This window comes from Macaca fascicularis, chromosome 5, assembly GCF_037993035.2.
Source record: "Macaca fascicularis isolate 582-1 chromosome 5, T2T-MFA8v1.1".
NCBI classification, from domain to species: domain Eukaryota; kingdom Metazoa; phylum Chordata; class Mammalia; order Primates; family Cercopithecidae; genus Macaca; species Macaca fascicularis.
The window spans coordinates 76,644,330-76,705,277 of NC_088379.1; the positions used below are offsets into that span (position 1 = coordinate 76,644,330).

Sequence of the window (60,948 nt, forward strand, 5' to 3'; positions counted from 1 at the left end):
TCCAGTGGTTCTTATTTAGATCATTGAGGTAGATTGCTTTTATTCACTTATTTTTATAATCTAATAAAGAGAAGTGAGAAAGAAAATCTCCTTCCTCTGAGAAAGGGAGAAGTACACAGAGGTGGAGAAGAAAAAACAAAGAGGGACTGAGAAACAGAAGAAAGAGGAAGGCAGGGGAGAAATGGGACATAGGCAAAGAGGGAGAGGAAACACAGACTAAGGAAATCAGAGACAGAAGGTGAGAGGTAGAAACAAGGCTGGAGAGAGAGCCAGAGAGAACCCAAGGCTAAGTTTCACATCTATTTCATTAGATGCAACAAGTAAACTGCCTCCAAGATTAAGCACACACCTAATATTAATAACTTAATTATTTTTTCCTCCAACTGGTTGACCTTTAACTTCCTTCTCCTTAGCTGTTCCTCCCCACTGCACCGCATTAATCACCCACATCAACTAATCACTTAAGTGTGTACCAGACAGGAAGGGCTCTGTTTGCAAGAACCATATTGCCAGTGAAGAAGCCGCTTTAGTTACACACAGGACCTGCCACTTGCACCTAGTTTGTGACTGGCATTTTTCCATGCTAGGTCTACTGGAGTGTCCACCTGCTAAGCGTCTTACCCTCACTGCTACCCTTAACCCCTGGGCTGTCTTGTTGCGCACTGAATAGGCTTGATACTGAACTGGTCCAGGTAAATTGCAATGACAGCCCAAAAGCTCCAGCCAGTCCTCAGGTGTGGGTGAGGTCTAGTAAAAGAAAACTCTTTTTTTATACTTACACGATACTTCTGACACCAAATGTGTTGGTTTTCCACCAGGCAATTCTCTAGTTCCACCAGGCAATTCAGACACCAACTGGTGTCCTACAGTTTAATTCCTACACTAACTACCTACGGTTAATGTAGATCTCACAGGTTAAGGACTCAGTCCCACAAGACTGCCCCTACTTCAGATACCAATCCTCAGCCCAGGCCTCCCATAATTCTGGCCAATCTGCTATAAATCGGGGGTTTCCACGACCCCCTCCTCAGGTTTGATAATTTGCTAGAAAGCTGACAGAACTCAGGAAAACAGTTTACATTCCTTACTCTTACTGGTTTATTATAAAGAATACAACTCAAGTGAATGGAAGCGATTAGTAGGGTAAGGTATGGGGAAAGGGTATAGAGTCTCCGTGCCCTCTCTGGATGCAAAACTCTCCCAGCACCTCCACGTGCTCACCATTCCAGAAGCTCTCCAAACCCCATTGTTGAGGCCTTTATGGAGACTTCATTATGTAGGCATGATTAACTAAATCTTTGGTTATAGTTGATTAAGCCAAGTTCCAGCCACTCTCCCCTCTCCCTTTTGGGGGTGAGGCTGTAAGTTTTAACCCTTTAATCATATGGTCAGTTCCCCTGGTTTGTGACTCCTCCCAGAGTCACTGCATTAGCACAAACTTGAGTGTGGTTGAAAGGAGCTTATTATAAATGGATGTTCCTGTCACCCCCAGTCTCCCAAGAAATTCCAAGGGCTTCAGAAGCTCTGTGCCAGAAACCAGGGGTGAAGACCAAACACATATTTCTTACTATATCACAATATCACAAATACCAACCTGCCAAAGGCCCAAGAATGATACACCCAATTCTGACAAATGACAGTGATGTTCCCTTCTGCTTTACAGATAAAGGGCAGGGCCCACATTTGTGGTGGGAACATTAGTCCTTAACCCCTAATTGCCAGATGACTTTTCCAACTGCCCAGCTCCTGCTGTTGTGCAAATCATCTTGAAGACTGCTTATTCAGGGCACCCTCTTCATAGCCTCCACTGATATTGTGAAAAGAAAATAAATCTCAGGACCCCAAAATCACTAAGCCAAGAGAAAAGTCAGGCTGGGAACTGCATCAGGCAAACCTGTCTCCCATTTTATTTCTAAATAAGATAGCTACAAAGATTTAAAAAAAAAAAAAAAAAACCCAACTACATACCTCCCTCACAATTTGCCAAAAAGGAAATTCCGTGCAGACAAAGGACAGAACTCAGAGTCAACCCTCTGAGGCTCACCTGAGACAAATGCATGTCTGATTGCTTCCTCTGCCCTATTGTTTATGTAAAAATGTAGATTCAGTGAACCAGACTACATTGTGTATTTAGTGGAAGGCTGATCAAGGACTCAAAAGAATGCAACTGTTTGTCTCTTATCTACTTCTAACGGAAGCCCCCACTTCAAGTTGTCCCACCTTACCAAACGGAACCAATGTACATCTTACACATATTCATTGATATCTCATGTCTCCCTAAACTGTATAAAAGCAAGCTGTACCCTGACCACCTTGGGCACCTGTCATCAGGACTTCCTGAGGCTGTGTCACAGGTGCATCCTTAACCTTGGCAAAATAAACCTTCTAAATTGACTGAGACCTATCTCAGATGTTTTGGGTTCACAACATCCCTCTTAATCACTAGGTGGAAGTGAATAGCTACACACCTTCTATTTGTCTCTTGCATTGCAGCTTTCCTGTCACACACATCTTGCTCCTCACAGCATTCCTGTCATGCTGATAAGAAAGGTAAGGCTCAGAGGAGTCCATGGGTTGCCAATTAGTACTCATGGAGCAGCTACTCTATGCCAGGTCCTGTCTGAGGCCATCCACAAGCCCCTTATGCAAGCCTCTGATCCCAGTGGCAGGTAGTTATGACTTATGCTCAATTTGCAGGTGTAGACTCTGAGATTCAATGGGTTTAGTGACTCAAGCATGGTCATGTGGTAGCTAGAAAGCCAAGGCTGTGACTGAGACTTTGAGTCTACAGTCAGGCATAGCAGACAGATCTTCCTACATTCATCCCTAAAGGATTTCACATGTAGATTTGTTTGTGAAGGGAAAAAAGCTCATAGTGGGTAAATCAGGTTTGTGCTGGCCAGTAAAAGTTTTAAAAACAAAATTCTAGTGCCCTCTATTTGTCTATGATGAACAATTTTTTTTATTTGCCACATCCCCTCTCTGTGCCTTCAATAAAATGGGAGTGCTGGCTACTTACAGAAGAGGTTTCTAAGAAATCCAAAGCCTACTTGTACCAGTATCCTTACTACAGGCATCCTGAACAATGAAAATTGCTTTCCTAAGTGAAACTAGACTCGAGTGGTTTGTTCTACCCTGTTATAGTCATCCAGACAGTAGAAGTGTTTGCGCAACTTTTTTCAAAGTTCCAAAAACAACCCAAGGAGATAATAAAATACCATCCTCTGTACTGAAGTCTGAGATTCACTAAAGCTGAAGACTGCAGATTGTGGTGTTTGATTGCCCTAAATGAAAATGTTGGAAGATACAGAATCCCCTTGGCTCTAACCTTTAAGGAGCAAATCATGCCCAGAGGCAAGGAAATGCAGCCAGTCCAATATATTCTCCCTCTGCCAAATTCCACATTCTGCAAAAATTCTCTCTCCTTCCTAACTACATTAGTGAAGAAAACAATCAGTAAGAAAACGCTGGTTCCATCCTAAGGGACTGAGAGTGCAAAATAAAAACTCCACATAGTTCAGTTCCCAAGCTGAAATGACTGACCCCTTATTTTCTGTGTGATATTCATGCATCTTGATGTTCAAAGTAAAAGCTGGTTCTAATGAACCATGAATTGTGTTGTTAGTCTCATATAAGGCAAGGCCTTTCTAACCACTTCCAACTGCAGGGTCTTTGTGTTCGGAATCATCTGGAATATGTTTTTTGGATAAGAGCACCCTTTGATAGGATCACTACCTCCCTCTAACACCTAAATACAACAATGATCCTTCATGTCCTTCTTTCTCTTCTTAACTGAATTGAATGACTACACCATTTGACATCCATTATTTCCCATATGACTTAAACAGAATGATTATAGAGTGTTATTTCTGCAAAACATATGTAAAGGTTTCTTCAGTTTTCTCATGGGTCTCTATTAATCCTTTGATACTCCTATCATGCTCACTTGAGGTATTTTTCCAGTTATTGGAAAATAAATGTGTGACAAATTTCCCCAAAACTTACTGGCTTAGAATAGCACCTATTTTGCTCACAAATGAGCAGTTTGATCAGGGCACAGTGGGAATAGCTCACCTCTTCTCCACTCGTCCCCAGCTGATGAGGTCAGTCTGGGAACTGTGTCATCTGCTGGCTTATTAACTCACGCATCTGGCATCTGGCCTGGGAAGACTCCAACAGCTGGGGAACAAAACAATAAGCACTCCTTAAGCATCTTTCTCCATTTCTCTCTGATCTCACCACATGGTCTTCCCAGCATGGCAGCTTCACGTGGGTCCCTGAAAGAGAAGGCAGAAGCCATTTCACTTTTATGACTCAACTTGTGAAGTCATACAGCATCACCTCTGCCACACTCTCATCTTTGGAAGCAAACTTCTAAAGTCCACCCATTTTCAACGAAAGATTAGGTTCTACCTTTTGTGGGAAGAATGTCAAAGCATTTGCAGACATGTTTTAAAACTAAAGCATCTATCACATCATGTTATCGATGATCTCTTCTGTTTGTTAACTGGTTCAACCTCATCAGATCCATTTGCCAGTGGTTGTATGGAAGTTTGGCATGTCAGATCCATGAAGGCTGGAATAGTCAACGTTAATCTCTAACACTTAGTACCTAGTAAATGGTACCCAATTTGGATACCCAAGTACGTATCCAATAAATATTTCTTAAATTAATGACTGATTCAACAGTTCCCCAATATCACTTTAACCACCTTCATGAAATCTCGCATCCTTTAAAAAATTTGCAGTTTTCCAAGGACAAACCAAACCCAAAGCTAGCAGAAGAAAAGAAATAACAAAAATAAGAACAGAACAAAATGAAATGAAAACCAAAAAAAAAAAAAAATCGGTGAAACAAAAAGTTGGGCAGGGTGTGGTGGCTTATGCCTATAATCCCAGCACTTTAGGAGGCTGAGGTGGATGGATCACTTGAAGTTAGGAGTTCGAAACCAGCCTGGCCAACATGGTGAAACCCCGTCTACACTAAAAATTCAAAAATTAGCTGGGCATGGTGGCACACGCCTGTAATCCTAGCTACTCAGGAGGCTGAGGCACTAGAATGGCTTGAACCTGGGAGTCAGAGGTTGCAATGAGCTGAGATCATGCCACTGCATTCCAGCCTGGGCAATAGAGCCAGACTGTGACTCAAAAAAAAAAAAAAAAAAAAAAAAAGGCGGTTCTTTGAAAAAGTAAACAGAATCAGTAAATCACTAGCTAGATTAACCAAGAAGGAGAGAAGATTCAAATAAGCTCAATTAGAAATGAAAATAGGGCATTGCAAGTGACGCCATGGAAATACAAAAGATCGCTCAAGACTACTATGAACAATTCTACACAAATAAAGTGGAAAAACTAGAGGAAATGGATGAATTACTGGAAATATACAACCCCCCTAGCTTGAATCAGGAAGAAATAAAAATCCTGAAAAGACCAATGACAAGCACTGAGATTGAATCAGTAATTTTAAAAATCTGTCAACAAATGAGAAGCGGACCAAATGGATTCACAGCCAAATTCTACCAGACATTCAAAGAAGAATTGGTATTAATCTTACTCCTTCTCAACAGTTGAAACTATTACAACCTATTCAGAAGGAAGGAATCCTCCTTAACTCATTCTATGAAGCCAGTATCAAAGCCAGGAAAGGACATAACAGAAAAAGGAAACTACAGACCAATATTCCTTATGAACATAGATGCAAAAATCCTCAACAAAATGCCAGCAAAGTGAATCTAACAACATATAAAAAAAATTAACCAGGATCAAGTGGGTTTCATCCCAGGGATGCAGTGATAGTTCAATATATGCAATTCAATAAATGTGATTCATCACATAAACAGAATTAAAAACAAAAGCATATGATCATCTCAATAGATGCACAAAAAAAATCAATAAAATCAACATCCCTTTATAATAAAAAGCCTCAATAAGCTAGGTATAGAAAGAACATACCACAAAATAAGAAAAGTCATATATAACAAACCCATAGCCAATATACTGAATGGGGAAAAGTTGAAAGCATTCCCCCTGAGAACTGGAACAAGACGAAGATGCCAGCTTACTTCTATTCAACATAGTACTGGAAGTTCTAGCTGGAGCAATCAGGCAAGAGACAGAAATAAATGTCATTCAAATTGGAAAAGAGGAAATGTAACCGTCGCTGCTCACTGATATATGATCATTTACATAGAAAACCCTAATGACGCCTTCAAAAGACTCCTAGATTTGATCAATGAATTCAGTAAAGTCTCAGGTTACAAAATCAATGCACACAAATCAGTAGCACTGCTACGCACCAATGAAGAGCAAGCTGAGAATCAAATAAAGGACTCAGTTCCTTTTACAATTGCTACTAAAAAAATTATAAAATACCTAAGAATATTCTTAAGCAAGGAGGTGAAAGATATTTACAAGGAAAACTACAAAACACTGCTGAAAGAAATCATAGATTATACAAACAAATGGAAATACACCTCATTGCTCATAGATTGGAAGAATCAATATTGTGAAAATTACCACACTGTCCAAAGCAATCTATAGATTCAGTGCAATTCCTATTAAAACACCAATATCATTTTTCACAGACTTAGAAAAAAAATCCTAAAATTGATATGAAGCCAAAAAGGAACCCGAATAGCCGAAGCAATCCTAAGCTTGAAAAATAAATCTGGAGGTATCATATTGCCTGATTTCAAATTATACTACAAGGTAATAGTAACCAAAACAGCAAGGTACTGGTATAAAAGTGTATACATAGACCAATGATACAGAACAAAGGACCTCAAGATAAAGCCAAATACTTATAACCAACTGACCTTTGACAAAGCATACACAAACATAAACTGGGGAAAGGACACCCTACTGAATAATCGGTGCTAAAAAATTGGCAAGCCACATGTAGAAGAATGAAACTGGATCCCTATCTCTCACCATATTAAAAAAATGAACTCAAGATGGATTAAAGACTTAAATCTAAGACCTGAAACCATCAAAATTCTAGATGAAAACCTAGGAAAAACTCTTCTGGACATTGGCTTAGGCAAAAAATTTATGACTAGGACCCCAAAAGCAAATGCAGCAAAATGTTAAATAAATAAGTATATGGGACTTAATTGCACTAAAAAGCTTCTAAACAGCAAAAGAAATAATCATCAGAGTAAACAGACAATCTACGGACTGGGGGAAAATCTTTACATCAAACAAAGGACTGATATCCAAAATCTACAAGGAACTCAAATAAATCAGCAAGAAAAAAAAAAAATTAACATGGCACAAGTATACATATGTAACAAACCTGCACGTTATGCACATGTACCCTAGAACTTAAAGTATAATAATAATAAAAAAATTAACTTCAAAAGTGGGCAAGTGATATGAATAGACATTTCTCAAAAGAAGGTATACAAATGGCCAAAAAATACATGGAAAAAAAAGTTCAACATCATTAATCATCAGGGAAATGCAAATTAAAACCACAATGAGATACCACCTTACCCCAGCCAGAATGGCCATTTAAAAAGTCAAAAAATGATAGGTGTTGGCACAGATGGTTGTGGTAAAAAGGGAATGCTTATACACTGTTGGTGGGAATGTAAACTAGTACAACTTCTATGGAAAGCAGTATAGAGATTTTTTAAAGAACTAAAGGAACTACCATTTGATCCGGCAATCCCACTACTGAATATCTACCCAAAGAAAACAAAAGCCATTATATCAAAAGATACCTGCACATGTGTGTTTATCATAACACGATTCACAATTGCAAAGATATGGAATCAACTTAAGAGCCCAACAAGTAGATAAAGAAAATGTGGTATATATATACATCATGTGATACTACTCAATAGGAAAAAAGGGTTTTTTTAATGCTATGTCTTTTGCAGCAACTTGAATGGAACTGGGGACCATTTTCCTAAGTGACGTACTCAAATGGAAAAGCAAATACTGCATGTTCTCACTCATATGTGGAGCTAAGCTATGAGTATCCAAAGGCATACACAGTGGTATAATGGACTTTGAAAACTCATAAGGGAGGAAGTTGGGAGGGAGGTGAGGAATGAAAAACTACCTTTTGGGTACCACGTATACTACTCAGGTGTCAAGTACATTAAAATCCCAGACTTCACCACTATACAATTCAACCATGTATCCAAAAAACACCTGTACCCCTAAAGCTGTTAAAAATAAAAAATAGAAAACATTTAAAAAATTTTTTGCAGTTTTTTTTTTTTTTTGCAACCAGTTTTCTTTGTTTTTATTGCATCATCTGAAGTTAACAACTTTAGGGCAATCAATAAGAGACTAGTCAAAAAAGATGTTGATGAAATGAGCCAAGACAGTACCTAATATTACCCAAGGAGGGATATCGAAGTGGGGACTCATATTGTAAATGGTCACTTCATTTTGAAGCTCTATTCCCCACATGAAAGCTTATAGCTATAGGGTCCAGATCATGAAGACAGATAAAAAGGGCTCACAGAATACCTTTGAGCAAATCAAAATCCCTTCAGCTTCAAGTTTTCTGGCTTTGAAAAGGCATTTCCTCTCAAGTTCTTTTTGGTGATGTTAGAACTTAGAGTTTCAGATCAGGGTAATAGATCTAGATGGGCAGATATTTAGTATCCATGATAACAAACATAATTAATAATGATAATAAATACCAATGATGTTTCAAATAACTGCTGATGGGGCTAGGCATGGTGGCTCATGCCTGCAATCCCAGCACATTGGGAGGCCTAGGTGGGAGGATTTCTTGCAGTCAAGAGTTCAAGACCAGCCTAGGAAATAAAGTGAGATCCTGTCTCTACCAAAAAAAAAAAAAGTGTTTTGAACGATAAGCCACGTATAGTGGTGTACGCCCTGTAGTCCCAGCTACCTGGGAGGCAGTAGTGGGAGAATCCCTTGAGCCCAGGAGTTGGATGCTGCAGTGAATTATGATCACACCACTACACTCCAGCCTGGATTGCAGTCAAAGATGGTCAGGCACATCTAGTCAACTATTAAGATCTGTTTGAGGAAGTTAGTTTGAAAACTGGTCTAGACCACAGCCAATCACCTCACCTCCAACCTCCCCTCCACCAGCTCCCAGAGCAGGGATAACAGAGCAAATCTGTGCATGTCAAAGTCAGGCTATAATTTTCTTATTTCAGTTTCTCCATGAGCAAAATGGGGAAGATAATGCCAGCAAGACTCTGTCTCTAAAATATTAATAATAATGACAGCTGCTAAAGAACATTTACTATGTATCAGACACTGTACTAAGTGCTCTTCATGTATGATCTCGTAGTCTTTGCAACAAATCTTTGAGATAGGTGTTATTTCCATTTTTAACTAAATTACAGAATGTAATAGAAACAAGACCAAATTCAAGTCCAACAGTGTAGCCCATGCTATTAACGACCATGCCTTCTTAGCTCCTGTGATTGCTCTGCAGGGCAGACTGACTACATAAAGCCTGACTGTGAAACTAGTCATACAGGAACAGGAAACCCATAGTAAGGGCCTGTCTCAGGCCTCAGCAAAGGACATTTAGTTACAGGGAAGACCAGAAGTATCAGGTTATAACCCAGCTTCACAAACAGCTTTCTGTAGATATTGACACACATTCTTTCCTCTCCTCCTGGTCTCCTGACAGGCTTTCTGAATAACTCTAATTTTAAAACCTTTCTTCCCAGTTAATCAGAGCACATTTCTTCCATGATGATGAAGTCATTGCTTCCACCTTATCCCAAGATTAGATAAAATGACTGTTTGACCCATTTTTAAGTAGTGTGTTTAGGATATCATATTTTTAAAGTAAGCTAAAAATTAAAGATAGCAAAGGCCTTTGTCCCTAAAGCTGATCCCTAAAGACTCAAAACAGTTTATAGACATTAGCTAATTCACTGTTACAACAAAGCCGGCATTATCTTCCGCATTTTGCTCATGGAGAAACTGAAATAAGAAAATTATAGCCTGACTTTGACACACACAGATTTGCTCTGTTAACCCTGCTATGGGAGCTGGTGGAGTGGAGGTGGAAGGTGAGGTGATTGGCTGTGGTCTAGACCAGTTTTCAAACTAGCTTCCTCAAACAGATCTTAATACCCCAGAGATTAAAAGGTGGCTAGATGTCCCTGACCCTCTTTGACTAGAGGAGTTCAGCTTAATACAGATTTCATCAGCTTTCTAAATTCGGATTTTGTGAAAGATTTCCTTTAACAAAGAATCAGCGCCTGAAAACTAAAAATCTGATAAAACCACTGGCCTAAATATATTTAGGGCATGCCACCTTTAGAAAGTAAACATTTAGAAATAGTCAACAGCTTTTCTAAAATCCTAACGCAACCGTTAGTAGCAAACCCTGGTTGCTTCTGTGTGCCCAGCACCGTGCTAAGCACATTACAGACATTAGCTTATTTCATCATGATAAACTATCATTTTACTGAAGAGGAAACTGAGGTTCAGAGAGGTTAAGTAACTTGTCCAGGACCACCAAGCTAATAAGCTGTGAAACCAAGATTAACCCAAGCAGCCTGATCTCCAAACCCACACTGCTAACCATTCTGCTACCCTGACTCTAAACCAATTAATGACTTCAATTCAGTCTTGAAGTCTCTGTCAGAGAAAGAGAGAGATTTAACAATTTGCCAGTCATATTTCTTACAAAGGCTACAGAATAGACAAAAGCCAAAAGCAATATGTTATATAATAAAGAATTTGGTTGGTTATTTTCCCTGGTTCCTAGAAGGAAGACTCTCAATCCTTAGAGTTCCCAGAGTGACAGGAGTGTCTTTGTTATTCATGGTAGGCCCTGAGGGTTTGTGCTAACAAGGTGACTTCTGGCCCCTATAGTAGCTTAAGCTAATGAGATTACTCAGGATGGGGGGTTGGTCATGCCAGAAAGACCAACCATGTGATTAGAGAATGGACGCTTTGAGCCATGTGATATCAGCCTGACCTCTAAGGAGGAGGGCTGGAGATTGTGTTCAATATTTTGGCCAATAATTCAATCAATCATGCCTATGTAATGAAGGTCCAGTAAAAACTCTGGACACAGATGTTTAGGTGAGCTCCCTGGTTGGCAGTATCCTATGCGTATTGTTACACTTCCGCATACTAAGAGAGTGATGCACCCTGACTCCATGGATTCGGGTTTGGGTTTGGGACACTCTGTTTTAGGGGCACTCCCTGACCTCACACTATGCATCTCCTCTTTTGGCTAATTCTGACTTACAGCCTTTTGCTCTAATAAAACTGAAATCTGAGTTCTATGGGTCATTCTAGTGAATTATTGAACCTGAAGGGGTAATGAGAACCCCCACATTTGTAGCCAGTTGGCCAGAAATGATCATCTTGCCCTGGGAACCCCCCAACTTGTGGCTGGTGTCTGCAGTGAGGGCAGTCTCCTGGAGGACTATGTCCTTCACCTGTGAGGTCTGGCCAGAGTCTAGGGAGTGAGCATCAGAAGTCACTGTACAAGGCTATGTGGAAAATCCTATACTCATCTCTATTTGATTAAAAGACATTTTCAGGATTCAGAGCTGATCATCACATGGCTTTATGAACAATAATTCTCTAAGGGCAATCCCCAGTTGGGGCTGCAATGACAGAATACCATCAACTGGTTGGCTTATTAACAACATAAGTTTATTCTTTAGAGTTCTGGTGGCTGGGAGGTTCAAGATCAAGGCACCAAGAGATTTGGGGTCTCGTGAAGGCCTGCTTCCTGGTTAATAGACTAATAGGTAGCTATCTTCTCTCTGTGTCCTCACATGGCAGAAAGAACAAGGGAACTCTCTGGGGTCTCTTATGTAGGGCACTAATCTCATTCACAGGGCTCCATCTTCATGACCTAATCACTCCCAAAAGCCCTACCTCCAAATACCACCGTATTGGAGATTAGATTTTAACATATGAACTTGGGGGGATATAAACATTCAGGCTTTAGCAGGGTTACTGCTTCCCCATCTATGTTTCATTGTTCCATTTAACCACAGAACCTTGCTTTAACCCACCAGACCCAGAGCTCATTCAGTAAAATGATAAACCACTACACCTGCTTTAAGACCCTCACCACGTGGGAATTTTTGTTCTTTGGCTTTGTCACCTTTCCTCCTTTGTATTTTTATTCTTTATTGCACCTCTGCTGTGTAACAATCTAAGATTTTGTTCCTCATTAAATTTTTTTTAAAAGAAGAGGAACAGTAACGAGGTATGCCTAACATTCTTTTGCACTGTTCTTCAGGCCTCTAACTGGCTTCAAGTCTGGACATAAGCTTTACAAACACCAAGAGCATTTATAAAATGAAAAGATAAAGCATAGATGAGATCAGTCCATGATTTAATGTAGGACTTGAATTAAGCAAAGGAAAGGGGATAGACTCAGAATTATAGGATTTATGTTACTCTTATTTAAAAATAAAAGAACTAAGAAGCAAGTTTGGGAGCTATAAAAGGACTCAGCGATTGTCTAGGTCAAAATCTTCATTTTATGAGTGAAGAAACTAAGGCCCAGAAAGATTGAAGTGAAAAATCTTCCCCTAAATTACAAACCAGAGAATCTAATGACAGACTTTTCTTTGCATATATTTTATTGTTAGAAGTCAAATACATTAAAATTCCTTTTTTCCAAAGCAGAAAATTTGAACCATCAACATAAAAGCTTATCCACACATAGTTAGAAAATGCCGTCATTAATAGTTGAATGACCTTATGACTATGACGTGACTTAATGCAGGAATCTTCCAGGTTCTAGGAAGGAAGGGTCTCAGTTCATTTCCATGGAAGCTACTCTCTTTCTAGGAGAGTATGGGAGTGATCCTTAGCCCTGAATTACCTTCCTAGATCCACACAAAGTTTCTGTGACTTTTTTCTGAATTATTCTCAGTTCTTCAGTTATAAAATTGGATGACATAAAACATGGCTTGTTTTAAACAGTAGACGTGTTTCTGAAAGAGAAATTCAGTCATATTTTAATCAAGTAAGGGACTTTGCTATTTAAAGAAAGCCTACCGTGAACACTTTTGTGAAACCAAAAAAAACAATCTTTTTTAATATAAATAATCTCTCCACAATTTTTCTGGTTTGTAAATTCAGATTTCTGTATGTAGAAGTTTTTTTTTTTTTAATGAGGTTTCCCTGTATTACATATCTTCAGTTATTCTGGGATAGTGTGAGAAAAAGACAGATGAATGTGGCAAAATGTTTAAATATTCTCAGAAAAAGAGTCTCCTGACTTAGGTAGAGCAGCCAAAACCATAAAAGCATTATTTCTTCTATCCTGAAATAGCAAGGGTGTTTTTCAAGATCCAGTCAGAATATACAGCAGCAAACAGCTTGCAAAATGTTTAATACATGATCAAGTGCAACTCACAGTTTCACCCAAACACCTAATGTATTATTCCAGTAGGCTATGAGAGACAAGCATCAATCAGCATTCAAGTTACCTCATCCTTTCTCAAGGTGAAAGAACTAAAACAACTGTATTATCTGTATGACAATCACTCCTGTTTGATTTGGGGCTGCGTTCCACTCTGACCATCAGAGAAGCAATGACATAGTTTTACTGCTGCTCTTATTAAATATTATTACTGTGGTGCAAGCTTGACGGTCGAGAGAGGAGAAAAAGGAGGCAGCTTCATTGCCCAGAGGAGATCCAGTAATCAGATGGTCTGCAGCCTGAAGAGAACATCAATCTTCTGAATTCAATTCTGACTATAGACTTTAGCAGCAACTCTGTAGTCTCACCATAAAATGTTAACAGTATTAAGGCAATTGCTAACCTAAAAGGTATATATTTTGAGAAGAACAAAAGGGAGGGCCAGATTGAGAATAATGTTAAGCATACTAATTGAGATTTTTTTTTTTAATACTGAGGAAAATTCATTGAACTAACCATTGCATTTTTTTATGGCAGTCTAGCAGTCAACCTGCCCCCTTTCTTGTTTGTTTGTTTGTTTGCTTGCTTGCTTGTTTGTTTGTTTTGAAATAGGGTCTGGCTCTGTCGCCCAGGCTTAAGGGCAGTGGCACAAGCACAGCTTACTGTGGCCTCGAACTCCCAGGTTCAAGCAATCTTTCACTTTCCCACGTATCTAGGACCACAGGCAAGCACTAATACACCTGACCAATTTTTTTTTTTTTTTTGACAGGGTCTCACTATGTTGCGCAGGCTGGCCTTGAGCTCCTGAACTCAAGTGAGCCAGGAGTTCCGCCTCAGCTTCCCAAAGTGCTGGGATTATAGATGCAAGCCACCACATCCAGCCTGGTTTTGAGGAACACAAACACCCCTGGGCATACAGACTTCCCACAGGCTCCCACAGAGGAAGCCAAAGAGTCTTGATCCATCCTGTCCTCATGCCCTGATAGGCAAGGCTGACACATATCGAGGCCCACCTATCAGATGTTCTCACTCATCTGAATTTGAAGAAGGTGAAGCAAAGACAAAAGTTTGTTTAAATGCATTCATGGCATCGGCATGACCACAGCAGTGGTGTGGCCAGATTCTTGTGTTTCTTGACTCTCTGGTTCATGTTCATTTTCTAGACATAATCTCCCAGCCTCCACTCTACTGGCTTTAGAGTCAGAGTTGATCTCTGTTACTTGCAACATAAAGTATCATACCTGATACCCATATGTACGAGATGTCCATGAATGTGAGAGGCCCAGAACAGGGAACATCTTGTAGGAAAAAAGTATGTTTCCCCAAAAGCCCATTGTCATTCAAGGTTCTTATTTTATATCTTACAAAATAGGAGAAAGGCATACAGAAAATGAATGTTCTTTCTCTTGTATGTTCACTATTGCCACTGTATGTGTGAGGTATTTTTCTAGAGGTTTCTACTGGAGTAAGTCCCATAGAGTAACTAGGGAGGTGGAATGATTGGTAACAGGGCAGAATTCTTTTAAAACTCTGGTCCTATAAATGAGGACAACAGATACCTTTTAAGGCTGAAGGAGGAAAGTAGTAAGAAATCTAACAGGCGATGCAAAGGCTCAAAACTAGAAGAAAAGTAGGTTTTTGCTGATCATGGCAGGAAGCTGGATTGGGGTGAGGAATCTCCCAGGATGAATTCTTCAACTGTTGGGACTCCAGAACCTCAAGAGAAAGCAAGCTCAGACGCTCCTTATGCCAATGAGTGAAGAAGCTAAGTGTCATTCAGACCGCAAGTAGACCAGATAGCCCATATTCCAGAGAAGAGTCATGGAACCACAGTGATTAATGCTTTGTGCATTAAGGAAGACTTGCCCAGTAACCAGAGTGACTGTAAAGATGGAAGAGGGCCTAACCAGGGCGGAAGGAGGTGATCAGAGGAGCTAGAATTAGAAGCTCAGAAATAAGTCCCAGCAAGGCTAACAGAAACTAATAATCTACCTTGCTTCAAATAATCAATGTGTGCTTTGATAATACACCTCTAGCTATGTTGCACATTTTCTTCACGTGCATGTATATGGGTGTTTGGGGATTGGTGTTGATTGTTTTCCCCTTTGTTTTCTTCTAAAACATTCCCTTTGTCTTTGTTGAATTAAGAAGGAATCTCTGGGAGAAATACTGTACACAATTTGACCTCCAAATAAATAAAAACTAAGAAGTCTTCCTAAGAGAGATTAAGCAAACCCTGATCATCAGTAATTGCTGACTCTCCAAGCCAGAGAACACAGGCGTGCATACACACACACGCACACACTCACACACATATGCACACACAAACCACGAATTCTAGGGCCAGATCAATACTTACTGAAGCCAAATTGGGCTCATGAAAATTGAACTCACAGAAAACCTGAGACATTACCACCAATCCCTAGTAAGCAAAAACTGTCAGTGCCCATGGCTCTTCAAGGACCTGCCTTCAAGTGGTCCATCTTCAAGAACCAGAAAATACTCCTCTGGGGACAGGGCATAGCTAAACAAAAAGCAGCAGAAACCTCAGCAGAGGTAAATGCCCCTGTCTGACAGCTTTGAAGAGAGCAGTGGATCTACCAGCATGGAGGTTGAGATCTGAGAATGGACAGACTGCCTGCTCAGGTGGGTCCCTCAAGTACCCCTGAGTAGCCTAACTGGGAGACATCCCCCACTAGGTGCAGACTGACACCTCATACCTCACACCTCACACGGCAGGGTACACCCCTGAGACAAAGCTTACAGAGCAAGAATCAGACAGCAACACTCGCTGTTCAGCAATATTCTATCTTCTGCAGCCTCCGCTGCTGATACCCAGGCAAACAGTGTCTGGAGTGGACCTCAAGCAAACTCCAACAGACCTGCAGCTGAGGGTCCTGACTGTTAGAAGGAAAACTAACAAACAGAAAGGACACCCACACCAAAACCCCATCAGAACGTCACCATCATCAAAGACCAAAGGCAGATAAAACCACAAAGATGGGGAAAAAGCAGTGCAGAAAAGCTGGAAATTCAAAAAATCAGAGTGCATCTCCCCCTCCAAAGGAACACAGCTCATCGCCAGCAATGGAACAAAACTGGACGGAGAATGACTTTGATGAGTTGAGAGAAGAAGGCTTCAGTCCATCAAACTTCTCAGAGCTAAAGGAGGAATTATGTCACCAGCACAAAGAAACTAAAAACCTTGAAAAAAGAATGGATGAATGGATAACTAGAACAATCAATGCAGAGAAGACCTTAAAAGAATTGATAGAGATGAAAACCATAACATGAAAACTACGTGACAAACGCACAAGCTTCAGTAACCGACTCAATCAACTCTAGAAGAAAGAGTATCAGCGATTGAAGATCAAATGAATGAAATGAAGCGAGAAAAGAAGTGCAGAGAAAAACAAGTAAAAAGAAATGAACAAAGCCTCCAAGAAATATGAGATTATGTGAAAGGACCAAATCTACGTCTGATTGGTGTGCCTGAAAGTGACACGGAAAATGGAACCAAGTTGGAAAATACTCTGCAGGATATCATCCAGGAGAACTTCCCCAACCTAGTAAGGCAGGCCAACATTCAGATTCAGGAAATACAGAGAACGCCACAAAGATACTCCTTGAGAAGAGCAACTCCAAGACACATAATTGTCAGATTCACTAAAGTTGAAACGGAGGAAAAAATGTTAAGGGCAGCCAGAGAGAAAGGTCAGGTTACACAAAAAGGGAAGCCCATCAGACTAATAGCAGATCTCTTGGCAGAACTCTCCAAGTCAGAAGAGAGTGGGGGCCAATATTCAACATTCTTAAAGAAAAGAATTTTCAACCCAGAATTTCATATCCAGTCAAACTAAGTTTCGTAAGTGAAGGAGACATAAAATCCTTTATAGACAAGCAAATGCTTAGAGATTTTGTCATCACCAGACCTGCCCTACAAGAGATCCTGAAGGAAGCACTAAACATGGAAAGGAACAACAGGTACCAGCCATTGCAAAAACATGTCAAAATGTAAAGTCCATCAATGCTAGGCAGAAACTGCATCAACTAGCGAGCAAAATAACCAGCTAATACCATAATGACAGGATCAAATTCACACATAACAATATTAACCTTAAATGTAAATGGACTAAATGGTCCAATTAAAAGACACAGACTGGGGCCGGGCGCGGTGGCTCAAGCCTGTAATCCCAGCACTTTGGGAGGCCGAGACGGGCGGATCACGAGGTCAGGAGATCAAGACCATCCTGGCTAACACGGTGAAACCCTGTCTCTACTAAAAAATACAAAAAACTAGCCGGGCGAGGTGGCAGGCGCCTGTAGTCCCAGCTACTCGGGAGGCTGAGGCAGGAGAATGGTGTAAACTCGGGTGGCGGAGCTTGCAGTGAGCTGAGATCCGGCCACTGCAATCCAGCTTGGGCGACAGAGCGAGACTCCGTCTCAAAAAAAAAAAAAAAAAAAAAGACACAGACTGGCAAATTGGATAAGGAGTCAAGACCTCAGTTTGCTGTATTCAGGAGACCCATCTCACACACAGAGACCCACATAGGCTCAAAATAAAGCGATGGAGGAAGATCTACCAAGCAAATGGAAAACAAGAAAAAGCAGGGGTTGCAATCCTAGTCTCTGATAAAACAGACTTTAAACCATCAAAGATCAAAAGAGACAAAGAAGGCCATTACATAACAGTAAAGGGATCAATTCAACAGGAAGAGCTAACTATCCTAAATATATATGCACCCAATACAGGAGCACCCAGATTCATAAAGCATGTCCTTAGAGACTTACAAAGAGACTTAGACTCCCATACAATAATAATGGGAGACTTTAACACCCCACTGTCAACATTAGACAGATCAACGAGACAGAAAGTTAACAAGGATATCCAGGAATTGAACCCAACTCTGCACCAAGCAGACCTAATAGACATCTACAGAACTCTCCACCCCAAATCACCAGAATATACAATCTTCTCAGCACCATGTCGCACTTATTCAAAATTGGCCACATAGTTGGAAGTAAAGCACACTTCAGCAAATGCAAAAGAACAGAAATTATAACAAACTGTCTCAGACCACAGTGCAGTCAAACTAGAACTCAGGACTAAGAAATTCAATCAAAACCACTCGACTACATGGAAACTGAACAATCTGCTCCTGAGTGACTACTGGGTGCATAACAAAATGAAGGCAGAAATAAAGATGTTCTTTGAAACCAATGACATCAAAGATACAACAAACTAGAATCTCTGGGACACATTTAAAGCAGTATGTAGAGGGAAATTTATAGTACTAAATGCCCACAAGAGAAAGCAGGAAAGATCTAAAATTGACACCCTAAAATCACAATTAAAAGAACTAGAGAAGCAAGAGCAAACACATTCAAAAGCTAGCAGAAGGCAAGAAATAACTAAGATCAGAGCAGAACTGAAGGAGATAGAGATACAAAAAACCCTCCAAAAAATCAACGAATCTGGGAGCTGGTTTTTTGAAAAGATCAACAAAATTGATAGACCGCTAGCAAGACTAATAAAGAAGAAAACAGAGAAGAATCAAATAGATGCAATCAAAAATGATAAAGGGGATATCACCACCAACCCCACAGAAATACAAACTACCATCAGAGAATACTATAAACACCTCTACACAAATAAACTATAAAACCTAGAAGAAATGGATAATTTCCTGGACACTTACACTCTCCCAAGACTAAACCAGGAAGAAGTTGAATCCCTGAACAGACCAATAACAGGCTCTGAAATTGAGGCAATAATTAATAGCCTACCAACCAAAAAAGTCCAGGACCAGACAGATTCACAGCCGAATTCTACCAGAGGTACAAGGAAGAGTTGGTACCATTCCTTCTGAAACTATTCCAATCAATAGAAAAAGAGGGAATCCTCTCTAACACATTTTACAAGGCCAACATCATCCTGATACCAAAGCCTGACAGAGACACAACAAAACAAGAGAATTTTAGACCAATATCCCTGATGAACATCGATGCAAAAATCCTCAATAAAATACTGGCAAATCGAATTCAGCAGCACATCAAAAAGCTTATCCACCATGATCAAGTGGGCTTCATCCCTGGGATGCAAGGCTGGTTCAACATATGCAAATCAATAAACATAATCCAGCATATAAACAGAACCAAAGACAAAAACCACATGATTATCTCAATACATGCAGAAAAGGCCTTTGACAAAATTCAACAGCCCTTCATGCTAAAAATGCTCAATAAATTCAGTATTGATGGAACATATCTCAAAATCATAAGAGCTATTTATGACAAACCCACAGCCAATATGATACTGAATGGGCAAAAACTGGAAGCATTCCCTTTGAAAACTGGCACAAGACAGGGATGCTCTCTCTCACCACTCCTATTCAACATAGTGTTGGAAGTTCTGGCTAGGGCAATTAGGCAAGAGAAAGAAATAAAGGGTATTCAGTTAGGAAAAGAAGAAGTCAAATTGTCCCTGTTTGTAGATGACATGATTGTATATTTAGAAAACCCCATCGTCTCAGACCAAAATCTCCTTAAGCTGATAAACAACCTCAGCAAAGTCTCAGGATACAAAATCAATGTGCAAAAATCACAAGCAGTCTTATACACCAGTAACAGACAAACAGAGAGCCAAATCAGGAATGAACTCCCATTCACAATAGCTTCAAAGAGAATAAAATACCTAGGAATCCAACTTACAAGGGATGTAAAGGACCTCTTCAAGGAGAACTACAAACCACTGCTCAGTGAAATAAAAGAGGACACAAACAAATGGAAGAACATACCATGCTCATGGATAGGAAGAATCAATATTGTGAAAATGGTCATACTGCCCAAGGTAATTTATAGATTCAATGCCATCCCCATTAAGCTACCAATGACTTTCTTCACAGAATTGGAAAAAAATTGCTTTAAAGTTTATGTGGAACCAAAAAATATCCTGCATTGCCAAGACAATCCTAAGCCAAAAGAACAAAGCTGGAGGCATCACACTACCTGACTTCAAACTATACTACAAGGCTACAGTAACCAAAACAGCATGGTACTGGTACCAAAACAGAGATATAGACCAATGGAACAGAACAGAGCCCTCAGAAATAATACCACACATCTACAGCCATCTGATCTTTGACAAACCTGACAAAAACAAGATATGGGGAAAGGATTCCCTATTTAATAAATGGTGCTGGGAAAATTGGCTAGCCATAAGTAGAAAGCTGAAACTGGATCCTTTCCTTACTCCTTATACAAAAATTAATTCAAGATGGATTAGAGACTTAAATGTTAGACCTGAAACCATAAAAACCCTAGAAGAAAACATAGGGAATACCATTCAGGACATAGGCATGGGTAAGGACTTCATGTCTAAAACACCAAAAGCAATGCAACAAAAGCCAAAATTGACAAATGGGATCTAATTAAACTAAAGAGCTTCTGCACAGCAAAGGAAACTACCATCAGAGTGAACAGGCAACCTACAGAATGGGAGAAAATTTTTGCCATCTACTCATCTGACAAAGGGCTAATATCCAGAACCTATAAAGAACTCAATCAATTTTACAAGAAAAAAACAAACAACCCCATCAAAAAGTGGGCAAAGGATATGAACAGACATTTCTCAAAAGAAGACATTCATACAGCCAACAGACACATGAAAAAATGCTCATCATCACTCGCCATCAAAGAAATGCAAATCAAAACCACAATGGGATACCATCTCACACCAGTTAGAATGGCAATCATTAAAAAATCAGGAAACAATAGGTGCTGGAGAGGATGTGGAGAAATAGCAACACTTTTACACTGTTGGTGGGACTGTAAACTAGTTCAACCATTGTGAAAACAGTGTGGCGATTCCTCAAGGATCTAGAACTAGAAATACCATTTGACCTAGCCATCTCATTACTGGGGATATACCCAAAGGATTATAAGTCATGCTGCTATAAAGACACATGCACACGTATGTTTATTGCAGCACTATTCACAATAGCAAAGACTTGGAATCAACCCAAATGTCCATCAGTGACAGACTGGATTAAGAAAATGTGGCACATATACACTGTGGAATACTATGCAGCCATGAAAAAGGATGAGTTCGTGTGCTTTGTAGGGACATGGATGCAGCTGGAAACCATCATTCTCAGCAAATTATCGCAAGAACAGAAAACCAAACACCGCATGTTCTCACTCATAGGTGGGAATTGAACAATGAGATCACTTGGACACAGGATCATCACACACCAGGTCCTATTGTGGGGAGGTGGAGGGGGAGGAATAGCATTAGGAGATATACCTAATGTAAATGACGAGTTAATGGGTGCAGCACACCAACAGAGCACATGTATACATATGTAACAAACCTGCACGTTGTGCACATGTACCCTAGAACTTAAAGTATAATAAAAAAATAATAATAATAATTGAAAGCAAGGACTCAAACAATTAGATACTTGTATTTCTGTGTTCATAGCAGGATTATTCACAACTCAAATGTCCATCAGCAGAAGAATGGATAAACAAAATGTAGTATGCATATAAATTGAACATTACTCAGTTTTTAAAAAGTGATGAAATTCTGACATACGCTACAACATGGATGAACCTTGAAAACATTATGCTAAGTGAATTGAGCCAGACACAAAAGGACAAATATTGTATGATTCCACTTATATAAAATACCTAGAACAGACAAATGCATAGAGACAGTAGAATAGTGTTTACCACCAACTGGAGAGAGTAGGGTATGGAGGTTATTTTTTAATGTGTACAGAGTTTCAGTTTGGGATGATAAAAATTAGTTCCAGAATTGATTAGTGGTGATAGTTGTACAATGCTGTGAATGTTGTAATGCCACTGAGCTGTATACTTAACAGTGCTTAAAATGGTTTTTTTAAAAAAAAAGTATGTTTTATCATAATAAAAGTTACGCAAAAAAAAAAACCAGAAAATAGGTTTGACTCTGCAAGATCATAGACTATTTAGTGAAGTCCTCAGCTGGGGCCACGGAGTATCCTGGAATATACGTCCTGGAATCAGCCAAAGTAGACTATGACACCCTGCTGCGTGACCTTGATGAGTCACTTAAACCTGGTGTTGCCATATATGGGTGGTAACACCCACTTTGTAAGGCTGATTTGAGATTAAATGAGATATTGTCTGTAAAGCCTTTTGCACAGTACTTGGTGTATAGTAACTGTTCATAAAAATAAGAAAAACATAAATAAAAATGTAGGTAAATGAAAATTAATGAACAAAGCCATTGACTAGGCAAGTCTGGATTTCAATGAGGTTCAGAAAAGATTTCACTTACACTGCTAATCTAATTCCACCAGGAAAACAGCTGGGAAGATGAACTAAGATGGACACACTTTCTAAATATACTTATTTGCAGTTTTTATTTTGAAGAAGCGGAAGTAGCAGCCGCCGCCACCCCCACCACAAGCCAGGCGGTTGACAAGTATTGGTGGAGCCTGCAGAAGGCTCCTGTCAGGGGAACAGTGACTTTCCACACCAGTTTCATGTGGGAAATCAGTAGCACAGATTTTCTTATGCGATTTTCTCATTCATTCTGGTTTCTGCTTGGCTTGAAAGAGTACATAACCTGTTTATCTCAGATGAATGCTCCACTAGATAAAACACCAAAAGGGGCTTGGGGAAACATAATAAAGTAAGAATTGCCATACTGGCTTAGACCAACTGTCTGACAATAGTACCAAGAGGCATTTTGCAGGAAATAGTTGCAACTTCCTTCATAATCAAGGCCTCACAAGCTTAGAAACAACTCCTAAATGTCCTTAAGTTCCTATTAAGGTGCAATCAACCACAATTTTCCTTAAACTTTCCTTGAGTTCTTTTATACTAGCAATTTCAGCTAAAACTGTTTGGGGCAATGAGTTTCTTTATTTAGCCAACTTTTATTTTTATGTTTTGTTCCTCTTGACTACAACCCAGACTGACTATATAGCCTGAAGCAAGTCCCTGAAGTTGGCTCTGCCTTAATATTTCCACTTATAAAATGGAAAAATAGCGGCGTCTTAGTAAGGTCACAAATAAAAGAAAAAGATTCCTGGAGCTACATTTTTCTCTTCCTTGGGCTCTGCAAAGAAAGAAAGAGGCTTAAATCTGGACACTTGAGTTCCATTTTCTGTGCTAATTCATATAAATCCCACAATAATAAAACAATGGAATAACAGAATAGCTAAATGCAGGAGGAGAGATGAATAGCGAAAGTCTTGGGATCGGGGTTGGATTGCAGGCCATTGAAGTAGCAAAAATGGGTGTCCCTATCCATAAGCAAAAGGTATTAGAACCAGATTGCTCACTTGGATTAAAATACTGCACAATCTATGTGACTTCTACCAAACGGTCACTTACACTTATAAATAAAAGCATTTAGTGAGAGTAAGAATAAAAACAGCACTTTTTTCTTTTGGAGTTAGAGAAAACCTAAAAATAAGTAATGCTGTATTATCAAAGTAGGGAAAATCAATAACAGGCTGTGTATATGTCTAAACCACCCAGGTGACATTGGAATTTGACAAGAAGTTTTTATTGTTATATATGAAATTAGTTCTAGAGATGAGTTAACTTTAATCACTGTTTTATGTCAGATAAGAGTGATAATTACGGTGAAGATGTGAAGAGGAGATTTGATATTTTCTATTTATGAGGAACTATGGGAAGTACAATTATGAAGAAGTTACATGCTAAGCAGGACGGGATGAGAAGCTAGATGACATAATGGTCTCTCTTTCTCCCTTATTAAAGGTAAAAGAAATTTTTAATAAAGTAACATAGTCACTCCCAGAAAGCTGTAATGAGTCCAGTGTGAAACATTTGTATGTAACTAAGTCATCTTAGTTCCTTTTGTATTGAATGTTAGAATTTATTGAGAAAATAATCATTAAAAGTAAATATCATCTAAATAATTTATTATAATCTTATAATGCTCACATTTGTTGGCTGTGTAAAGAGGCAAAATTTTGCTGCAAGAAGAAAATATATTACAGCTAAGGTTGTTCTATTGTTACAATGCTGAAAAATGTTTTTAATTAAGTGATATGAGTACAAACAATTCTTTGGGGCTGCTTTCTTTTATAAAGAGGTTTTAAATATTAAATGAAGGAAAATGCAAGTTACCTTCGTTTGTCCATCTTAGAGATGAAAGTTATATGACCTTGTAGTGAAAGAATACAGTGCAGATTAACTAGCTAATTTGATCATTGTCATATCCAGTGTTATGAAAGACAAAGTATGCCTATGGTCCTGGCCCAAGTCAACCTTTTTTCCATTTTTTTTTTAAATTTTAGATTTCTCTCTTTCTCTCTCTTCTTTTTTCTCTTTCCCTACTTCATTAAAGTATAACTGACAAATAAAAGATGTACGTATTCAAGGCACACAACACCATGTTTTGATATATGTATACACAGTACCACAATCAAGCTAATTAGCATATTCATCACCTCACATACTTACTATTTTTTTTGTAGTGATAATGTTTAAGATCTACTCCCTTAGCAATTTTCAAGTATACAATGCATTATTATTAACTGTAGTCACCATGTTGTACACTAGTCTCTAGAAAAGATTCATTTTCTAACTGCTGAACCTTCGCACCTTTTGACTAACATCTTCCTATTTCCACCCCAGCCCCTCAGCCCAGGCAATGACCATGCTATTCTCTGCTTCTGTGAGGTCGATTTTTTGAGATGTCACATATGAGTGAGGTCATGTAGTGTTTGTCTTTCTGTGCCTGGCTTATTTCATGTAGCATAATGTCCTCCAGATTCGTTCATGTTGTTGCAAATGACAGAACTTTCTTCTTTTTAAGGCTTAATAGTATTCCAGTTTGTGCAAATATCACATTTTCTTTATCCATTCATCCACTGATGGACATTTAGGGTGATCGCATATCTTGGCTATTGTGAATCATGCTGCAACGAACACTGGAGTGCAGAAACCTCTTAAACACTGACGTCATTTCCTTCAGGTATAGACCCAGCAGAGAAATTGCTGGATCATACAGCAGTTCTATTTTTAATTTTTTGAGGAAACTCCATATTGTTTCCTATAGTGGCCACACCTTTTACATCTCCACCAACAGTGTGGAGGGGCTCCCTTTTCTCCACATCTTCATCAACATTCATCTCTTGTCTTTTCTCACGACATGCCTGTTAGAATGGCTATGATCAAAAACTTAAGCCAGGCTTTTTATCTGAAATACCAAGACATTCAAGACAACACAAGAGACTGTCACCAGATTGGGGTGAACAAATGAATGAATCATAATTAAAGGTTGTGTTGGGGCCTGGCAAATCACTGTTGTTGTGGCCTTGTCAAGTCCGTTAACCCCTTTGGGACTCAGTATCCTAATCTGTGAAATGAGGGGGCTTGACTTTTAAAGATATTTCTAGCACTAAAATCCTATGACACACAACTTTTAATAACTAAAAGAAGCAAACACATCACTCTGCATCAGAGAAAGGTGCTGACTACTTGTAGAGACTGGAACCAGATCATGAGGTACACCAGAAATGTCTAAGGGAGCAGTCCCCAACTTTTTGGCACCAGGGGCTGGTTTCATGGAAGACAATTTTTCCACAGGAAGGAGGTAAGGGGTATGGCGGGTTTGAGATGATTCAAGCACATTACATTTATTGTGCACTTTTTTTCAACTCACTTGCCACTATAAAGCCTGCCACCAGATGCAACTTGTCTTTTGCCACTCATTGATAGGGTTTTGATATGAGTCTGCAAGCAATGGATTTATTGTGGCCTCTGGGCAGTCAAATCTCTCTGCTAATGTTTATCTGTATTTGCAGCCACTCCCCAGTGCTAGCATCACCACCTCAGCCCACTTCAGATCATCAGGCATTAGATTCTCATAGGGAGCATACAACCTAGTTCACAATAGGGTTCATGCTCCTATGAGAATCTAATGCAACCACTGATCTGACAGGAGGCGGAGCTCAGGCAGTAATACAAGTGATGGGGAGTGGCTATAAACACGGATGAAGCTTCACTCACTCACCCGCCACTCACCTCCTGCTGTGCCACCCAGTTCCTAACAAGCCACTGACCAGTACCAGTCCATGGCCCAGGGGTTCGGGGACCCCTGGTCTAAGAAAAGGCCGGTGTTCTAGAAGTCCTCCCACCTCTCCCCACTGAACTGTCTTCCCCGGCCCTGGAAAATCCTTAGAGACAATTCCCTAGATCCTCCAGCAAACCAGGTCTCTACGCATAATTCCTTATCAATTCCTTCTTGACTACCTTGACTTCCTTTTCAATCTGTTCTTGAGAATAACTGAGTTGACTGTTTGGTTTAGAATACTCATGCTGCCTTCTCCTTTCTTCACTCACACAAACACCATGTTACTCTCATTCTTCCATTCATTGTTGATTCATTCATTCACTAGTCTAGCATTTATTGAGCACCTACTATGGGCAGCTGTCTTTGCTAGGCCTTGATCTTCTCTGACTAAAATGCTGTGTACTGTGAAGCCAGTGTGTTGGTTTACATTGGCCAGCAGCAGCATCTCTGGAGTTAGACTGAATGTGTTCAAATCCCAGCTTTCCCATTTGCTGTATTATCTTGAGCAAATGTCTTAACTTTTCTGTGTCTCAGTTTTCTCATTTGTAAAACGTGATTCATAGCAGTAACTATTTCGAAGACTTTTTTGGAGAGTCAAATAATTAAATCTTTGTTAAGTGCCTAGAACAGCACTTCATAAGACACAATAAGCTCTTGTTAAAGGTTAGTTCTTATGATTATCTCCAAGAATCTGAATCAGTCTGAGATCAGCAGCTCCAAGGCTGAGTTGCTGGTGGCATTTGAGACAGTACCTTCTATTTAAAACATGGTATTTCATGGCTGTGGAATTGTTTGTCCACTTCAAATGGCTGTTGGGGAATAGATTTGAGGAGCATTTGTCACTGACAAGAATTAGTGAAGCAGGCAGAGTTGCTACCTCAGAGAGCTCGGGGCAATGACAGCCACTTTGCCCAAACCTGAGCCGTAGCAGAAGAATACCAACAGCCCAGAGAAAAGAATCAAACTGGGAACTATTGCCAGGCAATCCAGGATAACCTGAGGATGTGCTCTAGCCACCCTTGTTGAAGGTCCGGAAGTCGGTTGGCATATTTATTATAACGGAAGCACTTCCTATGCCTACAGCTTGACATTAACAGTAATGGTAATAATTGTCATAGTAACGGTACAGTAGTAGTAATAGCAGCAGCAGTGGTAGCAGTTGAAATAATGTGATGGTAGCAAAAGTAGTCAACGGCAATAGAACGAGTAATTGTGATAGTGGTAGTAATCATGGCAGTGGCGATAATAACAGTGGCGCTGGTAGCAGCAGGAGTAGTTGCAGGGTGGGTGCAGTGGAGTAGAAGCTACACTTCTATAACACCATTCAAAGCACTCTGCATTTATTAACTCCATTGTCACAGCCACCCTATGAAGTAGGGAGCATTATATTTTACAATGGCACTTGTAATATTTTGAATTATTTCAGCTCTGATACCATACTTGTTTATGCTGATTCCAGCAGCATCTCATTAAGATTTTGGTCTTCTCATCTTACATCCTCCTGATCCCACCCACTCAACCCCCTTCTCACTTATGGCAGCTAAAGTAGCCCCACAGCCTCGGCATCCTTGTTGTTTCTGGCAGGAAAGACGCTCATCTTGCAGTGTGCAATTGTGTGCTTTCTTTCAAGAGAAGTGTCACACTTGGCAAGAAAGAGTGGGGAAAAGTGCTGCCTGCTGATGGTGGGTACTTTATAAAGTGGCTGGCTGGCATGGGTAGAAGAGAAAAGACAGAAAGGAGACAGTGTCCCTCACCTCTGTCGTGGCTGAGGCAGAGTCAATATACATCCCCAGTGCCACCGGAGGCCTGTCTCAACTTTCTGTCATCACCTGCTCATGTCCCTGCTTTCACACATGACTTGTTCTTTCCCATCAATGAATTAAGTATACAGTAAAACGATTTCAAGCCGTAGTCAAGAGTCAGATATGCTTGCGTGCAAATGCCAGCTCCACCACTAATCTCATGGCTCTCTCAGACTCAATTTCCTCCTCTGTAAAATGAAGAAAATTATCTCATAGAACTGTTTTAGAAAATGAGAGGGAAGGAACATCCACACCCCTACCCAGCACTTGGCACACACAACCTTAATAACTATTACCCATTACTATTAATGTTGTTACCGCCACTGTATTTTTCCTTCAAGCCACTAAACCCATAATTGTTATTAATACATATCCAATTAGTTCTTGAAAAAAATCCTCTAAAATTGTGTTACCCAAATAACTCAAAAAATAAAATTTTAGGTTTGCAGTGCAGCCCCCCACTCCTCAAAGGTGCTGTATGAGTTTCCTGTGGCTGCTATAATGAATTACCACAAACTGAGTGGATTAAAACACCACAAAGTTATGGTCTTGCAGTTATAAGTCAGAAGTCTAAGACGGATTGTCAGGAAACTCTAGAGGAGAAGACGTAACGTTACCCTTTCCAGCTTTAGATGAAGAAGATGTTCCAGTGCCCTTCCCACATTCCTTGGCTCATGGCCCCACATCATTGCAATCCCTGTCCATCATCACATCTCCTTCTCTGACTCTCATGTCTCCCTCTCTCCCTTACATCTTTGTGATTACATTGGGCCAACCCAGATAACCCAGGAGAATTTTCCCCTCTCAGTAGTCTTAACTTATATATCTGCAAAGTCCTTTCCACCGTATTAGATAACATATCCACAGGTTCTATGAGTTAGGACGTGGATGTCTTTGGAGGACCATTATACTACCTACCACAGAAGCCATGAAGAAATAGCCAAAGAAAAGACTGAGTTGTCTCCATAGAGTTCCCCATTCCTTATTCAGTGTTCATACAGTCATCGCTGATCTTCCAGCCTCCCCTGATTCTCTCTGTTTCCTGACATCTCTGAGGGTCAGTGTCCACATGTGTCATACAGTAATGGCCACACTACATCTAGAGTCTTGTTTGGGGAATAACCAATGTACTTGAGTTGTAAAATCTTTAGCAAATTTTAGAATAAAATGCCACATAAAAACGAACGAATAATAATTTAAGTATCTCACAAGTAAATTAATACACTAAAACTGCTCTAAGATCTTTGGATAAAAGGCATTCTTCAGATGCCAAGTGTACGTTGGTGTTTTGCCTTTGTGCTCACTTCCAGTCATCTATCAAAAGCACACTTTAGTTCATTTTTCCTTTTTCAGATAAACTATCTAATTTTCTGCCCCTGTGGCTTTCCTAAATGTCTCCTCCCCTAAGCCTTCCAGTGGGAGAAATGTAACTCATTTTCTTCTCCGGGTTTTCTGTGGGTGGGTAGATATGGCCTCTTTGACTAGTCTTTTTCTTTCCCTTTGTTCTCAAGCTGCAGCTTTTGCTGCCTCTGACTTGGTTTTTGCTGTGTAGCTGTGAGTTTGCCACCTCTCTTTTGAGCTTCATCAAGGGCTGCTGTGGCCTGATATGTAGGTTTCTTTCTAATTTCAGTCTCCAGGGGGAATGAAGTCGATATGGTTGTTCACCTGCTGAGTTAGGAGTTTGCCCTTATACACACATCATAATATTTTATTCTAGTTACAGGGAGCATGCAGCATTTATACTTCCTTGGACTCCCACATGAAAACAGAAGCAGCTGCTGTGTGTCCTTCAGAATCCCTCATGCATTGCCTTTGCTGCCTGTGGGTGGGCAGGGATATACAGCCAAGCCCACTAAAGAAAGAAGGTGCTGATGACTCTATCTTTTGAAGTTGACCTTCTCCCAAAAACCAAGACCTACGGAGAGGCAAACATTTATTCACTTGAAAAAAGGTGCATTTCACTTTCTTAAACATCTGAAAAGACATAAGTGCATTTAGTATACGGCAATGCTCCCTTTACCTCCCTATCACGAAAAATAGTTGTGTGCATACGTTAGTCACTCTTCTGATATTATGGAGGAATTTAATATAGGAAAATAGTGACAAAGGTTTTGAAAACACAGGTTAAGTGGAAGAAGGCATTACCTAGAAATCGGCAACTGTATGATGCTGCTGCTATTGTCCCACAGCTGTAGAAGCAAAGAGGTGAATGTGGAGTGATACAGAGCCGGCAAGCACAAGCTTGCTACTGCTGTTGGAACAGAGCTCTGCCATCGTATTTGTTATCTATTGCTGTTGTGTAACAAATCATCTCAAACCTGGCTTAAAATAACACACGCTATCTCACAGTTTCTATGCATCAGAAATCTAGGTGTGAGCTAGCTGGGTCCTTCCTCTGGTTCAGGGCCTCTCATAGGCTTCAATTAAGTTGTCACTCAGGCTACACTCATCTGAAGGCTCAAATAGGGAAGGATACACTTTCAAGTTCACGTAGTTATTGGTAGGATTCAGCGCTTTGTAGGCTGTTGGACCTTGGTTTCTCACTGGCTGTGGACAGTCTGCCCTCAATTCCTTGGCATATGGGTCTCCCGAACATGGCAGTTTGCCTCCTCAGAGCACACAAACCAAAAGACAAATAGAGAGAGTCTGCCAACAAGACAGAAGTCACAATCGTTTGCAACCTAGTCAGAGAGGTGGCATCTCTCAACATTGCCATATTCTATTGGTTGGCAGCAAGTTACTCAAGCAAAGGGGATTACACAAGGCCATGAATACCAAGAGGTGAGGATCAGAGGAGGCCCTCTCAGAAGCTACTGACCATAGCTGCTGAGCAGGAACCGAGGAGCCCAAGCTCCCACTGATGATGCTGGAGACACCACCAATGCTGTTGGAGCCCCAGTCACCCACGGTACTGCCCATTGCTGCCACTGTCACAGCCAGATGAATGGCCTTCCCTTTCTACCACTTTCCAATCTCCCATGAGTGCTCACCTTCATTGGCAAATGCTAACTGAAGCCCAGTAACCAAGGGAGCTAGGAATGCATTTCTCATGTTTCCAGCAACTTGCAATTCAGAGGAGAGGAAATAAGGATGGGAAAAGGACTAACCATAGACAATAGCTGGCCCAACAGGAAAGGGATGTTTCTACTCATTTCCACGTCTCTTTTTTAGACCCTTTCCATTCTGCTCATTTAAATCATCTGATGCGCCAATGTTATCTGCTCCATGTGTGAGGCCCCACTCATCACCCCTTCACTGGAACACCCCCCTCCGCCCTGAGCTTGCTTTCTCAGACTGTCCTCCATGGTCCCATCTTTGTTGCCTTTTTCTTTTCACTTCCTTCAAAGCTTAGCTAGCCTATGTTTCCTGCCTTTGATTCCTCAGGGCTCTGATCTTTGCCAAGTGATGCTAGGTCTCAAACATAATGCTGGATGCTAGAGTGCAAAACTGGAAAAGAAGCAATTCCTGCCCTTGAAGAGGATGCAGTTATGCCAGGGACACAGATGTCTATAATACCAGCGATAAATGCTACAATTCAGGGTCATTCTGACAGATTGATTGACAAACCATACAGATTTGTCCTTAATTGGCTGCATGTTATCTGCACTTTTGGTTCTTGCTGGGGGAAAAAAATGCAACCTTGAACTCTCAGCTGTACAATCCTTATCAAACATACTTACAATAAATAATTTATGGAGGTTCTAAAAGATAAGCAGCCCATCCACTTCTTTAGATATTCTACAATTTATTCTTCATGTACACAGATGCAAAATTCAGTTTAAAAAATCTAAAAAGAACTAAAACAACATGATCTGCAGCCTTGTTTTTTACAGCCTCTAGTTTTTAAAGGAACCGCTTTCACTCAGCTGTACTTTGGCACCTTATCATCTGTCTACAAGGAGTAACATTTAAAAACTACTGAGTGAAATTAGATCTAAACCCAATATAGGAATGTCGAGGGATTTCTCCCCTGTATCACAGCCTGCTCAAATTCTAAGGATGCCATAGAGAAGTTCCTTTTAGAGCTCAGATTCAGAAAGAGTTTTCTCAAAACAGTTCATTTGTTTTTATTTTATGGATACACCAAAATTTTATAATTAGTAGTGTTTCTATTTTTGCTTTATCTTCCAGAAACTTAGAACCAAATGTGCAGTCCTCTTCTAGCAACTGTATGAGAGTAGGTGGTAAGGATCTATTTTATTGCCCTTGTTTTCCCTTGACTCCAAATCCTCTTTCATCCTTTTGTGGGTATATTGGTAGGATACTCAAATTCTCTGTAAAATGAGAAATTTTATGTTAATTAAAAATGGATTATACTAATATATATATATGGTGTTATTTCTTTTTGGAAGGAAGGATCAAGAAAATCAGAGAAAGATGTGATATTTGATGTCAGCCTTGGAAAATAATATTTATCCAGTTTTAGAAGGCTTTTCCATAATATCAGCACTTAAAGGCATAAAACATTCACATTAGGTTATGTGACTAGATATAAGAGAAGCAGGATATAAGAACTTGTGTGTTAATTTTTCTGTCAATGCACTATTCATCCCAGTTAGAAGAGTACTTAACCTGTTAAAATGCATCCCGATATTGATGGGCACTTAAAGAGTTGCTCTAATAATTGCAGTTTCCACCAGGAGAAAAAATCTTTTTTGATCAAGTAAACTTTTTTCTGTTTATTCACATTATAAAGACTTCCCAATCTGCCATAGGTTGGCTAACCTAGAAACTTAGCCACCAATTATGGCAATACCTGTCAGGGTCCTCTTTCAGAGTATGGACAGCCAGAATACAACCAGAGATCCTATCTCCCAAAGCCCAGTTTATAGTCTTCTGCTGCTACAAAACCATCTCCTGGCCCGACAAAGCCTGCAAAAAGAGGAATGAATGTGTGTAAGTAACAGTGCAAAATCTTGAGTATGGCAGGGGCAGATGCTGACTCTATTATTTGGTACCCACAAGACATTGAGCAATTCACTTCCCCCTTCTTCGTCTTCATTTTCCTCTTACAATTTGGATGTCTGAGAGCTGATGTCTTTAGCTGATCTCACTATTTTATAATCACACCAGCTATTTTGACAGTCTGTGATATTCATAGTCATTGATTTTTTTTTTGGAGTGTACAAAACATCTATATACATCACCATAAACTCTCAGTGGCTAGAGATGACTTTAAAAATGAATAATTTACCACACTTCAGGCAGGAAATTAAGGCTTATAATGTTGAGATATGAATAATTGTAGGCACCTTTCATTACTTTGATTTTTTTCTGGCCAATATTACAATTATTCAGGCAGCTCAAAACATCATGTGAAAATGTCAGTAAATACACTAACAAATCTAGCCTTAAGTGAGTCCCCACCAAGGTGTTATGCAAACAGCAATTTGCTGGAATCACATGTGAAACATATTAGGCAATTTGAGGATTGGGGTGATTTCCAGTCTGCAAAGTGGCCTATTTGAGAAGAAAGAACTATCTCCAGGAAAGAACCGATCAATGGTTTTTTTATTGTTAGTTAATTTCAAGGTTTTTCAGTGTTGCTTTTTATAAATACCAAAGGAGAAAATTTGGGTTAACTCCAATGGCCATTAGCTTTCATGGGGAGCTTTAGGCCAGGATGGAACCCAAAATGAAAGAAAATGCCGTGGGGGGCCCAAACAGAGCACTGGAAAGAAAATTTGCTTCTCATCCCTAAGATAGTCTGGTAGGGCCCAAGCAAGCATCCTCTGAGCACAAGCAAAGCATTGGCCTGGAAAGGCACCGGCATCACAGGGGATTCGCAAGACACCAAGTGCTCTATGCACGAGCGAGAAGCAGCAAGGCAGCATGGCTTTCCTCGAAAGAGAATGAAAATAAATCCTGTCGTGGGCGTTCCAGCCCTCAGATGCCTAAATACACATCACTCTTACTGATCTCACCTAGGACTCAGCCCTGACTTCCTCACCCAGCACACACATCACCCCTCCAACTCCAATCAACATTACCTGTACCCTGGCATTGCATTAAACATGCAATTATTTAGCTCCATATAAGCCTAAGACTTCGTCTTTCTTAATCGATGTGCATGTGCAGGTTAGGTCTTTCCAGACTCTCCTCTGTGCCTGAGATTCATGGAACTTTCACTGAGTAAAGAGCCTTTGGCTAGGCCTTCCGCAATTGTGTTTGGCTGAGACTACGAGTAGTTAGAACATGACCCAGTCATTTATTTTTTTTTAAACCAACTTTCAAAAGTTGGTTTAAAAAGTCTAAATTGGGCTGGGCACGGCGGCTCACATCTGTAATCCCAGCACTTTGGGAAGCCGTGGCGGGTAGATCATCTGAGGTCAGGAGTTCAAGACCAGCCTGGACAACATGGTGAAACCCCATCTCTACAAAAATACAAAAATTAGCCAGGCACGATGGTGGGTGCCTGCAATCCCAACTACTCAGGAGGCTGAGGCGGGAGAATTGCTTGAACCCAGGAGACAGGTTGCAGTGAGCCCAGATCGCACCAGTGCATTCCAGCCTGGGCAACAGAGCGAGACTCTGTCTCAAAAACAAAAACAAAAACAAAAGTCTAAATTGCTTAATATATAATGAGCTCTTCAGTCAATCAAAAAAAAATACCAAAAATACTTAGAAATTGAAATCAATAAAGAAACATTTACTGAAAAAAAAAAAAAAAGTTTTGTTTTGTATTGTTTTGTTTTGAGACAGGGTCTCACTCTGTTGTCCAGGCTGGAGTGAAGTGGTGCCATCACAGCTCGCTGCAGCCTCGACTTCCCAGGCTCAAGCAGTCCTCCCATCTTCAGCCTCCTGAGCAGCTAGCACCACAGGCACACACCACCACACCCAGTTAATGTTTTTATTTTTTCACAGAGACGAGGTCTCCCTTGTCTAGGTTGGTGGCCCAGGTTGGTCTCGAACTCCTGGGCTCAAGCAATCCTCTCACTTCCCAAAGTGCTGGAATTACAGGAGTGAGCCACCACACCTGGCCTACAAATGTTTTTGAAACACATGGAGGGGTGTTCAAAGTCTCTCTTTTAATGAAAAAAAAATTAGAATAATAAAACATGTTCCTCCATATCAGATTGGGAAAGATTAGAAATATTATATAGTAAGGCAGAGTTCATGAATTACTGGTGGAAGTATAAATTGTTGTAATTACATTGTAGGGCAATTGACTACTGAAATTTTAATTCATTTATATTTTGACCCTTCATTTTCACATGAAGGAATTTATTCTTCAAAAATACTCTATATGTAAGCAAAAATAGGTTGCTAGGATATTTATTGCAACATTATCATAATAACAAAAACAAGAATCACCATAAATGACAACCAATATTTGGAGACCTCTAAATGTCCAAGATTCTGCAGTTATTAAAAGGGATGAGATATACCTCTATGAAAACATGGCCAAGATAGGTGGCTAATTGAAGATGAGGCTTGACCATGTCATGGGCAACACCTTGTTATTTGCTCCCATCACAAAGTAAGCACCTCTAGTGCCCAAAATTCTTCAAACAATCGAAGAAACCCACCTTCAGACAGCAGATCAAGGCAATATAGGTAATATCTGTATATTTGGTAAGGATTAAAGGGAAAATAAAACTCCTCAGGCAAGCATCTGTCTCTCACTGTTCTCAAATTTTCATCTTCTGGTGGTGAAAACATACCAAGGTATAATCTTGCTCAGAAAAAAAAGGGGCTGCCAATGTTTGCCAGGCCCTAGAATAATGCCTTATATTTATAATAAAAAATAAAGTTCAGCTACAATTAATGAAATAAAAATAAAAGCCTTTCTTATTAATTGGTTGATATAAACACACAAAAACAAAACACTGATTACCAATAGCTCTACAATAAATTTAAGATACAATTTAAAACAACCAGTTCTCTTTCTACAAAACTCCAACTGTCTTCTCTCACTGCTTAATACAATCTTCCCCACACAACCCCACTCCCGCCCTGCTTTAAGAAAAAATTTAACTTTCCTTCACTAAAATTCAGGTATCAAATAGCTTGTCCACAGTTCCCTGGATGCTAGCTTAGGGCAGCAGCTATCAGAGTTCATTGATTTGCTGCTAGCAAACTGGAAGATTTAATGGTGTGACTTCCGCATGTTGCTAGTTGATCAGGTCTCACTGGGGTCTCTCCAAATGGGAAAAGAATTGCTTCCTGCTAATCTCAGGCAGCAGCACTGCGTCCACATCCATTTCCACACCGATCTTAAACAGAAAGAAGACAGAGAAAGATTATGTTTCATTCTCCCACTGCGTCTACATAAAACCCAATTGTCGCCCCTTTCTGATCAGCAAGATGTTACCTTGGCAACTACTTTGTACAGCTCTTATTCGTCTCTCTTTTGAAGCTCATCATTTGTGTAAAAGTTATTTTGCCTCCTAATGAGTGAGAGGAGACATTAGCCAGCCTGACTGCTTCCCTGGTACTTCCAGACAAAGGTTGTAAAACTGGCAGCCCAGGGGCCAAATTAAACACTCAGGCATGTTCGACCCACACAAAATTTTTGGTTTTGTTTATTGGATTTTTTTAATGCGAGTTAACATTTACAAACCAGAAGATGTAAAATGAAAATGCAAATCTGCAGTTTTCTTTAATAATGTTTAGACCTGAAGTCACTGGGCCCACATTCTTAACAACAAGCTGTTGCTTCACACGGGTAGCTGCCCTCCACTCAGCCCACTCCCCTGGATTAGATTACCTGGGGGGCATCTGGGTTGTGACCCCTGTTCTAGGTAGGATATATGCCCTTTTATAAAAAGTGCTAATGTTTAGAACTGAACAAAAGTTGTTTTTAAGCTCTCTTAAGCTTTTAGGATGTTTCTTTTTCTCAAAATTCAGCAGAACTTCAAACTCACCAAATGTCTTCCCACATGCACAAGATTTTTCAACATTATCCTTAACTTTCGGCACCATTGCTAATGAAGCTCAGGAACTTAAGGCACTTTGAGATTTTAATCAGGAAAAGGCAAAGCTGAGGAGAGAAACAACCCATGTCTACTGATCAGTTAGAGCGGCGATGAAGTTGGTAGGGACGGCACAAGGCAGTGGTCCTCAAACTTGAGTGTGCATTAGGACCATCTGGAGGGCTTGTCAGATACACACATCTCTGGATCCGAGATTCTGATTCAGGAGGTCAAGAGTGGGGCCTGAGAATCTGCATATCTAACAAGTCTCCAGTGAGGCTGATGTTCCTGGTCTGGAAACCACACTTTGAGAATCACTGAGGTATTTTTGTATTAAATATATCTGTAAATGCACACTGGCTGATATTGTTTGGATATTTGTCCCTGCCCAAATCTCATGTTGAAATGTAATCCCCAGTGCTAGCGGTGGGGCCTGGTGGGAGGTGTTTGGATCACGGGGGTGGATCCCTTATGGCTTAGTGCTCTCTGCGCGATAGTGAGTTCTCAAGAGACCTGGTTGTTTAAAAGTGTGTGGCATCTTCCCCTGCCTCTCTCTCTTTCTGGCTTGCTCCTGCTTTCTCTATGTGAAGTGCCTACTCCTGCTTTGCCTTTTGCCACAAGTAAAAGCTTCCTGAGGCCTCCCCAGAAGCAGATGCCTGTGTTATGCTTCCTGTACAGCCTGCAGAACCTTGAGCCAATTAAATCTCTTTTCTTATAAATTACCCAGTCTTGGGTATTCCTTTATGGCAATGGAAGAACAGCCTAATACAGTGGCCAAACACAATAGAACTTTATTTCCCTTTCATGAAATAGTCCAGTCTGGGTGTGACGGCTCATGCCTGTAATCCTAGCACCTTTAGGAGGCCTAGGCAGAAGGATCACTTGAGCCCAGGAGTACGAGGCTGCAGTAAGCTATGGTCACCCCACTTGCCTTCCAATCTCGGTGACAGACAAAGACCCTGTCTCTTGAAAAAAAAAAAAAAAAATCAAAACAAGTTTTCTCTCATTTAGTGATTCAGGAAGCCAAGCTTCTTCGAGTTTATGCCCCTACTAACCACTAGAAGGATGATGTAGGGATGAAAGGAGGAAATGTACCAGAAAAGTAGGCTACTTTTTAAAAGCCTTGGCATAGAAGTAACATACATCACTTCCACTCACATTTCACTGGTGAGAACAAGTCACATGACCATATCTAGATGCAAAGAGTGTTGAAAATATAGTCCCTGGATGAACAGCCACCTCCCAACAGCAATTCTATAAAAAATGAAAGGGAGAACTCACTTTTATTTATTTATTTATTTATTTATTTATTTTTCGGACAACTAGCCGTCTCCACCTCAGCAGGTATGAATGTGCCTTACTCTCGACTCCACTGATTTTCTTCCCCATTCCCAGAAGGCCCTTCTCTCTTCTCATTGCCCATCCACACCTCAACACCCTCCTGGTTATATTCCACCTCCACCAGAATTCCCAGTAAAAAATTTCCAGTCCTTCAACCATTGTGGAAGACCGTGTGGCGATTCCTCAAAGATCTAGAACTAGAAATACCATTTGACCCAGCCATCCCATTACTGGGGATATACCCAAAGGATTATAAATCATGCTGCTATAAAGACACATGCACATGTATGTTTATTGCGGCACTATTCACAATAGCAAAGACTTGGAACCAACCCAAATGTCCATCAGTGACAGACTGGATTAAGAAAATGTGGCACATATACACCATGGAATACTATGCAGCCATGAAAAAGCATGAGTTCGTGTCCTTTGTAAGGACATGGATGCAGTTGGAAACCATCATTCTCAGCAAACTATCACAAGAACAGAAAACGAAACACCACATGTTCTCACTCATAGGTGGGAATTGAACAATGAGATCACTTGGACACAGGAAGGGGAACATCACACACCGGGGCCTGTTGTGGGGTGGGGAGAAGGGGGAGGAATAGCATTAGAAGATATATTTAATGTAAATGACGAGTTAATGGTTGCAGCACACCAACATGGCACATGTATACATATGTAACGAAGCTGCACGTTGTTCACATGTACCCTAGAACATAAAGTATAATAAAAAAAAAAAATTTCAAGTCTTTTATGTTGGGATGTAACTAAAATAACTTTCCTCAAGAGTTTGTTGTTTCCTTAAGGATATTTATAATGATCATTATGACTTTAAAGAACAAGAGTTGCTCTTCTCCAGTTAATCAAAACGAAACAATAAAGTGATTGCATTGTTAAAGCTTGATTAAAGACTTACTGTAGTCAAGTACCCCATCAGAATCGTTTAGCCAAAAATAACAAATAAATAGGCAAAATAAATAGGTAATGAAAGGTGCCTAAAATAATAACATTTCAACATTAAAACCTAAGTATCTTCCTGCTATTAATTAACACTTTCTAAAATCATCTCTAGCACCTGGGATCTAACATGAGTAATTGAGGTGATCTGTGGTGATCTAAAATCAATTAAAACTAACAATGTGAAAATAATATAACGACTGATCTATTCACCATTGCAAGCAGTAGGAAACTGACCCAAACTAGCTTAAGCACAAAGGGAACTTATTGTTTCACTTAAGATGAAAAATCCAGGGGTAGAATGAGTTTCAGATGTGACTGAATCCTGAACTCAACCAATGGCATGATGAGCATTTTTCTACGTCTCTTGGCTTCGTATTGCAATGGGATGGCAGCAATGCCTCTAATCCCTACACCCTCCTTTAGGTCCAGCAGATAAAATTAAGAGTTCCTCAATGAGAAAAACATCACTGTGATTCATTAGATCCGACTGGGCCCTATGTTCATCCTTAAACAAATCTTGTAGCCAAGGGGAACTAATTGTGGGTCTCATGTGTGGAGACAGTTTCGCTTAATTCAAACTTACTGTGAGTTGGAGAAGGTGGTTCTCTAGAGGGAATTGAGATATGGGTGCTGTTGGGGTTTGAGGAAGCTCAGTGCCCCACCCTAGTTTGGAGCCAGTTGAGAGAAAGACCCAGGAGCCAAGTAGAAAAGTCTTAAAATGTCAGCCTTACTACATGGCTTTAGGTCTGTTAACCAAATGAGCTTGCTAATTCCTAAATTAGATGGGCCTGCCCCCATCACAGACATGCAGTCTCCCATGGGGGCCTGCTCCTGTCATGTATGGCATGGAGGAGCATAGAAAGCTGTTTGTACATTTGTAGGTGACAAAGAGAAAATAGAAATGGGCTAAGAGTCACATGCTCAGCCACTGCACCCAAACTCACCCATCAGGTAGCTCACGCTTCCTCCCTTGAGGGGAAGGGAAGAGGGGGATACAGGGAACCAAGGAGCTAGGAGTGTTTTCTGAAAAAGTCCCTACACACAAAAATGGAAGATTAGGGAATGTATCCTTCCAGCACGTAACAGAATAGTAAATGACAACAACAGATGTCAACTACAAGTAGAAAATGAGACTTAACTTTTAAATACAGAGAGTAAAAAATATACATCCAAATGGTTAGCGTGCTCAACATTTTTAGTGATAAAAAGATATTTCTCTCATCTGCCATGGAGTCCCCATAATACCCTTGAGATGCTATAGTTCACAGTGGTTGCCATTATCTGATTTAGCATTTTCCTACAGATAAAAGATAAGTGTCTTAGTTCCAGCTGCTATAACAAAGTAGTATAGACTGGGTGACTTATAAATAACAGATTTCCCGTAATTCTAGAGGCTAAAGTCAGAGATCAGGGTGCCAGCATGGTCAGGTGCTGGCGAGGACTCTCTTCCAGGTTGCAAACTGCCAACTTCGTGTTGTATCCTCCCAAGGTGGCAAGCACATGAGCTAGCTCTCCTGCCTCTTCCTATAAGGCACTAATCCCATTCATGAGGGTTCTTTCCTCATGACCTAATTACCTCCCAAAGGCCTCACCTCCAAATACCATCACCTTAGGGATTCAATTTCAACATATGAATTTGAGAGGGACAAAAACGTTCAGCGCATAATACCAAGTATAAAAGTGGATTCATTTATGTTTCTGCCCTAGGATGAAGTGGGAATGAGTGACCAGAAGAATATAGTTGAAAGTTTAAGAAAGAGACTAAAACAAAATAAAGAGGAAATTCCTACTGATCTGGATCTGATTCCAGAGTGTAAGCTCCATGAGAACAGGCTCCTTGTCTGCACCATTGTATTTTTCCCCAATGCCTAGAATGGGGCCTCTGGTATGTAGTAGAGGTTCAGTAAAATTTGCAGGATGATTTAAGAGGAGAAGTTTTGAAATCACAAGAAAAATAGCTTTTGGGGGGTTAGTGGTCACAAAAGAACAGTGTCACTTGGAATTTAAGGTTATAATTTGACCCTAACTAAAATGATCCTACTTCATGTTGGTGAAAGAGAATCTAGTGGACCTAGAAGAGCTCAAGAACTAGAGGAAGCTAGGCACAGTGACTCAGGCCTGTAATCCCAACACTTTGGGAGGCTGAGGTGGGAGGATCGCTTAAGCCCAGGAGTTTGAGACTAGCCTGGGCCACACAGGGAGGCCTCACCTCTACTAAAAATAAAAATTAAAAAATTAAAAATTTTAGAAAAACAATTAGGAAACTAAAAAATATCTGAAATGAGAAGAGTCTTCAAGGTAATTTAATGTAGTAATTCCCAACAAAAAACAGCTGTACATTAGAAACACCTGGGGAATTATTTTTTTAAAGAAAAAACTGGAGTGAATTTTAAAAGAAAAAACTGGAGTTAGGCCCAGGTCTAATCCACTTTGTCTCCTAGGGCGCCTAACACAGGCCATGTTTTCTGACTAGAAGCAAGCAAAGAACAGAGAAAAAAAGTTCTCAGATGGCTATCACAGGAGAAGCCACATCCTGGTCACTTGGGTGTCCCTCGAAGCCCTCTTGGGAAAGGGAGTGGAGTGACACCTTCCCGTTAGACCCTACCTATTTTATCACCATGTTCTCGAAAAAGAGTGTACCAGATGAGTGAGTCTGTCCGCCTCAAGCTAGACTCCCTCAAAAATATTCTACAAACCATCACCCAACGAGGATGGTGAAAATTTTTGATTTTGAAATTTCTATCGAACCCAACAGGCCCCCACAGCGTGGTCTTCACGGCGATGCACTCAACTGCACCTTCCCTTGTCAGAGACCGAAACCTCTCCCACTCCGCGCCGCGGCATGGTGGACAGATCCCGCCCAAGGAGCTTCTAACGGGACCTCCCAATGTCGCTGCAAGCAGAGTTGAGGCGGGGAGGGGGACGTCCAAGCAATCGGCCGCCCGGCCAGCTCTCCTAGAACCGTTTGGCCCCACAAGGAGCCATGCAATTCTCAGCAGCTCACTCGCCCGGGTGTTACGCGGCCCCGTGAAATGCCTCCGGAATGGGTCTTTCGCAACTCCCCTTAGGAGCGAACGCCGTGGACTGACAGACACAGCTGTCAGGAAGGCGTTGATGCGGCTGCGCGGCTTACATTTTCTTTTCCGCAGTGTCAGCTCGCGGTCCCCAATTACCTCCCCTTAGGCCGCCGGGCGTGCAGGATCACAGTCCAGCCTGCCTCAGCACCTCTCCGCCAGAGGTTCTTCTTCCAAACGGCCGCTTAAAAGACAGCCCCACGCCACCCGGCCTTCCTGGAACTGGAGCCACACAAGCGGGCCAACTCCAACCCAGTGACGAGTCCTGGGAGCGCCCCGCTTCCCCACGACCCTCTCTCCGCCTAGCTTGGGCCTCCTACTGGCTGCGCCGGGGAGCTCCCGCAAGTCAAATCACGCCACCAGTTCCTTCCCGCTTCTCTGCCTGCCTGGGCTTTGAAATACCGTACGTGTTCCTGCTGCGTTTGGGGCACTGCTGATGACAGCAGGGCTCTAGCTACCACGCCAAGGAGTCACGACATTAATTATTCTCTCTTCTACGAGGAAAGGTGTGAGGGCTGAGCCCTGCAAAGCACATGGAATTGGAGTAGAGGCAGCTCTAACTCTCCAGGCTGAAAACCAGGGTGGGTAGGAAGGTTCTCATTCAATTCCCTCACTCCTCCTGTGCCTTTTAACTAACTTTGAAATTCCTCTGGTTGCTGCTGGTGCTGTTTCCAAGGGCTGGAGCCCCACACTGAGTTATTTGGTAGCCATCGCAGGAATTTCAGAAAATGAGAACTGGAGGAGGAAGCGAAGCCTGAAGTAATTAAGATGATTTGTTACACACGATTCAGGTAGGCACAAAGGGGTACCTGAACAGAGAGAATATAAGATCAAAGAAACGGCAGTCCGGAAAGTGGGAGCTCTTCGCAAAAGGAAAACAGGCCAGCGGAAGGCGCCCAGATCACTGCCAAATTAAAACACCTCGTATTTTTATCTTCTCCCAGAGATAAAACAGAGGGAGATAAATTTTTTTCACATTTGCTTTCAGCAGTTAGCTTTAAGAATAAAAAAAAAAAAAAGAAAAAAATTCAAATGTGTCTGCCATTAGTACAAGTTCACGAGATCTCCCTACCCGAAATCATTTGTCAGTGGGAAACAGTGATATTTAAGCCCCAGGAATGCAGCTGCAAGAGTGAATATTCCTTAGAAAGTACCTGTTCTTTACAAGCTTGTTAGTGACTCTTCAAACTCCTCTCTGTGATGGGATCTCATGCCCACTGGTATCCCACCAGGTCACGGGATGTGGAAGGTGAGGTTGAAGAGGAGAGGGGCAGAGTGAATGTGTATCTCCGGCCAAGGTCCAAAATCACAACGTGGTCTTTTGCTGTGCATTTCTCCTTCCCTGCAATGTTGATCCTCAAGAACCAACTGTCTTATTATTTTCCAACACTATTTATGCCTCAGACCTTCTGATATGTTGCCACAATACACTCATTCATCTGTCTTCCCCATTAACTAACTTTATGGCCCAAGTGACCTACAGCTGTCACGGTCCTACTCGTGGCTGATATTTCATCCAGAATTCCTCCTGGGCTCTGGAAGTTACACTTGTTTAGGACTATGGGGATGCAAAACAGACCTAGAACTGCAATCCACGACTCTGGCAAAATGAAAACAAGCCTTTTTCATCTTCTTTCTCATCCCCTTTCCATAAGGTGACATCAAGATTCCTTATACTCCTGAAATATCATTCTTACCTCCTATAGAGAAGACTTTAAGTATGGGTAATACCATTACAGGGTGTTTGTTTTTTTTTTTTTGAAACAGAGTCTTGCTGTGTCACCCAGGCTGAAGTGTAATGGTGGCATGGCACAATCATGGCTTACTGCAGCCTTGAGCTCCTGGGCTCAAGTGATTCTCCCACTTCACCCTCCTGAGTAGCTGGGACTACAAGCATGCACCATCACACTCGGCTAACTTTTTTCTATTTTTTGCTGGGAGTGGGTCTCACTATGTTGCCTAGACTGGTCTCAAACTCCTGGGCTCAAGCAGTCCCCTTGCCTGGGCCTCCCAATGTGCCGGCATTACAGGCATGAGCCATCATGAGTGAATATTAAGCTTAGCATTTACAACACACCCAGAGGATCAATACCTTCTGATAACCCATTTTAAAATGGAGAAGCTACTGGTTGGGGAAGGTAAGTAATTTGCCTTGGGTCACACAGCTAGCAAGTCGGGGACAGAGGGGTATCTACTGCCTCACTGAATACATACGAGATTTCCTCCCATGCCTGAGACTGTATTTATCTGTGACCTCAGAGTTCCTGTGGAGACTAAACTGACTAAGCAGTCAAGTACCCACTTGGTACTATTTTCATTGAATGAACTTTTGACAGAATTGATTGACCTGAATGAATGTTGCATTTTCTGGGAGTCCCCTGCACTTTGATAGGGTTTTTTCTTCTAAGAGGCCTCCACCTGGGTGCTGATCTTGCTCCAGGCCTTCTAAAGGCCTACACTGTTGTAGGAAGATGGCAGATGGCAGAGGTACTGACCACAATTATAGAAACAAGCAAAGTAACTTGTGCAGTGCTCTCCAACCCATGATGCGGTCTCATCGCTTTGCTCTGAGCAGAAGGTTCGTTACATTCCTTCTCCCTTCAAACATTCTCAGAAGTTCAAGCATCCCCAACAATTCTGCCATCCTCCAGAAAAACCCCACAGAGCCCATGTTAATTCCTCAGCTCCAAAGGACAGGGACATCACAGGGCTTTTCCTTGAACCAAGCTTTAATGCAGTTGTTTCTTGTGGTGGAGAGAGAGAGTGCATACAAAAGGTTTTCTCTCTGCTCTATCACCATCTCCCAAGCTGCAGCATGCACACAAACTATCTTGGCAGCTCATTAAAATGCAGATTCTGTTTCAGCAGGACTGAGGGCCTGAGATTCTGCATTTCTATCAGGCCCCCAGGTGATACTTGTGCGGCTGGTCCTGACACCGTGAGCAGCCCGGGATTATGAACCCTTTGATGTTGCATTTTGACAAAGAAGTCCTGTAGAGACTAGAGGCTATGGCCTCACACTGCTGCTGTGGGTAGAAGTAGGGCTTTCCTGTGAGGGGGATAACTTCCCAAAGTCAATCACCAAGGAAAGAGACCTTGAGACCACCCAGGAAGAAAGTGCTTCACCCTCTGCTGAACCAGCACCTCCACAGATGAGGCTTAAGCGGTCTCTTGGCATCAGGAACCCTCCACCTGGCAACATTCCATGAGTCAGACAGGCCGACATATGGGACCATAAATTGAGGAAAAGTAAACTTTGCCTTGTAACCCTACCTGTGTGCAGTTCCTTTTGTGGCCAACCCGCCTCAGCTGTGAATCCAAGGAATTAAAAGAAGGTTCAAGTGTCCCCCACCCTGCTCGCCTGCTTAGAACTGGAGAATTAATAATGAATCAGTGCCCTCTGAAGGCAGCTTTGTAGGACCTGCAGAAATTAGCTAGAGACCTCCAAGGGGAAGATAAATCTTGAGGAATAAGAGTTGGATCTTTAAGGTCCAGCTGCTCTTCTTACATGGAGACTTCCCTTCCATTGACACAAATGAAGGATCTAAGTTTGATTATTAAGGAAGAGAGAAGTTTCTTGTTCATGATGAGAGCATGAAGCTTTAAAAAAGAGAGAGATTTAAGTTTCAGAAACTTGGTTCCTCAATGCTGCAGGTGGACCTAAAGTCGTCAGTGTCATAGCTAAAGACTGGGAAAACACAACTCAAGAAAGGATGACTGTAGGCAAAGGCAAGCAGCCTGGTTTAGCACCCTCTAGCGGAAGATGGGGGCAATGTTTATGGTCCCTGCTTCTGGTCAGCTAAGGAACTTAACCACTGGAGTTCTGTGAAAGGTCATTTCTCTAAGCAGGAATTAACTCAAGCTCTGATCCTCCCTAATAGCATAACTATTTGGCACGTATCTAGCCAACAGTTAGTTAATGCTGCTTCCACAGGGAAAGAGGCCATGGTCAGACCAGCCTTTAATGAGCATCCCAGGGCCTGGCCAGACTTGGAGGGAAGGAGCATATTGAGATATTAGTCGCAGCTCAAAAACAATAGGTGCCTGCGCCCTCTAAGTAGCTCATGTGTTACAGATCTGACAAGTCTCATTGATTTAAATAGCTGGAGCACTGCTTGGATTTTAATCTCCTTCACCCTTATACCAAGGAGGTCACTGTTTAAATGCTTTTACTTAATAATGTAAACACCTGTCACATGCCAGGGGCAAAGCTATTAGGGAGAAGGATTATTTAAAGCAACACTCCTGAATACAACATTGCTATTATTGTCTTATCCTCAATTGCCAGGGTCTGGGCAGTACTTGCTTTTTTAAGACCAGAGACAGCAGCCAAGTCACCTAGTGCTGTCCCCTAACACCCAGACAGAATAGGCATCTGCTCACGTGCTGTCATCTGAATGCCCTCAAATAACTGATCTGCCAAGAGTATTGTACTCAGCGCATGTGTTTATCAAAGTCCCTTGTTAAAATGGAAAGCTGTTTCCATAGGGGGTTGTCTATTAGGTCTAATATCCTGGTAGCTACAAGGCACAGGAACTAAACTCTTTACAATTATTATCTCTTTTATATCTGCAACAACTCTGATTTAGTGCTATTGTTAACCCCATAATATGAAGAACAGAATGGGTAAGAACTTTCTCAGGGACACACAGTATTTAGCAGAAAAAAGATTCCAGTGTAGGATTGGCTTTAGAGTATATGCTTTTAAGCACTATGTCATATTGTGTCTCACTACACACACACACACACACACACACACACACACCAAGGAGATATATATGGATATATAAATTTTTTTTTGAGACAGGGTCTCATTTTGTAACCCAGGTCACGAACATGGCTCACTACAGCCTCGACCTCCTGGACTCAAGCAATCCTCCTGCCTCAGACTCCCAAGTAGCTGGGACTACATGTGAGCACTGCCATGCCTGGCTAATTTTTGTACTTTTTTGTAGAGACAGGGTTCCATCATGTTGCCCAGGCTGGTCTCAAACTCCTGAGCTCAAATAATCCACCCGCCTCGGCCTCACAAAGTGCTGGGATTACAGGTGAGAGCCATCGCACGCAGCCTTATGTATAGGCATGTGTGTGTGTGCGTGTGTGTGTGTGTGCGCGTGCATGTATGCATGTGTGTGTTTATGTGTGTGTGTGTGCGTGTGTGTGTGTGTGTGGCAGTCATTGGGACCCATTAGTTTCCTACATAAGCCTGTCACATGGCAAGGTAAAAGCCTAGAGGAATGGCACAGAAGAGAGTAGAAGGGGGAAAACAAACAGAACCTAGAGGGTTAGTGGGTAAGAGAGCCTGAGGGTATGCCCTAAAGCCTGGACTGGGGTCTTTGGAACAGAATATGGGCATCAGGTGGCCTGGAGTTAGGACCTGCCAATACCAGGGATATGAGAGCACTGCCTATAACCTAGCTTGGAGGAAGGATTCTTCCTGCTTGCTCTCTCTCCCTTCCTTTACCCAAGCTGCTTCATCCAAGAGGCACGCTTAAAGCCAAAGCACAAGCCCTTCCCCCACCCCACCTGCCATATATGTCTTCTGAATGCTCATCATAGCTACCAGTCTTGGCAAAACTCATGTCTGCTTGGGGCCTGCCAATAGCACCTAAAGCCCTGATGTCATCTAACCAACTGTTGGTTAATGACATTGACCCTAAGTAGGAAGGTGTGCTAATGGAAAGTGCAGGCCACAGCAGTCACTTGTCTTGATTCAAGTTACTGGTCAGATATTGGTGTGGTTTATTAAATTAAGACAACTCCTCTTCCACAAACGTATCTTAGTGATGAAAGCCAATCTCTATAACTTGGTTCCAGCACCTGAGTTCAACAGTAATTTGGTAAGCAAACCCTTTGTTACAATACACAACAAAAAAAATAGAAAATGGTTCATTCATTCATTCATCAAATAATCATTAAACTTCTTTTATATAAGGCACTGTTCTTAGTACTGTAGATGAATCAGAGAATAGGAGCATCACTATCTCTGCTCGTGTGGAACTTTCAGCTATAATGGGAGACAGAAAGCAAATCAGCAAAGGGGGGAAGCAGAATGTCAGGTGTTGAAAGAAAACACTCAGAGCAGTGTTTCTCCAAGAGTGATGCCCATCCTGGCAGCATCAGCATCACCTGAGAACTTGTTAAAACACAGACCTTCATGCTGCTTCCGAACTTACTGAATCAAAAACTCTGGCCATGGGCCCCAGCAACCTGTGTTTTAACAAGCCTGCCAGGTGATTCTGATCTGTGCTAAGGCTGAGGAATCACTAGAATAGAAAGTGAGAGTGGAGAAGGGAGCATCTTTAGATAAGATAATCAGGAGAGGCTTTTCTGACATTCAAACTGGGACCTGACGGATGAAAAGAAACATGCCTCGCAAGAGCCAAGAGGAAAAAATATTCGAGGCACAGGGAACAACAGGTGCAAATTTCTTAAGGCAGGGAAAAACTTGTTATGGTTCAGGAACAGAAGGGAGAGAAGTAGGACCAGAGCACAGTTATCGAAAGGGAAGCTGATGGGTGCAGGGGTCAGATCATGCAAGGACTTAGAAACCTCAGTAAGGAGCATGAATTATAAACTCACATAAATGCCCTAATGAAGGAAACATGGTCCTGTATGTAAGAGCTTGTAGCACATGAACCCAACCTAGTTTGTGGGTCAGGGAGAGCTTTCCAGAGGTAATGATGTTTGAAGATAATTTTTTTTTCTTAACTCTTATAAGTTCTTAGAACAGGCCCCTGTAACAAACAAACAAACAAAAAAAGGTTAATGAGAGAAAAACAAACAGATGTTTGTTTGATGTATGTATATTTCATACATACATGGGAGAAACCCAGAGAATAAAAAACTTTCGAAGAGGTGGCTTTGAGTACCAATTTATATAGTATCTTCAACAAGGAACAGTACGTTTTTAGATTTGTGACACAAAGGTAAAGAACTTTGAGTCTTTAGGGGCAGCAACTTGTGGAAAGGCAAATAATTGGCAGATAAAGGCTAGTTGGTGAAGCTTGTTAATGTAGGTTCCTCTGGTGCTTTCTCCAGGCACGTAAGGATCCAAAGTTGTCTTAAGTGGTTAACCTATGTTTGCCTGGGGAGTAAGAGGAGGTGGGATGTCTTTTGTCTTCATAAATGTATGTCCTGATGTTAGGCAAATAGGGAAAGAGCAGGGAGCTTTCCTGCATGTGTTTCTTCTCATTTGCCATCAGCTCACAATCCTCATGCCAAAGAGGCATATTTTGGGGTGGCATATTCTGATCTCCCACAGTGAAAGGTAAGTACAAGACAACTAAAAAAGTGGAGGAACCATCAAGTGCAAAGGCCCGAGATAGGAGGGAGCATAACATTGTCAAATGTTTCAATTGTAAAAGGCTTTGAAATAGGCAAAAATGATTCCTGGATGTTCTAACACACCCTTCCTGGTTATTCTGTAGTGGTCATTGTCTTTGGCCTATTTTACAACTACTGCAAGTTGTAGAAAACTGAGAATAATGCAAATGATTCTTGTCCATGGAAATGCAAATTAATTTTGCCCAGTGGAATGCAATTGATTATTGCCCTGGGAATTTGGCTACTTCTGCAACTATTCACAAATTCAGTTCAGCCTTTCTTGATTGTGTGTGTGTGTGTGTGTGTTCCGAATTCTTCTAACCAGTTGTGACATCTTACTGATTCACTCATCAATTCGTGAACTAAAAAAATCTTTGACACACGTTCATTTTATATTCATACAAGAGTTATAATTTTACCCTTTCAAAAAAATTATTCTTTAACAATGTATACAAGGAATTACAAAGGGGCAGTATGGTACCAGATTGCCAGACAAAAATATAGGACACTCAGTTTGAATTCAGATAAATAATAATTTTTTTCTATAAATATGTTCCAAAAATCATACATACTAAAAAAGTCTTCAGTGTTCATCAGAAATTCAAACTTCCCTGGGCACCCTGTATTTCTTCTTGCTAAATCTGACAATGCTGCAGCATGGTCACCGTGGTGCTGTGCTCCTTCTGTGGACCCTATTGGCTTCTGGGTTTGGGAACAGAAAGAATCACCTTTTATTGGTCTTTGACTCCTTCTCAGAGGCTACATCAGTGTATCTCCTCCTCAAATTTCAAACCAAATTTCATTTTGTGTTTTAAAAATAAATTAACTTCAATAGTCTCCTTTATAAAGGGGCAGGTGCAGCCAGGTTTTTCCCAATGGTACTCCTTCTACCTTGTGCTACTCCATCACACAGAGCTTGAAGAGTTTCCACCAATCCCACCGACACGGAAACTGGTAACTTAGTGCTGTAAATCAAGGGTCCCCAGCCCCTGGTCCACAGACCAGTATGGGTTAGGAACGGGGCCCCACAGCAGGAAGTGAGCAGCATTACCACCTGAGCTCCGCCTCCTCTCGGATCAGCAGCTGCATTAGATGCTCATAGGGGTGCAAACCCTATTGTGAACTGCGCATGCAAGGGATTTAGGTTGTGTGCTTCTTATGAGAATCTAATGCGCTAATAGCTGATGATCTGAGGTGGAACAGTTTCATCCCAAAACCATCCCCCGCCCCTCCTGTGGAAAAAAAATGTCTTCCATGAAACCAGTCCCTGGTGCCAAAAAGTTCAGGGATGGCTGCTTTGAATCAACAGTTTTACTGTACTGTACTGCAGTACTCCATTGCTTCTACAGAACTGATCAGCTGAACTCGATGAACAAGAACAACCAAACAGACCATTTTTTAACTCAACAGACCAGTAGACTTGTTGCATTTCAGTACTCTTGGAAAAACTGCTGTCTTATTTCCTATCTGCCTATGAAAGACTTTCTTTCTGGCCCACAAGAGTGTGTGAGGTACCATTTACCCTGAGGTCTGGGTACAAAGGAAAAAAAGAGAGAGAGAAAAGAAACGCAAGTTCCATGGACGACTCACAGTAAGATGTGAGAATGTCTCTGACGTCACATACATTCCCCCTTGTCAGCCTCTCATCCCGCACTCTATCCAAAATCGCCTGTTTTTCCCCAGTGAGGCTTTGCAACTTTAGGACGAAGCTTTTCTATATTCAAGCCACCTATTAAAATGCAAATATCTTCCCATGAGAATACCCTAACATCAGCTAACATTTTAGTAGGAATTGACTGACAGGACATAATATACAAACCATGCATGTGAGGAGAGACAGAATAGGAGCATGTAAGGGATGTTGAGGGCAGGCCGGAAGGAAACCCCAAGAGAGAAGGAGGACATTATGAGTATGTAAGAGGACTGAAGACATGCTTTAGGCCTCAGACCAGTCTTGTAAAACAAAGTCTATAAAAATCTACGGAAAGATCATTTTAAATTTGGGGCCAAATGCTTTTGATATTTCCTCTGCCTTTCCCTATAATGTGATATAAGATACCCCAAAAGGAGATTTTCGTGGTAACATATTGCTGACTGGGGAGGCTTCCCCGCAGACTGGCAGTAGAGACATACCTGCAAAATGGAGACTTCCCTCCCCAAAGGCAGTCTGATTGCCAGCAGAAGTTTGATCGCACTCTCCCAAGCCCAGTTGGCTCTCAAAGGAATTATCATCACTTTCCAAATACACAAGACGATGAATGTGCCCAGCTCTTCCTGGGATGTAGGAGTGGGAGCCTGGCAGACAAATTCTCTCCAGATTGAATAAATGCTGGGGGGCCCGAGGGAAGATCATTGTCCCCAGGAAGCATCCATCCCTCTTTAAGCAATGGCTGTGCACACCAACTTTGGCTCCCAACTTCTGTAATATTTCTCTGTTATAAATTGGCAGGCACAGCATGTGGTCAAGGAGCCATTACAAGCCCTCTCAAACAATATTTTTTTCCCAGAGACTTAATTTCTTAAAACGTGAGAGTGATTTTTTTCTGCGGAAAGTAGGACAGCGTCTTTTTGAGCCTGCCAGACAAAAACAAAACTAAACAAAACAAAAGGCAAAGTCTCTGAGAGGATAACAGGCGAGCAGGCTTCCTTGTGTGCACCTGGAGGCCCCTCCTTCGGCGCTGTGGCTGCCTTAATGAGAACAGATGGCACCGTCGGGAGACGGGCTCGATATTATACGCCTCCCGTGTCCTCCTTCTGAAACCAGCTTTGAGCAGATATTTTTTCACTGTGAATTGGCGCCGGTTGTTTAAGAGGTGGCCTAGCCATGTGCCAGAAAGCAGGATGTTCATACAGAAAGCAGGATGCGAATACATTCACGGCTGCCTCTTGCAGAACTCAAAGCCCTTTATAAGGGAGCGAGTGAAGTCTTTGGAAGGTCTGCTTCAAGGATGGAGGAAGAGGCTGCCATGAGCAGCCCGCAGAAGGTGACTCACCTACCCACTGTCAGAGAAGAAACTCACCCCCCAATCCCTACCCTGTGATTCTAGCTGCCCAACGCCGCCTCGTGGCCGCAGCCCGAGACCCTCCCCGTGCAGGGTCCAGAAGGTGGGAAGGCCAAGATTCCGTCTGGAGGTTAGGAAGGTCTGAAGGGGCTGAACCTGAACGTGGTAACCCTGGCTGACCACCCCCCATACCCCAAGAGGTAGAAATCACGGCCTCTGTGCAGAAGCGGTTTCGCATGGCCTCATGCTTGGCCTCCTTGCTGGGGCAGACTCAGACAAGCTCCCACAGCGGTATCCACAGAAGGGAGGCAGAGAGATCTCAACAGTAGGAAACTCTGGCGTTTTAAACTCTGCATTTCAACAAAAGTTGTTTTGTTGTCATCATAATTACCAAATTTAAATTACCTCTATTTTCAGGTCTCAGGAAGCCATAAAGAGAGAAAGGAGAGATTTTCACGGTGAGAAATGAGAAATGATGAGTGGAAGAGGCAGCCTGTGGAGCCGAGACTTAAAAAGGGAAAATGTTTCTGGAGTCAGCTGCAGCCCAGGTGTCTAAAAACGAAAGAGAAAGTGGCACTCGGTGAGTGAACAACGCAAATGGAAAAGGAGTGGAGTTTGGAAAACAATCTTCCAGTTCTACCCGAGGGAAGGCCCAAATGAAGTTATCCAGAGGAATTTTTGTGTGGTGGTCAGGTGCGGGATTCTAAAATGAGCATAGAAACTGGAATCATGTTGTGGGTTTTTTTGTGTGGGTTTTTTTGTTTTTTGAGATGGAGTCTTGCTCTTGGCAGGCTCGAGTGCAGTGGCATGATCTCAGCTCACTGCAACCTCTGCTTCCCAGGTTCAAGCGATTCTCTTGCCTCAGACTCTCAAGTAGCTGGGACTACAGGTGCCCACCACCATGCCCGGCCCATGTTGTTTTTTGTGCCTGAGAATGGTGTTCACAAAAGATGGGGATAAACACTCAGAACTCAAGATTTCTTCTGCGTCTTTACAAAATAATAGAAGCCAAAACCAGGAGGCATAGGGGAAAAGACAACAATAACCAGTGTGCCCTTGCAAATCATTAATTGACTAACTCGATTATAATATATAACAGAATACCATAATCCATTGCATATCATGTAATACAGGAATATTCAAAGATTTGTGGAACGCTCCTAATGCAGTTTGAGTGACAAAGCAAGTCACGAAGGAGAATATGAAGTATGATTCCTAATTTTGCTTTTAAAATGTACCTACACATAAACGTGATAAAGAAATAAATACACGTACATTCCACAATGGTTGCATCTGGATGAGAGAGTTATAGGTGATCTTTAATTTTCCTTTACATTTTTCTAAATTATATATCCTGCACCTTTTCTAAGCACAGAAAAAGAAATTAACATGTAATTTTACGTTTCTAATATTTGTACAGGAAAGCCTCTCCAGTGAGCATTTCTGTGTGAAGGGACCCCAATAATCCCATGTGTACCCATCCCCCAAGTCTCATCCAGGGTGGAGCTCAGGCCCCACCTGCAGTATTATATCTTCACTCCCATTGTTCTTGAAAAATTAAGTCTCCTCAAGGGTTCTTAAAGTTTCTGTGGAGTTTTCAAAGGTTGAAATTACGCCTTAGTCCATAGTTCTGTACCCCCAGCATCAATAACCGTGTCTGACACAAAATAACTGCTCAATAAATGTTCAAGGATTGGATAAACAACCAACCCCAAATTTCCCAAGTGAGATTATCACATTTATTGCTTAGCCCCTCCTGTGTTAATAAGATCAAGCGAAATGTCATAGTAGCAATTCACAGTGCTGCTTTATTTCACTTCCTGTTTTGGGGGAGGTGCACTCGATCCCTGCGTCGTGTGAATCATCACATCCACACCTACCCTATATCACTCAGCAAAGACATGATCGTCAAGTTAAAAAGTGCCATGTCATGGAGCCCCTAGTGAACCTGCACTGATTCAAGGGTGAAACCATGTTGATTCTCTTGACCACTTATACCATCTCATCCTCAGCCTTATGCTGGGCATGTGGGTCTGATCAAGGTTCTTGGCCCTGGGCATCTCTCCACTGGGCACCATGCTTTATATAAAGTAGCAACTCAGAATCTCAATCAGGATCACCAGGAAGCCAAGCCATCCAGTCTAATGAAGGCTGACGAAGGGCCAGGCCCTGGGAAGACAAAGAGGAATACTTACTGCCACACAGCTTTGCCAACCACTGGCCATGTGATGGATAGAACACTGGCAGGATGCCCAACAGCTGCTACTGGGTGAGCTGATATGAGTGAACCAAGAAAAGCATGGTCAAGCAGAGCCCACCAACTGATGTTACCCCTGAAAATCCACACACCCTCAGGCCCACTGATGCTATTCCAAGAAATTTATTCTACAGAAACACTTCCACATGTGCACAAAGGGATATGTAAATGTATATTGATCACAACAGTGTTTGTTTTAGCAAAAAAAAAAAAGGAATCACAAACAACTTAGATGTCAAGTAATAGACTAGATATATTATGAAATAGTATCCAGGTGTGAAAAGAATAGCTAAACCTCATCTAGCACTCATATAGCATATGTTACAGGCTCTGTTCTAAACGTGTTACATGCATTAACTCATTTAGTCCTCCTAGCATCCTATGAGGTAGATTACCGATATTAACCCCACTTTACAGGTGAAGAAACTGAGGCACGGAGCCATTAAGTCAGTTTCCCAGTATCACGCAGCTAGTAAATGATGGATCCAGGAATCAGGATGGAGGTTGATGGGTCCAAAATCATAAAATACCAAATTGAGCAGGATCTGAAGTCAGATTCGTGCCTAGTGCAACACATGTCCACCAGCAATAATGAGATCAGTTTTAATATACTGGTATAGAAAGATAAACACAAGGTATTGTGAAGTGGAAAAAGTGAATTGCAAAACAGCACACACATTCCCATTTTTATTTTTTAAAAATCTTGACAAAAATAAATGCATAGACAAGAAACATCTGAAGGTGCTCCCCAGACTGCTGAAAGTGGGCTCCTCTAGAAAGGGACTGGAAAGGAGTTAGAGAGGCTAGGGAAGCATCCTAACTGATCTCTGACCCTTCTATGTTATTTAAATTTTATGAGCATACATTCCTTCAGTAATTTTAAAAAGAGAAGAAAATTAACAAAGAAAAAAGCATAGCCCAGAGATGGTAGATCAAGCAGAATGTATGGGTAAGGCCAACTTAGGGGATCCAACCTCTGATATAGGGGTTTCCTTCACACACAAAAAGAGTCACAAAGTACACAACCTAAGTACCTGGGCCCCAGGTAGACGTGTTACGGGTCATCCGTGTGACTGGAGACATATCCCATTTTAGTTCCGCCTCGCCCAGCAGTTACTTGGCATATAGAACAGTATGATTTTGTAGAAGGGCTTGCTTGGGGTTCACGGTCAGAAGGTCTAGGTTAGAATTCCAGCCCTACCTCTCACAAGCTATATAACTTTGGGGCACTCAGCTCTTTGGGCCTCAGTTTTGTCTTCTATAAAATATACATAGTAACATCTACTTCATAATGTTGTTCTGAGATTAAATGAGAAGACATGCCAGTGTCAAGCTCAGCAGCTGTCACTTCACAGGCATGCAATTGATGTGAGCTAAAAATGACTCCACTGGTCATGGAACAAGACCAGAACCCCAATCCAATGTTCTTGGGGTCTCCTTACCCCAATCCAATGTTCTTTCCATTAATCCACATTGTCCTGCTCTCTGCTCATTGTCTGTGCTTGGACTGGAAGAGGCAAAGATGGGTTAACCAGATCACATCCATGTTCAAAATGTCCTTGAGTTTGTGCTCCTCAGACCTCTAACTCATGACTACCAGGAAGCTTTTTCTTGAAAGAAGCTACAAGCACTGGGAACTTCTGCTCCCAGGCTGAGGAATACGCTTTAGAAAACTCAGTGGTTAATACTGTGCCCAACCAGGGCACCTCCTGACCAAGTTTTTGCAGTTGTCCCACTATGCCATGTGGCTTCATTGTATGATATTGACAGAGTCCCTTCATCTTTCCACCTCAATTTTCTCATCTGCAAAAGCGAGGATGGTAAATAATCTGTGTCTGCTTTCTCACACGGTTGTTGAGAGGATCAAATGATAGAGATAAACATCTATGACAGTTGACTAATTGTTCACCACTATCCATTCTCCCCTTCTTTCCCTTGGCAATAACACCCCAAACTCTAGCTAAAAACACCCTGTTCACATAGAGACTGCAGTTCCCAGCCTTTACTGCAGCTACCTGTGGCCAACCAACCAATTACCTGCCAGTGTGATGCAAAGAGAAGTGATAATCTTCCATTTTCAGGCCATGCCTTCATAAAGGTACTGTTGGTTCAACTTTCCCCTTTCCACTTTCCTTCAAATTGGAGGTTGGACATGGTGGTAGAGAGTCATCTTTGACCCTAGATGGTAGTTGAACAAGATAGAAGGTATCCGGGTCCTGTACAAACTCATAAAGCAGAGCTGCCTACCACCTACCACCTACCACCCTGGGACCACCTACCAGCTCAGACTTCTATGAGAGAAGAAATAATCCTCTTATTTTATTAAATTCGCTATTACTTTGTTTTTTATTGTAATATCTAACCAATATCTCAACTACTGCAACATTCTATGACTATGTAAACTGCCATGCCAAGACTTTATACTGTGCTTATTGTTAATTACATCTGCCAGCTTAATTTAACGAGCCGTGTTGTCTCATAGCAGTCACCATCTTATTCAAAGGACCACAATTTCTGCTTCTGTAGGTCCCATAGGTTACAAAACTATTCATTCAGAGGTCTTACATTCATACAAGGCAAACTGTGAGGGTTTCTCCTAGCATCCCTCTGGCACAATCCCTTCTGTTTCTATGCTGAGAGTCCCTGGTAGCTTGCTTTCTTAAAAACTAAAACTTCTTCCGAACATTCGGAAGCTTGGCAAGGACCAGGTCACAGCCCCTGTGATAACCAGCCTCACATGTGATGTTTTCCCCAACCTGACCTACAGCAAGCACTTTACCTTCTAAATAGTTTTCAACCAAGCAAACTAAATATTTGAATTGAAACATTTGCTGAAGTTGTTTTTTAATGCAAACACACACACACATATGCACACACAGATGTACCAGCCATAACTGCTTTGGGGAAGGAGTGCAGGGAAAAATAAGTAAGGGGCAATGTAATCAAGGAAGTTTACCTCTTCTATCTCATTTCTCACCATATCATCTTGCACTGTCTGAGCAGCCAATCTTGAAATATGTGTAGTTTCAAATCTACATGCTGTCCCACGCCTTGGGACTTGTACAGTTTGCCATCCTCTTGCATTCACCTGTTAACTCTTATACATTCTCTGGGTCTCAGTTTGAACATCCACCTTCCAACAAGGCTTTTCTAACCCTCCAATATTGGGTCAAGAAGAAAAGGACTGCGTTTCCCTTGTCATCACTCTTACTGCTCTGTGTCTTGATTTGTCTGTGTCTCCACCTGGATTATAAGCACCTAAAAAGTAGGGACTGGGCCTTATCTCTCTCTGTATCTCTGATATCTAGTGTGGTGTCTGGCACAAAGTAGGTACTCAATAATATTTGCTGGATGATTGAAGACATCATGCCCCCATAAAAGCCCTAGTAGTTCTTGCTCCAGAGAGCAGAGAGCAAGCAGGCCCTGATAAATAAGCTGACCCACTGATAGGCCCACCCTATGTCTTCTAGGATGGCCAAACACAGTGTGTTTCAGGTACCAGTGGAGGTCTGGCTCCAGATCTTGAAGTTTTGGGAACAAAAACTTGCCCTGCTAAATGTGATGCTCAGAATCAGAAAAAATCTGCCCAACTGGATTGCGTGATCCTGGATCCCCATCTGTCTGCGAGCATATTGAGAAAGGAAGGTATCCCTTTAAAGCAAAGTGCATCCCACCTACTCCTCCAGGTGGTAGTGGCCCTGTTAGAGATTTACGCTGACATGTTTAAGCACCATGGAATAGTTCTTCCTGATTGCACTGCAATTGGATGCCAGAAGGTCAGACTTTTCCAACAAGAATGGTCCCAGTGGGTAGTGGGTTTGCCAATGTGCTACTTTAATAACTATTCATATTAGCTGTACGCTCAGAGGTCCCAGATTATCTCTATCTACTCCAGTGTTTATTTCAGGCTCAGTGTTAAGATGAGTAATAAGCCCCTTAGCTTTGTGGCAGATTGTTCTTTAAACATGAGACCCATCAGTACTCTGCTCCTGAGCTCCTGCTAAGCAGAGAAGATTCCCAGGGAGTAACTCCTCAGCCCCATGGGAGTTTCTGAAATGTGAAACTGGAGGTCGGTGGCAGTGTAAACAAATCTAAAAACAGCTCTTGTGAAAAATCAGCTCTACCGTGTAGGACCCATTTCTGCTAGAGCTGACTGAGACCTTCCATGGGTCCTAGATCCCTCCTACTGAAGTTAGTGGGAGGTAGAAAGAGATGTGAATTTAGCACTTGCCTCTGACTCAAAAACACCAAATTTGGAAACAAGTAATTCTTCGATTTGGTTTTGTTTGGTTTTTAAATCCTAAGGTACTGCTTTCTCATGGCAGCCTTAAAAATGTTTTTAATTAAAATAAATAAATAAATCCTAGGGTATGTTTTCCTACTCTAAAAGACAAAAAATAGATATACTCTTACCCTTGTATTAGTGGTGGAGAAAGTGAAGCATAGAGAAGTCGACAGCCTGAACTCCGTAGTAGGGGCTACCTGGTAAGTCAGGAACAGCAGTGAGGATTCTGGAGCCCAGAACAGGTCCTGACCACTTGCTGATGCACCTGATAAAGTGCCTGGCACCTAATAAATAGGCATACCATAAATGTTTATTGATGAATGAATGAATTTGTTAATGACAGAATGAAATTGACTAAATTTCTAAACCAATTTAGCTTATTGACTAAACCAATGTCTCTCATATTTGAGTAATATAAAAACCTCTTTTGGAGAAATAATAGTCTTTCAGTACCAGAAATTGTCTGTAAAACCCCTGAATAATATGGTCATAAAAAAAGTAAATTCACCACCCTAGGCAACATGGAAGAACCTCGTCTCTACAAAAATTACAAAAACTAGCTGGGCATGGTGGTGTGCGCCTGTATTCCCAGCTACTGGGGAGGTTGAGGTGGGAGAATCACTTGAGCCTGGGAGGTTGAGGTTGCAGTGAGCAGAGATCATGCCACTGCACTCCAGTCTGGGTGACAGAGCAAAACCCTGTCTCAAAAAAATTAAAATTAAAGTTATATAAATAAATAAATGCCCTCCATAGCAAATTATCATTATAAAAAATAATTTCTGTATTTATAACTGATAAAATGTTTTATTATTATTGACAGATAAACACAATTTTTAAAGTTCTCACAGAATTCATAGACCTCAAGTAACACCAGCAAACCCGTTTGAGAAAGACCAGCCCAGACTGTAAGCCCTCAGCTGAAGGCAGGGTGTAGTACTGGACTTCATCCTCAGCACCTTGATTTGGTCGCCCTTTTCCGACTATTTGAGGTTGATGATAGTGATATGACCATGGCCAGTCTCCCATCCTACACGGGAAAGGACAACCTGCAATGCCAGCCGGGGACCGGTAAGCACCACAGGAGTGCTCAGGCACTCAGGGTGATAGCACTGCTCGAGTCCAGCTGGGTGATGAGAAAAGCTTCCATAGTGGACGTGAAAGGTAAGCTGGGTCCAGGAACATAAAAACAACTTTGTGGCACAAAGAACAAAGAAGAGGGCTTTACCATTAAAAAAGGGAAGTATTTTCCTTTCCTGTTGATTTGCTGCCTCCTCTCAAATTGGATTTACCAACAAAGGCAGGCCCTAAGGACATGCATCAGAAGTCCGTTCAAGCCTCAGAGGACTGGATGGGTTTTGAGTAATGCCCAACCAGGCAGGACACACTAGAAAGATAATTGAAAATCTAAAGAAACTCTCATCCACAACAAAAAAGCATCCCAGGGAGCTAAAAGAAAATTACTCTTTTCTACCACCTTCTGTCTCCTTTCTCTCCACTTCTGAGTATGAAAACTACTTT

At 41.4% G+C, this 60,948-nt stretch overlaps 1 long non-coding RNA gene across 1 annotated transcript; it reads right to left on the minus strand.

The window, feature by feature from the left end:
* Positions 1 to 31,989: 31,989 nt before the first annotated feature.
* Positions 31,990 to 42,881, minus strand: LOC102146551 (uncharacterized). Its single transcript, XR_010586871.1, has 3 exons — positions 42,620 to 42,881; positions 33,021 to 36,480; positions 31,990 to 32,538 (listed from the first exon to the last, which is right to left on the minus strand). It is a non-coding gene; the product is annotated as an uncharacterized lncRNA (long non-coding RNA).
* Between the last annotated feature and the right edge of the window lie 18,067 nt (positions 42,882 to 60,948).